Genomic DNA, 60,948 nt, shown 5'->3' on the forward strand with positions numbered 1-60,948 from the left:
ATAAGATCGTTTACGTAAACATTAAATAAGAACGGCCCAAGAATACTGCCCTGTGGGACACCGGATGGAATCTGTTGGAAGGTGGAATAATAACCATTAATGTCAACACATTGGGATCGGCCCGTTAGGTACGACTGCAAAAGAGTATTTGTTAACCCACGGGCACCGTAATAATCTAACTTATTAGGGAAGGTTATGTGACATATCGTATCAAATGCTTTACTGAAGTCTATATAGATTCCCAGGGTAAATCTATTAGCTTCAATGTTTGTAATGATAATTTATTTTTGCAACAGAAGGGCAGACTCCGTTGACCTACCCTTAAGGAAACCATGCTGGCATTCTGTTAAGCTATTGTGCTTAGTAAAAAATTCGTCTAGTCGGGTGAGCATAATCTTCTCAAGGCCTTTTGAGAAGGTTGTAATTATCGATATAGGCCTGTAGTTGCTTAAGTCGTTCCTGTTTCCTCCCTTGTATATAACAGAGACTTTTGCACGTTTCATGTCGTCGGGAAAAGTGCCAGATGATAGCCAAAGATTGAATATATGCACTAAGTATGAACGTACGAGATCAAGAACATGTTTTATAGGTTTTATATGAATGCTGTCAATGTCGACGGCTTTACTATTCTTCAGGCTTTGAAACGTGTCAAACACTTCAGATTCATTTGTGGGTTTTAAAAACATGGTCTCAGGGGAACGTTTCTGTAGGCAGCATGAGGTGTTACTTTGTGACAAGTCCTTGACACTGGGCTCTGAACCTTCCATAGACGTCCTGCAGACGCCCTGCAGACATCCTGAACGTCCACAGGACGTCCAAGGGAGTTTCAATGCCCATTGGGGACTGCTCATTGAGAGTTGCTGAGTTAGTTTTCTTGCTCCTTGCTATGTTCTATTACTGATGTTTGTTGTTCAGCGACATTATTTGCTGTGTTTCTTTTTATGTATGTTTTCCCCTCCGGCTAGGACCCATTTTACGGTCTCCAGTATACTGTAAACAAGTAAATATGCGTTGCATTGTGCTTGTGGAAGATGAGAGAGCACGTCATCCTAGAAAAATTGCAACGATGCATGGATGGTAAGCGACTCTTCCCCGGGCTTAGAATTGGGATCAGGTCACACTTACTCAAGATGTAATGATAGAGCTAAAACACGACATAATAAGTAGGCTAAATGAACCTGCGTTTGTGCTGAATTTCTCCCGGCTAATATCTTCTCGTTCTGCTGTTTGTGTTTCAGTTGCTTTGCCTGCGTTTTTTTCGTTGCTGTTAGTAACTATACCAGTGACGCCTCTGCATAGCAACAAAGTATAGCGACCTGCAGATTTCATTGTTAATCTTATGCGTTTTCCACGAGAAAAAAGAACACGATGGTATCATCGTAGTGATACCATCAGAAAAATAAAATGGGAATACTAAGAGGATAGGTCGACTCAAGTGCACCTACTGCGGCCTTCGCTCACTGTTTACCAACTCTCATCTTTTCTGTTTGTTAGTTTATGGTTATGGTTTATTGAGGTTTAACGTCCCAAAGCGATCAGGCTATGAGAGACGCCGTAGTGAAGGGCTCCGGAAATTTCGACCACCTGGGGTTCTTTAACGTGCACTGACATCGCACAGTACACGAGCCTCTAGAATTTCGCCTCCATCGAAATTCGACCGCCGTGGCCGGGATCGAACCCGCGCCTTTCGGGCCAGCAGCCGAGCGCCATAACCACTCAGCCACCGCGGCGGCTGTGTTTGTTAGTTTAGTAGACGATAACATCCTCTTCGAAGAGCTTTCCACAGGCGTCAGGAAGAACCCTCACGAGCCAACTTTAGGTGTCCCGTTGATTAGATATGTCTACTGGGTGCCCTGGAAGAGGTTCCTAGGCTAACGTGCGGCCAGTTGACTGTGCACCGCTCTGGGAAAAGCGCCGCCGAAGTTGGCATGCGGTAAATATCCTGGCCTACACGCCATTATCCTGTTATTGCTTCAAGAGGATCCCTTTTATGCCGGGCAGTTCAATACAAACAATAATTAGAGGGCAGAGAGACCGAAATTTTCGTAGCCTATTTTTGCTTGCGAATGAACCGTGAAATAATAATAGTAACCAATAATCATGAAGAGAAATTCGCCAACACTTCGTAACCAACCTATAATTGAATTTATTCGCCCGTAGCGTTTCGCCCGTAGCATTAGTTTCATCAGCCGAAAGACGGTTGCAATGTCACATGTGAGAACCAATTCACGCTAGGCACACAAAAACTGCAATATAGTAGCACTTTTTTCAATTTCTGCCGATCCGCCTTCTAGAGCAATTTAGCAAAGAGGTTAAATCAATAAAAACTGCCAATCAGCGGTCATATTGCAGTATTTGCATGCCTTTCGTGATCCCATATGCACTTGTGAAATTGAAACTTTCGTCTGGCAACTGAAGCCGAAACGGAAAGTAAAGAGGGGAGGAAATCAATTTAAAAACATTTATTGAGCGCCGACACGCAGTGATACATGTTTCCTAATGCCGTACACATCATTGTAAAGCAAAATAAACACTTCGAAAAATTTAATGCCTTCGCTCCATTAAGAGCTGTTGAAAGCAGACCTATTGCGGACAGTTTGCTGGCACCTTTCTCAAGAGGACTGTTAAACAACTGTATTCGACCTGCTGGAAATAATATATGTTTATGCCTCTCACAAAATTTTTTTTTCGAATGGCGAGCATTATGCCATACAAAGAACAAATACCAATGGTACCCTAATAACTAAGATATCAGTACTATAAAAGATAAAATAAACTACAGTCGGCATGAAACTTCGCTCGTGAAGAAGTGTAGCCGTGTCATTAGTCCTGCAACTCGACTCTATATCATGAAGCCATTGGTTGAGGCTGTAACCCAGATAGGGGACACAATATTTTCTCGCACCATCAGCCGTCTTTATTTCCTGGGATCATTTCAACGAAAGAGCGATCGCCATAAAATAGCTCAATTCTTTATTTCGATTTTTCTTCCCCCTTCCGCCTGGTCTGGGGCTTTCCCCTGGTCAGGCGCTCGGCATATTTGGGGTGTAATGCTTGGGAAATGAGTCTTTGACCCCACCTTGAGAAGTCAAAAATACCTTGTGTCATGGTGCTCTTTGGTCATAGTTTGGTCATAGATGCCCTTGCGCCATAAAAATCCACAATCATCATCATTTTCTTCCAATGTAATCTCTCTTGCTTTGTCCGGCCGGTGAAATTATCACCGTTATCGTGACGTCATCTCAGCTAAAAATGCATGCAGTTATGGTTTCACTGGCGCCATGTTTCCTGTAGAGAGATCGGCATCCTGCGGGACATACAATTACGTTGATCATCGCGATTTTTTGTTTTGAGTCGCATATCTTGCGACGTTAGGCAGGGTGCAATACTTCACGCGAATCAGAGCCGAGACATTGTAAGATGAGTTAAACTATCGCATATATTTGGGCATCATTCACGCGAATGGTTCGCTTCACTGCCTTAAATGAAAATCTGTACCTCGTGCTCTCAGCAAAAGCTATAGAAAGGCATCTTCGTAGAGCCACCTGTCAAAGTGACTTTTAATGTCTACGAGAAGCACGCCATCTCGACATACCTCTACAATTGCAATGCCTTGCACTTTTGCGCAATTTCTACGCTAGTGTGCGTGCTTTGTCTTGCGCCATTTTTTCATCCCAATCCTAACTTCGAGCATGTTCATTATACCGAAGTTTGGTGCCTCGTCCTTCAACATATCAGGGAAAAAGTTTGTAGACTCATTCTACACCATGTTGTTTCCATGAACCTGACATCAACATCGTAAAGGGATTCTGAGGAAAAAATAAAGTGTACCGGTATTGATAGCTTACCGCGCCCTAAAGACAAAGACGCTACTTTCACTGAAAACGCAGCCTTTCTGAGCTAGAACATGCCAATGAATTAAATACCAGTGTCGCTATCACAAGCTGATCTCGAACTAAACTGCGGCGCGGTAACACGTAATACCCGCATCCCAGAGGCCAAGCTGCAGTGACATTCTCTTTGAAACGGTGATCACGGAGTCATTTGGGTGTATACATCACGAGTTTGAGTCGAGTAGCGGGGAAATTTTGAAGTTCAATTTTCTCAACAATAAATGCGTCTTTCGCTGCCGGAAACACCTCAGCATAAAGATAATTAAGTGTCATAGAATTTGTATTTATTAAGAACAATAAATGCATGAAGTTGTCCTCACCCTCCCTTAATGCGAGGGCGTTCATAAAACTTCCAGTCACATGTGAACTTTGAGCAACACTTTCGTCAATCCCACCTAAAAACAATTTTCCCAGTGCGAAAAAAAAAAACTGCCAAGTTATGCTTGCCCTGGCCGAGAAAAACTGCCAAGTTATGCTTGCCCTGGCCGAGATCCGTGTTTGCTCGCAAAGCAGAACGGACGAGACTGAACAATAGCCGTAATCATGCCTTTCAGCGATTACATTTTGACAACAATGTCAGTGACCTGCTGCTCAGAGCTAAGGGGTACAGTATCCCGGCACATAACCAACACCTGCGCTATTATCACGGCGTTATCGTTTGCTAGGAAACACGAAATAATCGGATGTCATGCCAGAAACAGCAGGTCGAGGACTGAACTATCGATAACGGGAAAAAAATGCACGAAATAGCAGGGCACATGCCGAAAATCATTACAGGCGCAAGAGAACTCTGTGACCACCGAGATTAGATAACCATAAGGGTATTCAGGGGTCCGTCCAGTCGGCTCAGGAAGTGCCTAAGCGGTGGAAGATTGAGTGCGCGAAGTGTGCACTGATCGAGCTGCCGTTCTTATCATTCGCACGTCTGGGAGATCGGCGCGCTAGTTGTGCGGCCTGCTGTACGTAGCCTCCCAATCAGAGTCGAAGCCGCAGCTCAGTAGCCCCGCCGTGGTATTATTTCTAGCGGAACCTGGTCCCAGATGTTCGCCTTCGTTTACCTGTGTGCAGCTGTTCTACCTGCCGTTGGCTCTTCTCGACCACATATCGTCTTTATTCTGGCGGACGATTTGGCAAGTATACAAGACTTTGTACATTTCATACTGGAAACTGTCAGCAGCTCATGCGTGATTTCTTGCGTTTGGAGGCTGCCATCGTTTGAAGACGGTTTTATTTTCGCAAATTTTCTCCACGCTACTGTGCTTGCTTACTGCACTGTGCCTTTTCTACCTCGCATCAATTCTAGACTCTCCAAGTACCCTGAACTGCGATGTTTTCAAGGTTTGTGTTCTACAAATCAGTAACGTTGGCTGTGCATTATTGTAAGTCACTTCTTGCTTTGGCACATACAAGAGGCTTATACGCTGCACTTTCTGTTTGCGACATTTCTTTACATCTTAGCAATGAATTTGTTTTGGTATCTTAATGTGTCCACCCCCTTCCTACACACTTCTTAAAATTATGGTGGCAGTTAAAGTGTCTGACTTCTTTCGTTAATTTTAACGATTTCTTCACAGTGATATTATTCTAAGTACGCGTATTCTTCTCATATACGCCAGTCACCTGAATGGCAAGGAATTCATCCCTGGACCATAATCGACAAGAACTGTGCAAGAAACTCCCTTTGTTAATGTTTGCGTCATTCGAGATTAACATAAAATAATTACGCTCTTTCATGTAACTTTCTAGCGAAAAGGGAGCAGCGCTGTGGTGGAGGTAGTGGTAGCACTGCCGCAAAGCAGATTTTCCTTCTTATAAAAAAAAAATTGCACTTATTCGCCAGAGTGAACAGTGAGACCATGCCACTACCACATTCACCGAAATTTTCAGGCAGGCAGCGCGGTAACCTAAGGACGCAGGGACTAAACTGATGAAAAACTAAATTTTACAGCGCCAGCTGTGAGAGCTTGTTTTAAACTGAGATCGCTTCTGTCGCACAAGCCGACGTCGTTGTTAAGAGACCAGCGTCACAAGCAGGCGCGCACGCTGAGCGAGTGAGACATCAACTGATCGCGTGGCGCAGGTTCCAAGACTGCATTCTAGGTCATGGTCCATGCGATCTGTTGTGATGTGACTTCGTACACTCCTTGTGCATAGCACGACTCATTTACATATGCATACCTTATATGACCCACTGAGGCTAGTGTAAGGTTAAGAAGACTGGCCGTCAATTTCTTCCGGCTGTGGATCGCGCTTTTTCATCGTTAGTTATTGAGGTTAGGCACACTCGCGATGATGACGGCAAGGAGAGGAGACACACATTTTATGCGGCCCTGGTTTCGGAAAATAATTTTTTAGACATCCCCTAGTTCCGCGTGCACATGCCTAATTTATATTTCCTTTTATTAGAGAACACAGGATCCGTGCCTACACCGTTCTAATACTGAGGACGATTGACTGATGGCTCCAACCCGGAAACGACCACATAGCCGCGCCTTTGTGCTCGCTTCCTTCCTATATTCTCCCCTTATTCTCTTCGCAATACGGGCTGATTACACGCTCCTATACAGGTCCGGCAAATCTGTGCCGTTATGCGCTGTGCGGTTTTGTCGCGGTGTTGCGCTGTACATGTGCTGTGCTGTTTTCTCCATGTGCTGTTTTATCGCTGCGCAGTAGGCCGTGCGCTGATTGGACGCAGGCAAAGCGCAAAAACACTCGTGTGCCGAAGTTTAAGCTCACATCGCTGAAAATAACGTCACCGAAATTAGCCACGAAGCCTGCAATACGTGCTTGGTGGCTGCGGCGTGCAATACGTGCTGCGGCGTGCTTAGTGGCTGAACTGCAGCTTTGGACTGACAATATTTCTTCGTTTGCATTATCCCTTTCAAGTTCTCTGCCATCTTTCACAACACAGCTTTCGCACTGTGCCCTTTTTACTGCATTGTTGCTCCCGCGTTTGCGCCATGCGCTGACCGGTGCCTCTTTGCGAATCCGTGAGAGTATTTACGCAGAGCTCGCCTACCTGCGCATATATGCTTCGCAAAGCGAGGGCCTTATAGTGAAGTGAGCACTTGATTTTATTGCTTTTTCAGCTTTTTCTTGTCTCGCCACAGTACCCTTCGCTCAAATGATCAAAGCGCTGACGAATCGCGGCGTCATCTTGACACCGTACCTATTTCCCTGCTCCAACTATTGCGCAAAAAACAACAACACGTCATTTCTTCGTTGTAAACGCCTGCACCCATCGACAGCCTATTTCCCTTTTGTAGTGAGTTCCGCAAATCGCAGAACCAGACGTGGAGCCTCCAAGCGCAAATGAGTTGGAAGCGCGCCGGCGCATCGGGAAGGTCCAGCCAAATGAGCCGGCTATAGCAACCGACTACGTACCAACGTTGCGTTGTTGACAAGGGTGGACACAAAGGACTGAAGGTAGCTTCAGAATGAATGAAGCGCTATAAATAATCAATATAATAGAAGCCACGGCCTTGACTCCGCCCCAGTGTGCCGGAAGCAAAAGCGTGAGACGCAACGCGAAGGAGGACATTAGCGAACGTGTATGTGTTCTCACTTTACCGCTGAGTTACACGTCTTGGGAAGTGCCCAAACGTCCTGCACTAATTTCGCCTTCCAGTGGTCATGGTAGCAAACAAACTGAGGTGATTGGTATCACCGCACGTTGTAATATCTCACTATATGGATGCATGATTACTGGGGGGATGTACATCATTCAGATATGGTTTTCAGAGATCGATGCAAGAAAGTTTAATTTGATGTAAAGGATATATGACTCTACCATTACGTCTTGATAATGAACGGTTGTTTCAAACAGCTTCCACTTCGCAATGGTGAGCGTGCTGCGGAATTTTGCGGATGCGTTATATGCGATACAACTATAATAGGGTGCGGGAAGAGCGCGTTCTGCTTGCTGCGTCGCGTATGCTTTGTCGTGACTATGAAAATGACTATATGCGTGCTTCCTATGACCCTAAAAACCGAATCTCAGGCATATGACCCAACGGAATAAACTAGCTGCACCTTCTGGGTGATGTGATGTCTGTGAAACCTACTACGGACAGGAGACAAGAGAGTTGTGCAAGGCGGCGTTTACATGCCTTTGTAGGGCGTACGTATAAGCTGGAGAGTTGCCGTGTCATGCGAATAATCATGAATTAATTTCTGAGTTCCCAGTATATTGCGAATTCGGTCTTGGCAAGTTTCCTCCCCCAAACATCGCGTCGATCAAATTTATCAAGTGCTGCATAACACAACTTTATAACTTCGCGGGATATTTAAAAGTGGGTAGTTCTTTGACTCACTTGAGCATTTTGCATGCATCGTTGTTTTTCGTCCGCTTCGTCCAATTACAATCGGAATAAGAGGTAAGTATGATCCCGGATTCATGCAGCTCCCCGTTACTCGCTTAATCTCACACGCGCCGTTTTACTTTACCTCACTCACTCCTCTGTCCGTGTTCCTGCTTAACCACTGAACTTGCAGTACCGAAATTTCGAAAAAGTGAGTAGGTGCAAAGTGCATAATTTTGAGGAAAGGAAAGGAACTGGGTCCAATTCGCAGAGTTGGAAGTTGATGAAGACGACTACGTCCAAAGCACAGCGCGATAGATTGGCACATAAACACGCCATGTCACGAAGGAAACAACAACAACAACATAAACACGCGGGATGTTAGGCTGCGGCGAAGACGTAGTGGTCTAATACAGTGACCACTGAAGCTGATCTGTTCGGGACGCCGCGGGTTCGAAACTCATTCGCAGCCATAGAGCGTTCTACTATAAAGTGTTTTGCATAGTCGGCCATAGAGCCTACTGGCAGATTGCCCATAACCCGGCGGGCTTCGGGCAGACACTGACGAAACCTGAGATTGGAGTTGTTTGTGCTAGCGCATTAAAAACAAATTTTGTGGCTCTGCAGGTGAGGTAAATTTTCTGTTGATTTCAACAGCCTACTCTTGCGCAAAATATGCTCACTAACTTTCTCAAGAATAACCAGAGGCTAGGTACAAGTCATCGTCCGTCACTTTGCCCTGTCTTTGTCAGTTATTTCGAAGGTAGCAAGTTAAGAACTTCAAAAATTACTTTCTTTCACATCTTTCTGTAAGAAATCACCAATACCGCGAAAAGTGTTCCAGCGATGGAGCACGCATGCTCTTTCCGCTGCTGTTAAACCTTCCCTAGCAAGTGATATAACGGCGCACAAGCCCCTGTTTACTCATAAAACTTGGGGGTTTCTTACGACGCTTCGATTAATTGTTAAGGCTGGGTTATGGCTGATTGCGATCCAGCTGGTGGCTGTTTACAAAACAGTGTTTTTCGATGATGTAAAGGAAGTGCACACGTTGTTTTGAGTCCGGCACTCTTGACTGTTTTATGGGCTTCGCTAACTTCCAGGGCTGGAATGATGTTAGTTTCCACGGCTCCAAGCAAATTCCTACTCCCAACCTCGATGTGCTGGCTTCGGAGGGAATCATACTCCACAACTATTACACAATGCAGCTCTGCACACCTTCAAGGTCCGCACTGCTCACCGGCTTGTACCCTATAAGAACAGGTAATAACACGCTTGTGGGGAGATGAAGAGGTCGTGCATGGAGTTTAACTACAGAGGATTGTAAACATGGACAAGCTTAGTTGTAAGCTGACTTTGGGGACAAATGGCCACTGAAGTATTGTCAGATACATGTTCGCACCTGCCGCGGTGGCTCGGTAATTCTGGCACTTGGCTACTGACCTAAAAGACGCGGGTTCGATCCTAGCCGCAGCAGTCACATTTCGATGGAGGCGAAATTCTAGAGGCCCGTGTGTTGTGCTATGCCAGTGCACGGTAAAGAACCTCAGGTGGTGTCTCTCATAGATTGAGTCGCTTTGGGACGTTAAAGTTCATAAAAGCAAAAAAGATGTGTGTTCTCCATTGTCCAGTATTTTATTCCAAGTGTCTGATTAAGTTCATCAGAGCCTTTCAGCGTGCTAGGTTTATTTTTAGTGTTGCACTTCACAGAAAATACGAGGAAGTACACGAGCAGTTTTGACATTCAGCAGCGCCACTCAGTGCATTTAGAAATAAAGACCTAGCCCCTCGGCCATTTTTACTAACTTGCAACGAAAAGACGAAAGCACCTTAGTTGACCTTGCAAAGCACACAGCTAGCTTCAGTCATGAAAAAAAATTACTGGTGGCTACCTTTATCTCTTTCTAAATTAACGTGGGCGTTGAAAAAAAGTGCACACACCTAGCGCCAAGACATAGCGTATAGGACATCGTTATCTAACGCCCACAGGGAAAGAACCTCGCCAGTGTAGTCACACTGACTGCGCTGACGCTATATTGGCCACTAAGGTTTGAAATACCTGCCAAATTCAGGCCCATTACATGGTCAGCACCAAGACGTCAAGGCCGTACATCAGACAGCTTTGGGCGCATAATGTCATCCTTGCATGACCAGGACTCTGAAGCCTTACGGATGGAATTTCGTGCCTGTGTGGAATCATCCTCTTTCGTGAAATTAGTTTCAGAATTGTAAATCGCGGTAAATATTAAGGCTGGTTGGTCACCTCAGCCCAAGCGATAGGCCGAATGAAATGGCCCGCAGTAAGTCGGCGCAACAGCGCTCTAAACTTTAAAAGTAGCATGAGTTACAAATAACGTTCCTGATCCAGGAAGGCGAGGTGCTAGGCCGATTTGTTGATTTTTACGGTTCTGCAACTATGAGCCATCTCCGACAGTAGCGAGACCCACGCTACACTGTGATGACTTGGGTCATCGAAATCAGTTTGGTACTGCTTCTTCTGAGCAAAAAAAAAACGCATTTGCCGCACGCAAGCATCCCAGCCTAACAGATTAATGGTACATTGCGTATTTCCCCGTCTTCTTATTAAATGTGACATTCTTTCAATTAATAAAATATTCCATTACCTGTCATGCCCTTCATTTATACCGGATTGTAAATACCACATATTTCAGAGCAGCTTTTCTTTGTCGCAGGAATGCAATCGGGAATTATTGGAAACATGGAGCCTTGGGGCCTTCCACTTGGCTTGAAACTTTTGCCCAGCTATTTCAAGGACTTGGGCTACGACGTGCATATGATCGGTAAAGTAAGGTATTCAGTAATGTGTCATCAACTTTGAGTACCATGGTTTTATGTCCAACATGTTCACTGATTTTCAGTAGTTTCTACCATAGTACCTTTCTTACTACCGCGCTCATTCGAGCGACACTTAAGTCAATCACGAATTTAGACGCATATTTTAGAGACACAATTTGACCGTTTGAATAATATTTAAACCTGTTATGTGGTTGCATAGAGCAAAGAAAAAAAGAAAACTCCTGGCGTCGTCCTCTGCCTGACGTGATAACGCATAGGAAGTCATTTTCATCCCCTAGATGTGAGTACTGTCACTTACCCAGAGGCTCATACTTCTAGCTAAATTAACGTGACAAACCTTATCCATACAGAAAGTTATTACCAAAACAAATATGAACAAAAACTCTGCCAGCCAAAACATCGCAACGAGACCAAGTATGTCGTAATCGGTCGCGTTGAAATCACGGGGATATGCGGTGTCACTGAAGACGCATTTCTTATGGAACAAAAAAATGAACTAAACTCCCTAAATCTCGTTTAGAGGAATCCTGAATCTCACTTTCTTGGCAGCAACCCAGTCGCTATTTTGTTAAACAGCTGTTTTTCCTGGATGGTACAATGATGCCCCTTCGATCGCTTTGAGCCTGGATAAACAAATGTTGCGCAATAGTGTTTGCCATTCAGTCTCCTCTTTAACTTCCCATCAGTTCGGTCTAAAGATTATTGAAAGCTTTATTTTATTTTTATTTTTTTTCAGTGGCATCTAGGTTTCATTAGAACGGAGTATACACCTCTAAAACGAGGATTCGACTCTTTCTATGGCTATTATAACGGTCAAGAGGACTACTACGACCACACGTCTGGATTCGTGAGTACACAGGACAATTTTTTCTTTTCCTTGTGGCGATGAAGACTAGAAACCACATTGAACATCAAGGCGCTACTTTACAAATAATTATCCTGCCTCCGTCATGTCGCGAACAAGACCATCCATAGTTACTTGAAGATTCTATAATTAATGTTTTTTTTTTTCGCCCCTCCCTACCTTTCTGACACTACCCAGCTAATACCTGGCTATCTTCATATTCGAGCAACCTGCGGGAAAAAAAATTGAAGGGCGCAAATAAGCTCCGCCTTAGGGGTACGATGCGATAGCTTTATTGGGTTAACGTCCATATGTGCGGAATTGGTCATTCTTGATTTTTCATTTATAGATCCCTGGCAGTCCTCACACAACTCTTGGTGCCGTGGTACAGCGGTTAAGCGTTGACCCTGCGATGACAGGTGCTCCCATCGGTCCGCAAGTTGCGATGACGCCACAAGGTTACGCACACTAGGTGGCCAACCCACGTTGCTTCTCTGGGGGGGTTTTCCGCGGATTCTTCGCTCACAGTCAACAACGCCGACGCTGGCTTTTCTGTGACACGAGTTCCTTAGCGCTGTCGCGTTAAAACCTACTGGCACAAAGAGAACGTCATGTCCTTAGGGCATGAACAGCTGAAAAAATTAAAAACTACGATTCCCACTACTCCTGTAAGAAGCTACCGCTTGTGGGGAAGTTATTTGACCCCGATAGACGTCGTTCTAGAAAGCACTCAAGCCGCGAATGTTAATTTAGGAGCAACAAAAAAATTGCCCGCATTCATTCCGTAAAGTAACATTTAACTTTTTTGCACATTTTTATTCGTGCTACGTGTTGGTGGCGCGTCTAGAACAAGCTCAATTCGCCCCAGTTTAAAGGCTGCTTAACTGGCGGTGCTTCCTTGGTGCGTCCAATACCCACCTGCGTCTAAGAGCAAGTCAGACATCAAAACGCATAGAAGTGCGAAGACGGAATCTAATATAGGAAGAGTGTGTCCTCTTAACTGCGACGACGCTCCAAGCCAATTCCTGAAATCGTAGACGAGGCCGTAGAAAAGCCTCGAAAGCATGGAAGAATGCGCATCCTTGGCAAGTCAGATAAGCATCCCACGGTGAAGTGACAAACGGACATCTGCTCTACCGCGTCCCCCGGCCTCGAAATAGTACCGCTCGTTCTTCAACGTGCGAAAAGAAAGGAGGCTATACTGGTGACCTTCCCGTGAGTACAAGAACTGGCCGCACAGCAATGTTGTGGGCAGTATGTTTCCGCGTGCCACCAAATGCGCTGAAAAATCTTTGCCGACTACGTCAGAGTTAGAAAAAAAAATAGGCGGCGTAGAGTATTCGTTCGGTTAGATATCGTACCTTGAAATTCTGTTATTACACTGCAATGACACGTGGTAGTGATGACAACATGATTAAAAGGATGATTTGTTGATATTTCCTCTCGTTCCTGTAGGAGCACGTCGGCCTTGACTTGAGAGACAACGAAGCCCCGACTTGGGGAGAGAACGGAACATACGCTACTCACTTGTTCACAAGAAAGTTTATCTCCCTGATTGAAAAGCACAACACGTCTAGAGTGAGTTCGTCAATTTGGCACACCGGAATTCACATAACAGATTATTTGGATGAACTGATTGACAGCTTGGTGCGTACGCATATCAATTGTCGGCGGATCAATCAGTCCTTTCTGTAAATAATACTCTGGCTTTCTTACACTGTAACATGAAAATTACCTAACGCTATTTCACTGTAAGTGTAGGCTCACATTACGTGGTGTGTTGTTTTCTGTTCATTTTTGTTTCTCATTGCTGTAAGTGTGTACTGCTTTTTTTTTTTGCTATGATATTTATGCTTCTGGCGTTCTTATATATTATAAGTATGACGCATGCTTGAGATTCTGCTTTGTAATCGCTGCCTGTCGGCGCGGCCCATCAAGTACACTGCGGCTTTGGCAGACTTGTGGTGTGTTTCATTACAACGACAACAGAGTATATTATTACAATTACTGAGTAGGAATGTAGGCACAACAAATGAAGCTTAGTAGTCCCAAACCTTGGTGACAAAAAAAAAAAAGGCTTGGAAAAGAGCAAGGACGATTTACAAAAAAAAATAGAAGGAAAGCGGAAATTAATGCGCTGCATAGATGGCCCTCACGAAGCGAGAGTGGGAGCACCACAAGGACTGTGCGCAAATACGCAAAGTTTTGAAATACGTGAAAAGATTTGGGACCTATGAGACCTGCGTCAAAAAAGGCTCATGCCTCTTACAAAAGCAGAAACTAATCGCAAGTCGTTGAACCGAGCCCAAATATTTTCTGCACAGGTGAGACAACTCAATCTTTCTTTGCTTTTAACCATGCGGACACCTAAACGGCCTTCCTGAAGCATTGCTAACAGCTCTACATATCCACCACGTGCTGCACGCGCGCTGTCGTAGATAGCCGGCGAAAACAAAAGGCGCCATTCGGAAAGCGAGCGCCAGCGGATGCTTGAAAGAAGCACTCACAGACGAACGGCATAAACACGCTTACGCGAGACCTGTAACGTTGAGCACAATGTCAAAGCCAGACTCCGACTGCCCCCCCCCCCCTTCCTTATTGTTTCTGTGCCCAGTTTACGATTCATGTCCGTGGTCGCCACGTAAATTTTAAATATGCCTTCGCCAAATCAACTTTCTTGATTAGAAATACAGGCAGCGGATGTTCTTTCTCATGCAGTCGTTCACTTAGCCTTGTCCGCGCTATGCTAGCGCAGTAGCGTAATAGCGGGATAATAGTAGTGAGAGTGAAAAGGATTTGTTTAGTCATCACGTATTCTGTTGCTCCCTGTTATAGCAAAAGCCGTGTAAACAATTTTATCAAAACGAAGTTTATTTCGAACTTTCAACTTTTTGCCTTATTCAGGGTCTTATGTACAGAATATTGACACGGGCAGAATATCAGCGTTCCGCCTTAAATATTACAAAGTTTCATTACAAAAGTACTAAAGTGGCTCTGCCGTCAGCTAGCGTTACGACGCGGATAAAACGCAGTGCTGTAACTTACGTTAAGGATGTCAGTGATAACGCTTAAGCATGACCGTAAGCAAACAGAAACATTCGGCCCTTTAGCAAACTTATACCGGTCTTTTACGAAGTGCTCTTTATGATTTCGATAATCGGCAGCAAAAGTATATGAATAACATTGTCGAACTCTGCTTCCTTATGTTCTTGTTCTCGTTTTCTTTTCTAAAGCCATTTTTTGGATACTTCAGCCACATCGCACCACATTTCGGAAGCGCGAACGACCTCTTTCAAGCTCCGGAGGTGCACATCAAAAAATTCTCCTACATTGGCGACAGAAACAGGACATACTACGCAGGTAATTCAGTTGCGCCTCGTTGTACGAAAACTATGCATGCGCTACCAGGCAGATTTGCCATGAGAAACCCCTCCCATTGTTTCCACCTTTCAGAAGTAAAGCTGCTGATGGGAAGCCTGTTGTCTTTATTCGCAGGCATGGTGGACGCGTTGGACGAGTCCGTAGGTGCAGTGGTGGACGCCCTCGGGAGGAGAGGCATGCTCAACGACACCATCATCGTTTTCAGCTCGGACAACGGCGGTCCCCTGTTCGACGGCCAGGCCCACGGGGCCAGCAACTGGCCCCTGCGTGGTAACAAGGCCACGCTCTGGGAGGGTGGCCTCCGTGCACCCGCTTTTGTCTGGAGCACGAGACTCAAGCAGCGCCGGCGGGTCTCGCGCCAGATGATGCACATTGTTGACTGGCTGCCTACGCTCTACTCTGCCGCAGGTGAGCGTTGCAGGGGCTACTCGTTCTGAAGGCTTGCTTAAAAAGGGCGCCTGAAGGCCGCAATGGTCAGCAATCCAATTGCTAGCGGTTTTTACAGCGTCGCTTGTCTTGCGGAGGGAGTGCAATGTTAGCTCGAAATGACGTCACCGTCAGGCGACGCTATTAGAGACGTTATCAACGGTCATGTTACCCACCGGTCCATGGGTCACTTCTCTTCTCTTTATTACCTCAAATACCCACAATTTGCGGGGCATTACATAAGAAGTGGATGCAGGAACAACACACATTTACAATCCAATATTGGAAGGGTTAAATATGATTGCTACATCAAAACTCAAAAATGCAAATGGACTGGTGATTGCAATCACCTTTTCTCGAAGGACATTCCACTCTAGAACTGATAAAAGCAAGAATGATGCAACAAATGCCACAGGTCATTCAGGAATCCATTGCAGTTTGACTCATTAAATGCAATACGTGGCCCTTAGACCATTTTACATATCCCCATGACTCGTTTCGCACCTGACGCTGACGCACGTCTGATACTGCGTGAGGGCTCTTTCGATTTTAACTTTTTTTGTGCAGTGTCACCTGTTAAGGCCTTCACGTTGAGTGCACTCTCTCTCAGCCGTGAACTGGTCCATCGCACCGTTTGCGAGTGGTTTCCCGAAGCTCGCCTCAAGGAACACCGTAGAAGTCATTATGTAAAATCTCTCACTAGCAACACTTCAAAGAATCATAGAACATGCATCCCGTCTCCACATGTGACTCAGGAAAAATCTCTCAGGGGGCTAACCACATGCCAAATGCTTTAAAGGTTCGACCAGGTAGAGCAGAATGCTTTTAACGTTAACCGCTGAGCTGTCTCAGCAGTGTAGAGACTTGTGGCTCAGTCGACGAGTGGCGCCCTGACGTCCATTCCAGACAGAGAGAGAGAAAACATTCATTTTCTCGACCCTGATCCGGGTCGCCGTCTCAAGTCATTTCCACAGGCGGGGCACGTATCACAAAGCAGTCAGCAGTGATATCTCAGGCTGACGGCGCCGGCTGGGTATGCAAAGAATAAATGGGGGAAGCCAGGCGTTCCCGAGCATTGCACCGAACGCCGTACTACCTTCAGGAAAGAAACATGGGCCGCGGCTATACGGAATAATTTCGACCGCCCCGGCCGACACCGGACCGGGCGTCCGACACATCCAGCCTTGAGGAACCCGAGTCAGTACCCATGGGCTACTCAGATATCCTAAATTATTATAAAGGGGTCAGACTGAAGTACCCACCCCAACATAAGGATCTAAGCAGAGAGGATGCTGTTGCATGGCGACAGCTGCAGACGGGTACTTTCCCGAATCTAAACCTTTTTAATAAAATGTTCCCTACGCAGTATGAGGCTAGGTGCCCATGGTGCGGAGCGAAACCAGGTTTATACCATATATCATAGGCCTGTCAAAAGATTGAGCCTCCAACTATCCATAGAATGAAAAACCCGAGTGCGGAGCAGTGGGAGAGTATGCTTTCCGGCGTAAGCTTGAAAGGCCAAAGGTGCCTAGTAGAGCGAGCTCGCGAGATGGCCATACTCAGTGGAGCCTTGAACTATAGGGCACCAGCCCTGTGAATGAACACGGAAGACGCCATCGGAAGATGGAAGACGCCGTCTGAAGCCGCGAAGATCTCTTTCCTAGAGCTCAATAAATGTTTTTCCGATCCGATCCGACCGCCTCGGGGTCCTTCAACGTGCACTGACATCGCACAGCACACGGACACCTTTTGCGTTTCGCCGCCAGCAAAACGCGGGCGCCGTGGCCGTGTTCGGCCCCGGGTACTCCGGCTCAGTAGCCGAACGCGCTAACCACTATGCCTTTTTCACAAGGTCACTCTGCGCATGCGCACCTCCAGCTCCACTGGTTTAAAATAAAACCGCCAGCTCCAACTGGGCATGCGCAGTTCATGTTAGTGAAATGCGCATGCGACAGATGGCGGCAGCTGTCAAGCACATATTTGCCACTTAGCAGGCGCAGCTAGCTCCAAGTAGAACCAGATAGCAGCTGCGTCTCCCACGTGCGCTTGTTTTCAACCAGTAGCACAAGAATTTTCGCCACTCACCAGAGGGCGCCTCATCTTGTGAAAAAGGTAGATTTGGGACTCATCTCGGATAGCCAACTTCCCAACAGCCCAGGTTCGTTACCGTGTTCTCAATCTCACCTCACGGTCTCCCAGGTGGCAAGCTTCCGTCTCTCGGAATCGCGGATGGAGTCGACATGTGGCGAGCGCTGTCGGATAGTTCGCCCTCCCCCCGCCAGGAGATCCTTCACAACGTGGATCCTGTGAACGCTAACATGGCGCTGAGAGCGGGCCGCTACAAGCTGGTGGCTCAGGCTCCACGAAGCGACCGCAACAAGCGCTACCCGCCCAAAGGAAATGACAGGCCCATGGACGACCTGACGCAGTTGCGGGCTGATTCAAGGCAGAGTTTGTTTAACTGTCTTTCAGACATTTGGCAGTTATAGGCACGATACATTTATGTCGGAAGAGGGACGAAGACGAGGTGTGAAACGGACAGAGCGCTGTTTGTAATTTTGCTTTGTCCCTATTTTGCTTCGTGCTCGTGCGTGTTGCTCTAAATGTATGTTGTGTCTCGAATATCAATTCGGCCAGCACACTCTGAGAAAACACAGCGCAAGTTTTATAGGACAGATAATACATTATAGGCCGCTCCTGTCGTGTCTTCTTTTTGCTCTACAAAGTTGCGCTAGTGTTCTCAGACAAACGTCTACCACATAATCAAGGAATACATGTTTCAAAGTATACCACAATATATTACTATGGAATATAACGCATTTAAATGCACATGATTACTGTGCTTTTTCCTTCTTTTCCTATAATGAAAACAGTGAGGGTAAATCATGGGAACTTGAGATCGTCGCAATATATTTATGTTTTCTTGTTAATGAAGCTCATGACATAGGAAGCCACTCTTGGGAGTAGGCAGATACTAATGACTCCAGCACCAAATCACTGCATTGCCAGTCACAAATTTGACGACCAAGAGCACATCCCATGATATGTTTTAATGCATACGGCAATCCACACTTGACACTTTGCCGCGCTCTTTTCCTCGCAGAGTGTTTAAAAAAAAACTGCCCGCGGTTACCACGCCTGTGTAAAGCGAGATTCAGTGAGAGCTTTTTGCGGTCTGAATGCCCTCTCAGTTGTGCTGTCGAGTGGCGCCCTCTACAGGCAGAGGTGTGAACGGCGCAAGCACTAGTTCACGCAGTTGAGCACAGAGGATGCGACAAAATAGTGGTGATACGCTGAACAGCGCCAGTTCATTTCGCTTCTCGTTTCTCCATCGTGGTATGCCAACGGCGCAGAACTTTGAGACTTGCGCTTAACAGCTGTCGGTGTAAAACACGAATGCAGGGCGGGGAAGGCCCTCGAGTCTCTGTACGGCCCTCTGCACCACGAAAGCGCGGGCAAGTTGCTGCGGGATGCCATGGTGGACTGTGGGCCAGGGACTGGCCTAAAACCACCCGGCAAGGCCCCGTATCTATTCGACATCGAGCGAGACCCATGCGAGATGCAAAACTTGGCCTCTACGCACAGGAAGGTGAGCGACACGTGGCTCTGGCACACGTGACACGAAGATCATCATGTCCGATATGCCCTGCCTAGTGCCCTTTTTTTTTTTAATTGCTTCCAAGCCCCAGGGTATGCTTCTGGGTGTACACCACAGGAGCCGATAGAAACTAGATGCTGTGCAGATACACCCGTGAAACGATGGGTCGAACTGCTGCAGAAACGAATTTCCTCCGACTGCCTTTCCGAAAGACTTCTCTAGAAGACTCCTCTAGAAGTCCATGTACTCTATCAAGACTATCAAAAACCTAAAGCTTCGTGAGCTGGTTTCATTCAGGGACGGGCACGACAGCTTACGAAAGTGTCTTCGATACCGGTACCCGATACCCTGAAGAAATGTGTTTCGGATACCGATGCAAGACACTTTACAAAAATTGATTTCCGATGCAGATACACGATACTGTATCGTCGATACTTCGAAACATCACTGAAATTGACACTATTAAAGGTAGGAATATGATCAACTGAGCTACAAAATTTCTCTGCGATTTCTGAACCTTTACTGTACTCGATATAGCGCACCGCTTTTTGAAAGAGTTTTTCTGAATCTGACGACACGGATTTCTTTACGCTCCCATTTATTTAAACTCCACTGGCACAGCTGGTGGTTTCGTTACTGCTTTGGCAATGGACTGAAGCCATGGTGATGTTGAAGACATCACTTCCACAACCATCCTAGAAAATCTTTTAATGCGCAAGCTTTATCGGTCTAAGCGGTGGCAAGAAACATATGGTGACGTCATCGAGTGGCCGTGTGAAGAACACAGCAAGCTCAGCACGGCCACTTCGGGCAATTATGTACATGTCGTTCGTCTACATATACTTCTCACTGGCCGACCTCAATGCGGCTGCCGACAAAATTGGTACCAAAATTGTGACCCAACCGTTCATCGCACAGCGTTCCGGGTGGTGTCACACGATCGCTCGTTCTATGTAGCTTACATGTGTTAGTCAAGTTGTAGGCTAGCTTGTGACAGGGATTGGAATCGACGAGAAATGCATCTTCAACTGCATTCCTGCCCAGACTCTGTCTCCTGCCTTAAGGCGCGGTTGAGATGTTCACCGAGATCTGAGACAGCTACTGCATCATTTCTTTTCCTTAAAAAATCAATTTTGTCATCAAGATTGCGATGCAACCGTTTGTCGTACAGCTTCTTGGGTTGTGTCACACAATCTCTCGTTGCACATAGCTTACATGTGCTAGTCAAGTGGAAGACTAGCTTGCGACACGGATTCGAACCGACGACATATGCATCGACATATGCATCTTCAATTGTTTGTTTTCGCATACTGATGACTACAATTAGTACACCGGGAGAAAATAGTTTTTAATTATCTGTCCCTTAGTTTGCTCCATATGTTAGGACCCAAGGTTTTTAGGCCTTACATCAAAATTCTGCATTGAAATTTATAAAGCAAAGCTTTCAAAATGCTCGTTCCATTCCGAAGTCTCCAAAAAGTCACAATAAGAACTTATTATTTAACATCGCCGTCAAAGAAGGCCTGAAATGAATTTGTACGTAATAGTCCACGCTTTTTCTTGGGAAAGACACACCTCGAAATACTATGCTGCGATAGTTCGCTGCAATAAAGTGATTATGAGAAGGGAATTGTATAGGCCTATCATCGCAATAGGCTCGATGCATGCTGAAAGTATCAGAGTATTTGTTAATCCGACACTAACTCTTTTTTCCTACTGTGTTATTTTCATATTTTCCCAGGTATTGCGCTCTCTGTTTAAGAGGCTAAGCATGCACATGTCTTACATGGTGCCGCCCCGAACGCAACCAGAAGATCCACGCTCTTATCCTGAGAACTTCGGCGGAGTCTGGTCTCCCTGGCTCGACTAGGAACTCGGCCAACTTCTACTACAGCTACAGCTCTGTACATATTTCTTTTCTTCTTTTTTTGTTATGCAGCACCGATAGCCTTCCCGTCCTCCTAGATGTGTACGTCCTTGAAAATTATGTACCACAGTAAAGGTTATTCTTTTTTTTTGTACATCCCTGTTCTCATCCAAAATGCTACGCTAAGAATCTTCTCCAGATACATGAACGTCTTTCACAAATTCTCTCCCCTCACCCCTCACACACACTGCTTTCCTATAAGCAGGATAAACTGTTTTGTGTTCAGAACTCGTGCTGCGCATAAACCCCGGTAGCAGCTTGGTTTTTTTTAAAAATCTTGGAGTAAAATTTTGCGCACACCAGTGGGAGAGATATGGTCGCTGAACTCAAAGACTTGATAAAAGTTTATCTGGTCTGTAAAAATGCGGTTAAAAATAAAACACAACCGCCTACAGCGAACCGATGATGAAGGTGACTTCCCAGCTCGAAGGACCTCCTTGTTTAAAGTGGCACGTGAACAACAACGTGAATGCTAAAGCATGCTTGAAAGGATGACTCAATCAGCATAAGTATAACGGTAGAAAACGACAGTTATTACAATGTAGCATACACGCCACATATTAAATAAGCAAAGAAGGCACAGATTGGACTACGCTCAGTGATCAATATTACTCTATGAATAAGAAGCGCGCAATGGTGGCTGATCATTACGTCGCCCCGCTCCTTCATCCCTTGCCACTGCTTGTCTGCGCTTCATCGCAGAGATGAGAATTTTGCGGGGGTCTAAGCACGCTATTCTACAGGACGCGCGATTCTGCTTGCCAGTCGGTTTTGCGGAGATTGCTCTTTGCGTCGCAGGCTGTAACTAATTTCATGACCTTTTATACGATTTTGTGTTTTGGGGAAGGGTTATTATACTGTTAAAATCAGAAGGGGTTGTACGCAGCAAGAAACCAACCGTGTTAAGGCTTGCTGCTTTTGGATGCTTCCTGAATGCGAGAAAAACTTACGAGAGTCTAAAACCGAGCCTGGGAACCCAATCCGTCGCTTAGGGCTAGCATTTGAAGCTCTGCAACTTCGGCTATGAGGGGAAGGAAGATTTCGCTCTTAGCCAGCGTTGTCTTTTTTATTACTGTTTAATTTGGGTACAATTTGTAAATCTTGAGTATACAAACTTCGGTTAATTTTCTGGTTCCGCCTTGTTACTGCAAGTCTTCATTACAGCGTCACCGACAGGGCACCTATAGTGCAAAGAGCCTTCACCGAGTACAACGAGCTGGTGGCCATCTGGTAAATGTTACGCACTCTCTAATACCAGTTTCAAAGGCCTGCATTCATTTTGTGCGTTTTCCATTAACTCAGATAACGTTGAACTATTTACGCAATCAGGAGCACATATCATGCCAAATTTGTCTTTTCTTCATGTCGTATTTTGTGAGCACTTTGCCAACTTGCATGTATATTTTGCTTTAAATAATTGCTAAAGCAACCATGTCGGATCAGAGCAGTTAAGAGCAGCTGGAAGCGAATGGCAGCAGAACACGCAAGCGTGCTACCGTTGTCTGTGGAAGCCCAGGTTGGCCGCAGGCTGGCGAAATTCGTCAACCGTGTACAGCTACGCACTGTAGCGAGCTGGAAGGACAGACGTGAAGTGGCCGCCTTCGCAATCTGATGGGCATAGCATTGAACTGCTAAGTCACTCGGATATTGAGTCTGATAGGAGACTATTCGCTGCTTATGTGAATTTCGCAAAACATTACACATAGGACGGCGTCCCAATACGCGTTCTCTGGCTGAGGTGTTTAAGGCTACGCGTTAAGCCCTTAGAGAACCCTTGAAAACCACGACAATAATTTTTCACGAGTGAATTTTTGTAACCAATCTCTTCCTTCTAGTGATTCAACAAGGCCAGAGAGCGAAAAACTTTCCCTCATAAAGGTATGGTTCTCCGTGGTACTATTTTACCGCGATTGAAGAAGGTCAGGAAGTAGGTCGGTTTTGATCCATACAGTCCGATATTTAATGTACCGTAAGAAATGATGAAATCTTAACCTCATATTTGTTAGAATTAGGAAAACAAAATTTTTATGAAATCAGCGTTATCTAGCTGTACAGCGTCATGATATATGCGACCTCGAATGAAATTATAATTAAAGAATCGTCTTGCTAACCTCATTTGGACGTCATTTTACCACCACCACCGGCTAGCAACAAGGGTGCTCGGCGGTCGTCGAACAGAATGCCTGCCGCTCTCAGCACTCAATTTAAAGCTGATAGCGATCTTTCGAGATACGCGTGCATAGCTGCCGCAACATTCTGGAAGAATATATAATCGGCCCTGTCCTGATGTGATCAATCGAGATAAATCTGGCCGCGTCTTGCATCACAAAGCGATAAAGCGCCGTGCCGGCATCTGTGAAGAATGAACAAACACTACAAAGATCCGTGGCAATATGAATGAGGGGCATCTGGGCAGAGTTTAAAGAAGGTAAGTCAGGTGTGCTTAGAGCAGGCTTCCTAGCAAAAAAAAAAGATGGGAAGATTGAAGGACAACCGTAAGGGCTAAATAGGGAACTGTTATGGCATTTACAACTCGGAAGAGTAAGCACATTCAAAAAATGTTTTCGGGTTACTAGGAAAGATCCTTAGTAAGCCCAACAACAGTGGAGAAACTTTTTATTCGACAGTCTCAAACCACTTGCATTTTCTCTTAGACAAAAAAAAAACATTTTCCCTGTTTAAGACCATAATGAAATGCTCTAGCTGCACGAAAAAGGCTTTCTTTCTAGCGCAATAGTTTTCTAAGAGCTTTGGAGTACATTGGTTTGCCTGTGTCGTCACGAACGGCAACGAGAGATTCCTAGTTCTGAATTAGACAACAACAGTTTTTGTTTGTATAATATGCAGTTTTCGTTGATCGATTTATGTGTGGCGTATTTGCGAACGGAATGCTAAAATATTTCAAACTCTTTTTACCTACGAGATGTCATCCCTGTTGTCGATTATGTATTTAAACTGACACCGAGGACAAATAGAAGTATGACCTGTATCAATAGGACACCGCGCTCTAATCACAGAGACCACAGCCACCGAAAACGTGGGTTTTATGAGCTAGAAAGAACAATAACAACGAAATACAGAGGCCATTCACTGGTAGATATCGCAGTTCATACATCGACGATGAATTGTAGGCCCGAGTCCTGGAGGCTACGCTCCAACGTCGTTCCCTTCAAACATGTGGCAACGCGGCGTCAAGAGTCAATCTCATGCATCGACTGGCATGAGATTTTGTAGCGATAGCTACATTACAGCAGCATTTCGACCCTTCAGCGTGGCGGCGCCGCCACGCTGTCACGTGGTTGGTCACGTGGTGCGAGCAGCTGCCGGCGGCGCGGCGGAGTGGCTGATCACGTGGTTGGTCACGTGGTTGGTCACGTGACCAAGTTCCACTCGGCCATCTGTATACCTGTCGCGTCACTCCAGGTTTAACCAGAGCTAAACCACCGCCAATTTTCTTTGCATTCGATTTTCTCTAATAAATGCGTCTTTTGCTACCGAAAAACTCAACGTATAACCAGAAAGCACCACATGATGAGATTTAGTGCGCCAATACCAACCCCCCCCCCCCCCCTCTCTCTCTTTGATTTCGCAGATGTTTGTCTGTCCGAAGCATCTGACAGGTGGCCCACTGGCTTGTGGGCAACCTCCCAGCACGTTTTATGGCCAACTATGGCAAACACTTTATGGCAAAATACTTAGGTTTAGAACTCGTTGCGGCGCGAATAGATCAGCTTCGCTGGCCAGTGATTAGACAACTACGTCACCACCGCAGAGGAACATCCCACGTGTTGAACTGGCAGTCGCTCACGCTGTGCTATGGATGTCGTGGTATTGCAATTGATTCAGGACACACATGGGTTCAGAATGCAATGGATTCAGAACACACCGTTGTCGCCTTGCCCTCTTAAATCTATCCTCGAACCTAAATCGAAGCGAAGACCAATGTGCGAGCGCATCTAATTCATATCTGGACTAACCTCCTTAAATAGTCCATCGTTTCTTTACAGATAACGATAACTGGAGGCTTTAGTAGAGGCTGGAGGAGAAGGTTAAGTTTTATAACAGCATTTTATGGTCACTCAGACCACTGACATGAAATTAACTTTATCACCTCTGCATCGTCTATAAACCAAATCAAGTGCATTATTATTACCAGTTGGCATGTGGATCGTTTGGGTAAAGTTTAACATTTTCAACGAGGTCAGCATATCCTTCAGACAGGCAGTAGGATACAAATAAGCTGACCGAGTCAATGTCTCGAAACTTAAAATCGCCATAGAGTGCACAGTTTGCGCGAGGAAAGCGACAATTCATTTCGGGCATGGCCTCGTGCAGATCGTCACTAAAAGAGATGCCGCAATCAGGCCGGAAATTTTATTTTAATTTTCCCTCACCATTATAAAGGTTGATTGTTCCATTCGAATTCGATTCTTGCTTTTGTTTTTAATTTGCTTTGACATGAAGCTATTAGCGATGCCCAATTGTTTTATCTGCCTTCTCCCAGTGAGGCTATTTTGTTTCTTGTGTTTTCTTAGCCCAAGAAAAGAAAAATATTATTTGCTGTACACTATCTTCTGTCTATACGTATGCGAATTGACAAAGGCGGCTGTGCGCTTCGGTTCCGCGCTCATATGGCACGCGCTTTCACTCATCAATCAATAGTTGGATGTCTGCGCAGCGCATATGGTGTCGTTTTCGTTTCTATGTATACTGTCCTGTCTTATTCGTGCAGTGTTGCCTTTCACTGAAAGGAGCCAACTAGCCCGCATGACTGCTCTACTAATCTAGCACGCGGGGAGTAATCTCTGGGCATTGAATGCGGCAGGTGCTCAGCAGAGAAGACTGCAGAGTTTGTTTTGGAATTGGGCAGTTTCGCGAAAAGGGGGCGATTCCTGGATTCTCGGAAGCGGTCCAATATTCGGGCACGCTCTCTTTCAGCTCTTTCTAAGAGCAGCGTGTGATAATACATGACTCTGATTATATCGAAATTTTGCCCTTGGCATCTTTATTCACATGGAAGTTATATTTAGACAGCCAAAGAGGATTTTCAGAGTCGCCACAGTTCCTTGCCCTTTATTGTTGAATATAGCTTCCCCATAGTATGGTTAGTGCCGAACTGGAACTGTGTTCCTCTGATTGATGAGTTTGCACGAATTTTTCAAGCGCGTATACGCGGTGTCAAAGACGACTGACCAGTTTATTTTATGTCCGAGCTGTCCCGTAATTTAGGGCAATACTGTATTCTTAATGAGTCTGACCCTTCCAAGTGCTAATAAAATGCAGGCAACCAGGCAAACAAAGCTTTAGGACCATGGTTCAATAAAATATGATCGGAGAGGGCAAGTAGTAACTAACTTAGATAGGCTTTGAATCAGTATGAACAAAAAAATGGAGGGGATACTTAGCTCCGCCTTAAGGGTATGACGCGATAACTTTAATGAGTTATTGCCCATATATGCGGAACTGGTCATTCTGAACTTTACATTCATATGTCCCTGGGAGTACTTATACGCACCTTGCTGAATGGTGCAGCGGTTAACGGACGCGCCACTGCCCTGCGATGGCAGGTGCTGCCACCGGTGGACCTCCTGCGACCCAGGTTGGTCTTCCCGAGCAACATATCGTGACCAATCATAAACTGAACTGCCCCCTGCCAGTGTGGTTAGCTTGCTCACAATTCGGTGGGCGACCTTGGCAGCCCACCAGTTTGCTTCTCCGGGGATGGACGCCTGGGCCACCGTACGCAAACGTATTCATCGCTCGCAACATATTGTCTGCATAACGAAAGCCTTAACGCCGTGTCGTTAAAATCATTCATTAAGCAATATGCACCAAGAATGAAGAATGTCAGGGCGGTACGACACCGTACAAAAGAATGGCTCGATAGGGAATGCAAGGTTGCGGTTGTGGGGCCCCCGTCTCACTAGCATTCAAATCCGGCGCCCCCATCCCCTTCGCGTCCCACTCGTCCCCCCGAGGCCCCTTCCTTCCCGGCGGTGAAGGGGGAACCGACTAGAGGGATCCGGCGTGTCACCGCATGCGCTCTTTCGCCTCGCTCTATGATTTCTGGACTCTCCACGCCACAACCGTCTCTGACTGACACCCCGCAGCGGACAGAGAGTTGCGCGCGTGTAAACTATAGTAAATCCCTCTTGTTTGAAAGAGCGCCGTCAGTCTGTCTCTGTGTGCCCTCGGGCAGAGGAATTGCACTCAAAAATGGAGCTCAACTGAGGCTTTAATTATCCTCTGTGAACGATTTCTCTGCCCACCATCCAGTGCAGCCAGGCTCTCAGCAATCGTTCCTTGTACGTGGCATGGCGACGCCATGTTGCTAATACGCCTAGCGCCCAGAGCTGGCAGGAGGTTTGCTTAGGAGTCATGTATAGCCCTGCAGATTTTTTTTTTTTTTTGGGGGGGGGGGGGGGGGGGGGTTGTTGTGCTTTCTTAAAAATCCGAGTATCGTCTGTCTTTACATTTTCGTTTGTAGATATTTCGTAGGGGCATGTTTTCTTGGTACGTTTGTCACCACTTATAACGTTAGTCTTTGTAACCGGATTACTGACGAGGGTCAGACGGCAGTAGCGCGTGTAATAATAATAATAATAATTGGTATTTTGGGGAAAGGAAATGGCGCAGTATCTGTCTCATATATCGTTGGACACCTGAACCGCGCCGTAAGGGAAGGGATAAAGGAAGGAGTGAAAGAAGAAATGAAGAAAGGGGTGCCGTAGTGGAGGGCTCCGGAATAATTTCGACCACCTGGGGATCTTTAACGTGCACTGACATCGCACAGCACACGGGCGCCTGTAAACTTGCATTTTTTGTCGCTTCCTATTTGCCTCCAGTAAATATGCCGCTGGAGAGGGAGAACTGTGCACTCTAATCCCAAATGCACTTATGTGCGAGTACGCATTCCCTTTCCTAAAATGGAGTGTCCGGGAGAACACCCTACTCCCTTTCTACTCCTTTCTGTTTAGAGTGTGAGAAGTCCGAAGCTTCGGAGGCCGGCAGTCAGCGATGAGGTGAGGCACGTGGCTTCTGTGATGAGAGAGGTAACGGAAGTGTTTGCTGCTTTGGTACGTCAGCTCGGTTTGGTGTGAAGCGTCATCCAAGTCGCAGCCATAGATGGCAATCTCCAGTCAGCGGGTGACTGTGGAGGCCGCCACCTTTTCAGACTATTTGCACGTAAAATCAGACCGCGAACGAGCTCCTCCAGCAACTCGGGGACTATCAGAGTGCGCTGGATGGGCACGTGGTGGAAGGGCAAGTCTTTCCTGCAGCTCTTGTCGAAAGTGCGGCGCGATGGAGACTTTGCCAGCCGGCCTTCAATTCAATGACAGACTTCGAAGAGCATTTCCGCACCGACTTCATCCCGCCTAATTATGCGTTCGGGATGCTCAACACCCAGAGGAAAGATTCCTCGAATACACAAGCGCAATGCAGGAGATCTATGATGGAGTAGATATGACGTCAAACGACTAAGACCAATTGGCGAGTGGGCTCAGGCAGTGCCAATTACATTTCGCGCCGTACTTGCGGGATAGTTGTTTTGAAATACCTCCGAGTCCTTGACATAGGAGGCGAAGTACTCGTGCTCAAACAAAAGAACATTGCCGGGGGAAGATCCGCCCAGAGAGGGTATCACCCTCCCACCGTGCAGCAGTGTCTGAGCTCTTGGCTCAGTGTACTTCACATTCTCATCAATAAAAAAAGGAGGCACTTAAACTCGGCCTTAAGGGTATGACACGATAGCGTAATGGGTTAATTCAAATATATGCAAAAAGGCACTGTACATTCACAGATCCCTGGGAGTCCTCATGTCCATCCTGGTGCAGTGGCGTAGTTGTTAAGCTATGCCCCACTGCCTTGCAATGGCAGGTGCTGCCACCCGCGGGCCCTGTGTGGCCGACGTTGCTCTTACCGAGCGACCAATAATTAATTTAACTGTCACCTGCCATGGTAGGTAGTTTGCTCACTATCCGATAGTGAGGTTTTGATGACGCCACAAGGTCACGTGACCTATGCGGCCCACCTGCCTCCGAGGTTGCTCTCTGGGAACAACCTGCAAGTGCAATGCCAGTGATTTTTCGCCAACAGCGCCGACGCAGCATTTTCTGCGTAACGGGGACTTTAACGCTATCGCATTAAAAGAAAACACAACCACGCGATCGGAAAGGCACCCTGCTACATCCCAGCAATGACAGCATGCGCTGCGCAATTACCGAGCTTTCTGCTACAGCACCGCCTGCGAGCGCACCGGGCGATGAACTGCGCTTTTTCTTTTTTAGCTTGGCCTGGTCTTCGCAAACCTTAGCCAGTTTCCATCTGTAACCGCGGGCTATTCAAATCTACTCGACTCCCATTTGATTTGTCTATTGCTCCGTAGCACGTTCATGCGACTGATGGACTTCGTGCTAGGCGATTCAAGGTTCAACTACGCTATGGCGTGCCTCGACGACGTTGTGATATTCTCACCGTCATTCGAGGAGCTCTTCATTAAGCTGAATTCATTTCCCGAAATAATGATACGGATGATCTAACAATGCAGGGAAAGCAGCTGGCATCGAAGACTGTGAAGCTTCCTTTTTGATGACGGCACTTTAAAACCTAATCATGACAAAACGCTGATAATTCTAAACTACACCCGCCGATCGATGGAAGTGAAAAACATGCGGAGGTTTTGGACAGCGGTTGCTTTCTGCCAGCAATTCATCCCCCGCTGTTCGGAGCTCCGACCGTCGCTGAACCTCCCGTTGCGCAATCTGCATTTTGCCTTCAGACAAAATAAATGTTTTGCAATCCAATCCTGCTGTGCATAGGCTTAAAGGGAGTTTGGGGAAATGAGAGGGCGACGCATTTGTTTCCTCGGCGTGCGCGATAGCGAACACCGCTTGTTTGCACCACCGCGACTTGAAGAAGCAGTTCGTCTTGAAGACAGATGCTAGCGACTACGGTGTCAGACCAATTTTGTCGCTGGACAAGGAGGGCTAAATAGGCTCTGTTGCGTTCGCTAGCCGTAACCTCACATTAGCGGTCAGAGTTACTGCGTTAGGAAAGGAATGCATGGCTATCACGTTCGCATTGTCACAGCTGAACAAGTATACCTAGCCGGAGCGGTTTTCACCTTGCAGACAGATAATCAGGCACTGTTTCATTTGACTGCTCTGGACGCCATTTAAAGTGCCGTAATATGGTCTAGTTTAAAAACACAGGCGCGCGTAGCAGACTTATGCCGACTTCGTATTCTTTGCTGTAACATGGGAAGTTCACTGACTACGAACCTCGCATACAGCGACCGCAATCTGCGCGACAGTCAGGTTTATTAATTTATAAGAGGGCTCTAATTATTTTGCTTTGCGCCCAGAGTGCCTGAAGCACAACCCGTAAAATTTCTGTATGGGGCATGAATTTAAATGTTTGCATGACGAAGCATGTGTTGGCAAGAATCCTAGTTTAAGGTTAGAAAAATGTTTGGGCCTTTGAATCACGATTTTTTCGACATCGAGATCTTGAAGTCTTTGCAGAAATCCTAACACAGGAATAAATTTTCATCGCGACTGCCTTTGGAGTATTTGAAATTAAACAGCCCTTGCTTACTGAGTGATTGTTACAGAAAGCAAAAGATAGTCATCATCAGCAGCATCATCATCAGCCTGGCTACGCCCACTGCAGGCTAAAGGCCTCTGCAATGTTTCTCCAATTTAACCTATCCTTTGCCTGCTGCGTCCACCGTATCCCAGCAAAATTCTGAATCTCATCCGCCCACCTAACTTTCTGCCACTTCTGCTACGCTTGCCCACTCTCTGAATCCACTCCGCTACCCTTAAGCATCAGCAGTTATGTTAACTTCGTATTACATGCCCTGCCCAAGCCCATTTCATCCTCTTGATTTTGATTAGGATGTCATTAACCTTCGTTTGTTCTCTCGCCCACTCTGCCCGCTTCCGGTCTCTTAACGTTACACCTATCATTTTTCTTTCCATAGCTCGCTGCGTTGTCCTTAACTTAAGCTGAACCTTTTTCGATAGCCTTCACGTTTCTGCCCCGTAGGTGAGCAGTTGTAAGATACAGCTACTATATACCTTACTCTGGGCGGATATTGGTAGGTGAGTACAGTAGGCGAGTACCGGTAGGATACAAGTGTTGTATACTTTTCTCTTGAGGGATATTCGTAAATTGCCATTCGTGATCTTAGAAAACCGGCCAAATGCGCTGCGCCCCATTTAATTATTCTAGTTATTTCCCTCTCATGATCCGCATCAGCGGTCTAAACCTGCCCTAAGTAGACATATTCATTTACCACTTTCAGCACCTCCCTACCAATTGTGGACTGCTGTTCCCTTGCGAGACTGTTGAACATTACTTTGGTTTTCTGCATGTTAATTTTTAGACCCACCGTTCGGCTCTGCCTGTCTAACTCATTGGCCATGCTTTGCGGTTGATCTCCTGAGTCACTTAGCAGGAAAATGTCATCAGCAAATCTAAGATTATATAGGTATTCTCTATTTACTCTTATCCTTAGCTGTTCCCAGTCCAGGCCTCTGAATACCGCCTGTAAACAGGCAGTGAATAGCAATGGCGAGATCGTGTCTCCCTGTCAGACATCCTTCCTTATTGAAATTTTATTGCTGAATTTATGGAGGACTATGATAGCTGCGCAGCTGTTATAGATATCTTCCAGTATTTTCACGTAAGACTCTTCTATCCTGATCCCGAAATGTCTGCATGACTGCTGAGGTTTCCACTGACTCAAAGACAGTGAAGGCAGTCATACGAACGTGATTTTGGAGCATATGGCTAAGATAGTGCTCAGCCTGAAATGTGAACCCCACTTCAAAAACATATGTGCCGTGATTCAGGCTACTTTCAGTCCTAACAGACGAATAAGAATAATAGGCATTCAAAGTTGATAAAATATTTGTTTAAAAGAAACAAACAAAAAATCTGCGCTCTCTACTGTGCATATAGATCAAAGTAATTTAAAAATTGCGTTTGTCGCTTCTGGAATACATTTTATGGAAACGAGTGTTTGATATTAAGCGCGTTATACAATCACAAAAGCACTTCATGGAAGTTTTCTTTAGGTATGTCTGGTTTCTGCAGCCGAATCCTCGTTTTTTGTCAGACATGCGTAGCAAATACGAATCACGTACTTTTATGTTTTCTTCGCGGTGTCCACTATCGCAGCGCAAGCTTTCACTCTTGGTAAAAATATGAAACTCTACGCATGGAAGCGCGCGTTTTCTTTAGGACAGGAACTGTTAAAGTCTTTCCATCATCAGTAGCCCTCTCCTACAACGTGGTTGGCCTAGCTAGCCTCGGAACAGCTGACGTATTGGCTGGCCCTGATGACTACGGCGCAGTAGATCCTCGACGTTTAAGGCTCCGTCGCAATAAGCTTATTTCCCTCGCTCTAACTACTTCAGAAAGAGTATAATAATTGGACGAAAACAACCCAAAAATCACTCGAACGTTGTAGCATTCCGAAAGTGTCTGACTGTCGAAGAGAGATGTTGTAGTGAGATGAGAGCACTGACTAGGACAGACCTCCAAAGACAAACCTATATTGCCTCTGCAGGGACTGTTGACGTGGACCTGGAAAGATAACGTCATTCGCATGAACCGACCTAGGGCAGGAGGGCAGGAGTATTTCGAACAGCTCGAGTGACCTTTCCTGCCGCCAACTCTTCATGGGTAGCTACAGCGGCGAGCTCAGGCAACATGTAAACGCAGCCTGTCTGGCTGGCGTCATTCGGCTTTGTATGTAGAATTCCAGAATCTGTTTGTCAAAAAGCTCGGCAGGGACACCGACAGACATCCCGTTGTGTGAGCGGAACAACGCATTGCTGAGCTTTCACGATGGTGAACGCATCGAAGGGGTGAGCTTAGAAGCTGTTTCTTTTGTTCATGTTTGCGCAATGTCATCGCCTGATGAAGGCGCTCACGACAAGGCACAGTAGAGGCCCGGTCCACATCAATAATAAACCGAAGTATCACTGTTCAACGCCGAAGCGCCAGAATGCCGGAATTTTTCGTGCCTAGAGAGACTAGTTACGTTATTGTTTCCTAGCCCCTTTTGTCACAGTTCAGCTTATTATGCACTGAGATACTCAGAACAAGGCGCTTTCTTAAAAACGGAGCCGTCCATATTTATGCAGTTTTCTGCTTTGATTTCGCGTTCCTATGAGATGGTTCTGCATTGCTCATCGCAATGGTTTGCAGTGTGTAAACTCTTGCTGTGCGCTCCGCATTATATTTTTATATATCAAGTAACCTACAGCAACACAAAAACAAGTTCTGCGCACAAATATGTGTGCACATGAAACGCAAGGTAATTACTGCCGGGACTAATACGTACTGTGTTTTTTTCCGGTAGTGGAGATTGTCACTATCATCTCCACCATGCTCATGCTAATGTTCAATCACATTTGTGTCCGTGCGGACATGAATCGCGCACAGCTCAAACCAAGGAGGCGTAATTATATTTGGTTTGTTAACTTATGACTGTCGAACGAGATTTTCGGGCGTGACGTGAAGCTCATACGTTACTTCGGGGTCTTAAACTATGCAATACGAAATAATTTGCGCTAAACCAATAAAAAAATTTTCTTCAGCACCTCGTCATAGCTCGTGCGTTGAGGAAAGAAAGCAGGGTCTTAAATTGGATATTGTGCATGCAAAACAAGGCAAAGGAAGCACAAGCTGAAGCCCTGTACGTACAAGCTAAAAATCCCCACCTACAGCCAACTTCAGTATGACAATCAAAGCACATTCTAAACTATATATCTGAATGAGCCTCTCGAAAAACAATATAAAACTGAATCTTCAGTCTAGTTTTTGATTTGCTTATCAGTGCAGCTTGCAAGCCGCAAGTAACCCGTTGCTATTAAGCTGCATTGCACAGCTAGCCTGAATGCAAAAGAGAAATGCAATTATAATATAAGAGCGGCCATTACAAGTTTCGCAAAATTTAAACAAGACACTTAAATGTCTCCTGTGCATAGCATACGATCGCGAAAAACAGTTTATTTGCTCAAATTTCCTGTTTTCAGCAAGTTTATCCTTTTCTTCAGGCCGATAACAGCAAGTGACCTACCCAGCCCTCATAAAAATGGTCTATATACAGCCTACAGACTTCATATTTCCTCTATTGCCTTTTATATATATTTATTTTTCTCTATTCATAGTCAATAGACTGTCTATAGGCAAAAGTCGGCTAAAAGTGTATGGCCATAAATCTATAGATTGTCTATAGACTGTCTATGAGATTTTTATTGCCTATAGACTATTTTCTAAGATTTGTCTATATACCGTCTATAGACTTTACAGACAGCAGTCAATTGACAGTCTATAGACTGTCTAAAGAAATTTTCGTAAGGAAGTAGGAGAGATTAACCCTGGCACAACAACTTTTGAGTCGAGAAAGCAAGACAAGCTCATTATTCTATTGGTGACCCCATGCAAACTCTCTCGCACAAATAGAGTGATGAGACCAAGGAGTGACAATTCAGAAAAAGACGAGTCCGTCACCATGAGATTCAAAGTTGGTATACGTCCAGTCCTGGGAGGAAGGTTTTGTTTTTAAGGCATGCTTACCTCCCTCGTCATTACACGAAAAAAAATGCAACGAAGTTGAGAGAAATCATAATCCAAAATGATAAGAAAACGCAGTGAAACGAAATACTAATGTAACGCACGGAAAACTAAACCAATTAAATGCGATTGATAGGCACTTTACAATAATCGCGCCCGCGTCTTCACGACGCGGTATTAGTGCGCCATCTACTGCGCCGAACTAATACCCCCCCCCCCCCCCCCCCGGAGGAAATTCCAGTTTATCTTTAACCTTTACGGGTCCACAACTGTTCGTTACGTATTCTAATATTATCCTTTTTGCTAAGGCGGGGGGAAAGAAGTCGTTTTTAATTATTTTTATACCAAATTATGTGATGCCGAATTTGTGTCCTGCCGAAAGGAATATTAGCTTTCCTTTCGCGGCTACGTCCATTGGGTTAAGGCTGCGGAAATTATAGTATACTCGCAGCGTTCCCTCTCAGCACGACAAATTGGAGCAGAGGTCAGATGCTATGTGGAAATGCGAGCGCAGTAAGCGTTGTTGTAGCTGTCGCGCGTGGAGCACTTCTCACTATTCATTCATTCCGTTATTTACTCCATTAGACTTTTAATGAATGGGCATGCTTAATCGTTCGTAGTCATAAACTAGCCAAGCGTGAAGGGAAACAAGAAACCAAATTTTCACGAAAGACTGAAAGCTCTCTTACTCTTGAGAACAAAGTAAGAATGCTACAGGAATGTTTTGCAAAAAGCATTCTTTTTAGAACTCATTTGAGACATGGTGCATTGCAACACTCCCAGACAGGGGGCGCGCCAAGCGCTTTGTGTTTGTGACTTTTCAGCGTTTCCAAAAGAGTCTTTTATGGCGCAGTGTGCTGGTGCTGTTAGGGTTTTGTAAAAATTCAAGCTTAAATTCATATTAGCAGAAAACTTCCTGGAAACCTAACCCAAAAACTCTCACACTGTGCGGCCTTCTACAGATTGAGAAAAAGAACCTTGTCCCTACTCAGGTGGGGGCCATTATGGAAATGTTACCGTTTTCTCGGTTTTTACTTCATTATGATCTCTCAGCACAAGAATGAAACTGAATTATATGGCTACACAACTTAAGTTCTCCATTCACGCAATCTTGTATATACTATTCAGAATTGTTGCCGTCAGCTAAACATCTTTGTAACGCAGCCACTCTGGCACAACAGAATATTGTTCAGATTTAGCAACTTTCTTCACTGCCTTTCTAGACTGCCAAGTCGGGACCGGAGAGCTGCTTAACGGTCACTGACTTTCTCGTGAAATAAATTACAGATTATAGCCACATGGTGTTTAAACAAAAATCACAACCCTTGTAAAGTTACTATAAGAGTATTCTAATGTATATTTAAGCATTCCTTCAAGTTGTTTCTGAAAGATTTTCACTTTAAGTCTGGAAGAAAAGTTGAATAAGTTCCCTATCACTGGCAGAACATTACTCATAAGAACGTTTTCTCGGGAGTGACTTAGATCGCTTCCGCAGTACGGCCGTCGATCGTCGGGAGCTACAGACCCAACTCTTAAATTTTCAATTTTTCTTAAAATTCTCAGACATTTCGGTTCTTCTCAGCCAGTTAGAACCTCAGTTGGAACATTGTAAGTCAAGAAGTCTTGCTAAATTTCAACTCTCCGAGTTATGGATGCCGTGAGACACATGTCAGCCATCACAAGCTTCGAGATGAAAAAGAGGAGAGAAGTTTTTGAGTTGCTGCTCCAGATAAAATATTAGATTCTCAAGAGACAAGAGACTGAGAAATACACCAGTAATGACAGGCTGCCGTCTGACAACATATTCTTTCTATTCCTTTCTTAGAAGCGCAGAAAGAAGAATGTGTTATCTTGCGATCTTGCTTTCGACTTTGCCAGCAGTGCTGTGTGCTAACGTGCAGCCAGACATCATATTCCTCCTCGCTGATGACATGGTGAGTGAGCGATTCTGACTGAACACAACATTTCACTTACATCAAGTGGCACTGAAGTTGTTGTTTCTTGATAATGTTTGTGGCTATATTATAGTTCGCTACGCGAGGGCATACGACACACGTGAAGAACGGAGAGTTCCTGTATGCAGTAGCTCGGTATATTCGACCCTTTCTCCTCACTATAACGATGTAGCTAAGGTTACGCACAAAATATGAAGGTATTTGTTAGCTCCAATGGAGCCTTATTATCTGAAATGCTTTAGACCTCAGGGGCAGGATAAATTTGAGAGAAATGATGTGTATTTGCCATTGCATATATGTTTGTTTTTATTTATTTACGAATACGTTACAGGCCTCTGTAGAGGCATTTCATAAGAGCGGTATTATAGAGAGATAGACTTAACGGTTCCCAGAAAAAAGAAGCAATATACGTAGGCTCAAAAATCATTAGTTTCAAATAATAGATTGCTGATCACCACTGACATAAAAGCTCCTCCCATTCAATACAAACTCGCAGATCAGCACAGCGAAAGAGGCTTTCAAAAACATATTCGAATTCATCTAAACCAATTTTAGCTGGACAGTGTCGTTCTGTCTTGGCGTGGCATTATCTACACAATTAACTTTGGCTGACTCAGCCATATTTGATGCCTGAAAAAGAAGTTCAACTAGCACGGCTTGACCGGTGGCTGCTTGAGAATCCTTGATGGAGTGGATCAGAAGGGGATCCTCGAAGTTACTCTTGTTCCACAGCATGCAAAGCTTCAATTCTAAATCCCAATGGACGTCGCTTTCTGTTTCAGGGATGGGACGATGTGAGCTTCCACGGCTCCTCTCAGATCCCCACTCCCAACCTGGATACGCTAGCGGCAGACGGCGTGATACTGAACGCCTTCTACGCCCTGCCTTCGTGCACTCCTTCAAGAGTGGCTTTGATGACTGGGCGTTACCCGATACGAATTGGTGAGGCTTTATGAGACGTAGGTGGGCAACCACTGCACATGAGAACTATTGGCGCTTAAAAAGGCAGAAGTGGTTAGCGCCGTCGGTGCTGCCGTTAGAAAGAGGCAGGAGTGAGAGTTAATTACTTTGCGCACACTCAAGGAAGTGCATTAAGGGGGTGAGTGCGTAACGCGGCAAGACAGAACTGAAGCACGCTGTATGAGCATGAAAGAAAGTAGACTAGCGCTTAAATATGGAGCAATGCTACAAATACAAACAGAGATGCATTACGATACTTTTCAGTTGTACTGTGGATGGTTGATTTAAAACAAATTATATTGTCAACTGGCACAGGAGATAATGCAAGGTGGTTTAGATCTTTCGAAGCGCCTGGGAGGGAAAAAAAACTTGAAATGTTTATGCATCGCATATCAAGGGCTGAATGCCTCATCTCGCGAACTCCATTGTTCTACTGAAGCATATCCTGGGTCAGAACTTTATCCTAAAGTATAAGCTTTTCTTTAAATCCTGCGTGCGTACAGCAACACATGTGTCGTGCGAAACATTCAGCTCGCCTGCCTCCACTAGAGGGCTGTTCTTAGGGGCCAGTGCCGTAACCACGACAGCTATAAAACCCGTCGTGGCCCGTAATATCTGCAGTTTGGCTAGCTACGGGACCGCATTAGCGTGGCGATTACATCACCAAACGTTAGTGCATTTCGCCACTGCTCAAGATACCTCCTGTTTGCCGCGTCGGAAAGCGAAGCAATAGATCAGTATTTGTCCTGCTACGGAGGAGTAATAAACATCTAGAATAGTCACATGCAGTGCGCGTACATGTAAAAGCTGAATAGGAGAAGTACATTCTCTTTGCGAGCCTTTTTACGGCCCCAAGTGTGCGAAAGCTTTAGTTGAAAGGTACGAGCCTCATCAATGCACTGCAGTGCAAAATACTCTAGCAGAAGTGTGTGGCTGGCAAGAAAGGGATTGCGTTTTGATAAAGCACATTTCTAAAACCTTTTTCAGTATCATAAATAACTAAGGTTATATTTTCTCGTTGTATTTTTCTCATTTAGGCATGCAAGGAATGCCCATATTAAACGGCGAGCCTCGGGCCCTGCAGCTGGACGCGCCAATTCTACCTCAGTATCTCAAAGAGCTGGGCTACACGACTCATCTCGTTGGGAAGGTAACCCCTAACTTACTCCTCAGTTGTCAAGTTGTTACCCTCATCATGATATTCTCTTTTCGTTCACATTCAGTTTACTGGATACACTGTTTGTTTAGTCGCAGTTTCCATTTGCACCATCGTTGACTAATGAGCTTCGATAAACCGGCCTATAAACGATACATTTTCTGAATGCAAGTCGAGGCATTCAAGCTGAGGAACCAGACCTTGACGAGTGCAATCAGCACTGTAGCTCATTACCTTGATCGAGCCGAGGTGGAGGTATGATGTTTGGGCCTCACAACAGCGGCACCACTCATACAATCTGCAGAAGACCCTAACACCATCATCATCATATGCCTGACTACTCCACCTGTAGGACAAGGCCTTTCCCATATTTCTCTGATTAACCATGTACTGTGCCAGCTGCGGCCACCTTATTCCAGAAAACTTTCTTATCTCATCCGCCCAACCTACTTTCTGCCGCCCCAACGCTACGCTAGCTTTCTCTTGAAATCCAGTCAGTTACCCTTAACGACCATAGGTTATCAACCCTTCGCATTAGATGACCTATCCATGTCCATTTCTTCTTGATTACGGCTAGCATGTCATCAAGTTGCGTTTCTTTCCCGTTACGCTCTTCTCTGTACCTATCTCATAACCTTGCACCTATCATTTTTATTTTCATACATGGCTAAGTTGTGCTCAGTTCAAGTTGAACGCTTTTAGATCGCCTCCCCGTTTCTGCCTCATAGACAAGTGCCGAAAATATCCGGCAGCTCTGCAGTTTTCTCTTGAGGGATACTGGTAAACTGCGATTCGTGATCTGAAAATACCTGCCAAATTCGCTCCACTTTATTTTTATTCTTGTGTAGTTACTTCAGTTTATGGGTCAGTATCTGCGATCACTACATGCCCCAAGTACACGAACTTTGTTACTACCTCTAGAGCCTCGCTGCCTATTTTGAACTGCTGTGGCCTGTTGAGCATTACTTTAGTCTTCTGCATATTAATTATTAGACCCACCGTTCTGCTTTTCCTGTCTAAGTCACTCATCATGCCTTGCAATTCCTCCCCTGAGTTGCGTAACAAGGCAATGTCATCAGCGAATCGCGGATCACTAAGGTACTCTTTATTGCCTCTTGTCCACAACTGCCCCCATTCCAGGCCTCTGAATACCTTCTATAAACGTGTGCTGAATAGCATTAGAGATAGCGTGTCGTCCTGTCTGAAGCCTTCACTTAATCGGATTTTATTCCTTTCTTTACCTACGACTATGATGGCTGTCCAGCTACTTAGATATCTTCCAATATTTTTGCATAAGGGTCTTCTACACACTTATTTCGTAATGTCTGTATGACTGCTGAGGTTTCTACCAAGTCAAATGCTTTCTCGTAGTCTACGAAGGCTACATACAGGAGTTGGTTATACTCTGGGCATTCCTCTATCATCTAGATAACTAATAGTGTTAATATGGTTTGTTGTCGAGCCAGCCTGGTCATTTGGTTGATTGGAGTCTAAGGTTATCTTGATTGCATCAGCGATTATCTTAGTGAATACCTTGTAGGCAACGGACAGTAAGCTGATTGGTCTGTAATTATTCAAGTCGTTGATGTCCCCTTTCTTATGGATTAGGGCAATATTTGCGTTCTTTCAAGATTCCAGTAGGGTCGAGGTCATGAGGCATTGCGTACACAGAGTAGCCAGTTTTTCTAGCACCCTCTTTCCACTTCCCACCATCCTCCATTCAATCTGCTGTTACCTTATCCTCGCCAGTTGCTTTCCCAGGAGGGTCTTGTATAGCTTTATGTAGCCGCACACGAAAATGAGAAGGCGGCCAAAGCAGCCGAACAAATCGGTAAGGTTGAAGCGCCAGATATCGATATTGCGCATCAAGCACAGAAAGCGGCGAAGGACGTACGCCAAGCGCAATGCTAAGCACAAAGAAAAGAGAGAGAGAGAGACTAAAGAATGGAAAGCAGGGAGTTATTAACGAGGGGATTCCCGTTTCAACCATACACGTGGGAAAACGGATTAAGGAAGCGACAAGGAAGAGGGATGAAACGCCTGTTCAGTTTTCAATACGAAACGCGTCCTTGTGTTCTTTAAGCCCGTAGCAACAGAGAAGAGCCACAGGAAGTCTGTAGTCTGATGCTTGACCCTGCATCTTCAACTCTTTCCTTACCGCGCCTATTGAATGGTTCAATTTGAAGGATGGCGCAAAATGGCCCATTCTGCGTGATCCATGCCGCTTGTGGACAAGTAACGTTACCCAGTGTGTTGCAAAAGGCCTGTACTTCAGTTTCGGGTACGGTTTTTTCTTGACACAATATGAGGGAGCATTTTTAGCTTCGGGCGAAACAGGTCCACGCAAAGCAATCGCAGCGAGCATGGCTTCAAAGGCTGCGTCCTCGTCTTCCACCGAAGTTGCTCAGCAACAAAGGTATTTTCGCGATTCCGCAGCATCGATACTTTACTTTTTAGATGCAAGCGACAACTTTATGTGAAGTAATGACGTCCATTCGTTTTATTTTAGTGCGGTCATGGATCTCTCCTCCGCCAACCCAGAGTATCTACGTACGCCAGTCTGTAACTTTCGCTTTCGGCGCTGCTAGTAGGTTCCCTGCTTTCCGAGCTTCTCTGAATGTTCCGGCCATGTTCTGTACAATTCGTGCCATCAGCAGGGCAGCGGGTTGAGTTTTTTCTCCAAGGCGACGTCGGATAGACCTTAGCAATGCACTGCGGGGCAGCCAATGCGCTTCGCGCGAGCAATTTATTTATTTCTTCAATAGTCTGAAAGTTTAGCATGAAGAGTTCTGTACCTCTGAATAGTCTTTTCTGACATAGAAACGCGTCACACTTATTTTTTCATTCTCCTATTTTCTATTCGAATGCATTTTGTGGATTTTTGTGCAAGGCTCTCACTTTCTGCCAAACAAATATTGTTTCTTCACAAGCAATAAAACTCCAACTTTTTCTTTATGTTAATGAAAATATAGCTTTTTTAGCCACATTATGATCTGCTGCAATAAAGTGAGAATTTTAAACTTATGGGTGCATAAATTTTGTACGCTACGACCCGCGGTGAGGAAAGTTTTAAGATGTTTTAAGCAAACTTACTGAATGCGACAGAACGTACACCAGAAGCGACAAGGAACGCCGAGGGCGCTGGCAAGCATGAAGAGAAGCTTTTTCATGTTCCGACCATAGCCGAGGAGACCATGCGTCTGCCAAGCTCCAAGAAAGAAGCAGGCGACGCCATGCCCAATACTCGGCCTCGCGATAAAACGACTGGCCAATTGGCCAATACTTGAGTACGGTCAGCACCATCCATGAGCCATCTTATAATGGGATACGGCTTTGCAGCGAAGTATTTAATGCTTACTTTTTACTATACACAATTAGACATACAGGAAGCACAATTTTGTATAGTAATCACACCTGCCCCAATGAGGAAGACTGCTTCCAATGAACTATCACTATTATTCAGACATGGTAAAGTCCGTGAAAAAAAATTGGAGGACGCTTAAGCTTCGTCTTTAAAAGTGAGACGCGACAGCATGTTGCAGCGTTGCCGAGGAGTACACCGAACGCCATCGCCCGTTCGGCGCGACGCGTGGCCCGTTGGACAATTTAAGGAACGGGCGCCTGTCTCACATATCTCGGCGGATAGCTGAACCGGGCATTAAGGGAAGGGAAATGAAATGAACAATTGCTTTTAAGGAAAGCAAATGACGTCTGTCTCACATTTCTCGCTGGACACCCGGATTGCGCCGTAAGGGAAAAAATCGATCAATCAATCGATCGATCGATCAATTAATGAATCTATCAATAAATCAATCGATTAATCGATCAATCAATCGATCATTCAATCGATCAAAATCGATCGATCGCACATTCGGTCAATCGATCAATCGATCGATCAATCAATCAATCCTTAACGCTTTCGCGTTAAGAGAGAGAGTAAACTTTATTGTTCCAATTGAGAGGTTTGGTTGCGTGCCCGGAGACTGCCGATGTCTTCCATGCTGAGCGTGGTTGGCGCCCCTAGTCCAAGGCACCACTGTCCCTGGCCATCCGGCATGCGTGGCTCACTAGGTCCCTTTGGACCTTAAGCTGGCTGCTGGTTATCCGGTCCTCCCACTGCTCCGCATTTGGGTCTTTATTATTTCGGAACGCTACATTGTGTGTACATTCCCATGTGATATGATATAACGTGGGGGTTGCTCCGCACCACAGACATGTATCCCTATACTGCTCTGGATACATCTAATGTGGGACATGAAGGTTGTAGAAGGTCCCTGTTTGGAGTCTTCTCCAGCATGTCGCCTCGTATTGTGTTAGCTGAGGGTGTGGCTGGGGGTATTTGCGCCTTCTGCCTTTAATGAGGTTGAGGATAGCTTCGTACGTGAGCTCCACCGTCATCCCCGGGCCGTCCGAGGCATTTGACGCACCAGCTCGGGTAGTGAGCTCGCGAGCTAGCTTGTCTGCCTTCAGACTGCCTTTGATTCCGGCGTGTCCTGGTACCCAGTAGATCCTATGTTGGATATTTTCATTGGTTCGCTTCGTTGTCAAGAGTATCTTTAGTGCTTTCTTATCGATTCTTCCTGCCATGTAGCGTCTGCACGCTTCCTGGGAGTCAGTTAAGATTGTGAGAGATTTGTTGGTGCGATAGCCCTCGGCTGCCGCTAGGGCTACGGCTATCTCCTCTGCCTCAGCTATCGTTCCATCTCTCGTGGATGCACCTCTGATGAGGTCACCTTCCTTCGTTGTTACAACCGAAACTGTTTTCTTGATGATTTTGCTGCGATTCCATGGATACAGTGTGGCGTCAGTGTACACTACTCGATCTTGTGTGGCTATCTTCGTTTCTACATATTTAGCCCTTGCCTGTCTTCTTGCTGCGTGGAGGTTTGGATCCATATTCCTGGGTATGGGACTAACATGGAAGGTTCGACGTATTTCATCTGGGATGTTTTCCGACCTGTCCTCGATGTCCACGGCTTCTTTATAGTTCAGCCTTCTTAAGAGGGCCCTTCCTGTTGTCGAGTTCCTTAGCCTTTGTATTTGCGACATGAATTGTGCCTTACTAAGCTCATCAAAAGTGTTGTGCCGCCCCAGTTCTGCCAGCTTGTCGTTTGACGTGTTTCTTGGTAAGTTCAGAGCTGTTTTGTAGGCTGCTTTGATTAGAACCTCCGTCTGATTTTCCTCGCTTTTGAGCATGTTGTGGTATGGTAGTGAGTAGATTATTCTGCTGATGACTAGGCTGTTCACTAGTTTCAGCGTGTCGCACTCCTTCATGCCGTATCTTCTGGATGATATTCTGGTTATCATGCGGCAAACTTGTTCCGTTGATTTTTTAAGGAGGTTTATCGTGTGGTTGCATTTGCCGTTGCTCTGTAGCAACATGCCTAAAATTCGAATAGTCTCCTTTTCCGGGATGGTGTTGTCCTCGAGCATTATTTCTAGTCTTGCATCCGTTGGTTTCTTTCCTGTCCTAAGGATTTCCGATTTTTCGGTTGAGCAGGTTAAACCCCTCGTTTTGGTGTATTGCTCGATGCAGGTTGCTGCCTCTTGCAGTTGCTGTTCCTTCTGCCCCAGTGATCCCTGGTTCGACCATATAGTTATATCGTCCGCATATATGGCGTGTCCTATGCCCGGGATGTTTTCAAGTTTCCTTGCCAGACCGATCATGCTTAGGTTAAAAAGGATTGGCGATATAACCGATCCCTGCGGTGTGCCTTTATTTGGTGTGTCTATGGTACCGCTTCTTATATCTCCTAATCCTACTGTGGCCGTTCTTTCTGTCAGGAAAGATCTTACATAGTCGTGGATTCTCCTTCCACAGTTGGTATTGTTGATGCCTTCCATTATAGCCGCGTGGCTAACGTTGTCGAAAACCCCTTTGATGTCAATTGCCATAATTATGTTTTCTCCTTGCTGCGGGGAATTGGCAATTACCTCATGTTTGAGTTGTAGCAGGATGTCTTGCGTTGACAGGTTTGCCCTGAACCCAAACATGCTATGGGGATACAACTCATTGCCCTCTAGGTAGTTTTGAATTCTTTTGGTTACAATTCTTTCATAGAGCTTGCCGAGGCAAGATGTGAGTGAAATGGGCCTCAGGTTTTCTATGTGTAGTTTCTTTCCGGGTTTGGGGATCATTACAACCATAGAGTGCTTCCATTCCTTGGGCACCAGTCCTGCCTCCCATTGTTTGTTTACGTAGGTAGTGAGCTGTTCGACTGCCTCGTCACCCAGGTTGCGGATTAGGGAATTCCTAATTTTGTCTTCTCCAGCTGCTGTGTTTCTTTTGATGGACCTAATTGCAGCGTAGACCTCATCTCTGGAGATCGGTTTGTCTAGCTCCGGGTTTTCTCTGCCTTTGTAGTTTTCTTGATAGGCCGTGGGTTTGTCCTGGCCGTAGCATTTGATGCTGACTGCTTTAAGTAGCTCCTCATCGGTTCCTTCATGCTGGTGGACAAGGCGGTGGATGGCCTTGTTGCATTCCGTCTTTGTTTTGGTAGGATCCATTAGACTCTTTAAAATCCTCCATGTTTTAGTCGTGCTCAGCGTGCCGTTAAGTGAATTGCTGAACTGTTCCCAGTTTTGCCTTGCTAACTGCATCGCGTATTCCTCCGCCGTTGCCGTAATTTCGGCGATTCTTTTCTTTAACTGTCTGTTCCACTTTTGCTTTTTCCATCTTTTCACGAGGCCTCGTCTTGCCTCCCACATCCTGATTAGTCTCGAGTCTATCTCTGGTGTAGTCTCAGTTCTATCTATTCTATCTATTTCCTTTGTATACAGCTCTTGTGCTTGACTTAGCTGCTGGGTCCACTCCTCGATTGAGGAGATCTCCCCTTTTATCTGTTTACATTTCCTGCGGAAGTTATCCCAATCCGTAATTTTGACCGCACCTATTTTTCTTTTGACGTATTTGGTCTCTATCGTGGTTCTGATTATGTAGTGGTCGCTTCCTAGGTTCTCTAATAGATTTGTCCACTCCGCCTGTGCTCCTTTTACGAAGGTTAGGTCTGGGCATGTATCTACGCTGACGCTACTGCCAATGCGGGTGGGTTGATTTTCATCTGTGAGGAGGGTGCATCCTGTGAGTTCCGCCGCTTCGTTTACTCTTGCGCCCTTCTTTTCCCCATTATGGTACCCTCATTTTGGGTCTCTCGCATTGAAATCTCCGGCTATAACGAGGATGTTGTCCTTAGCTTTCTTGCTTATTTCTTTAAAGAGTTTGTTGAAATCTCCGTCCTTCTGTCTTGGGGGGCTGTATAGGTTGACAATGAAGATGCTTTTTGCTTTCAGCTTACGTTTCGGTATGACTTCTGTTATTGTGTGTTCGATTTCTGTGTCCGGAATCTCTCCATGATCTGCGTTAAAATTCCTTCCGTTACGGTGCGGTTCAGGTGTCCACCGATATGCGCCATTTTTCGCTCACGGCCAAAGACGCCGACGCCGACGACACCGGCTTTCCTGCGACAGCAGCTCTTTAACGCTATCGCGTTAAAAACGCACAAGACAGGCTGCGGGACGAGCGCTCGTTCTCTACTCCGTCTTGTCTGTTTTTTTGCGCCACTTTACCATGTCCGATGAATTAGACCAACCAGCCCGATATGTACTCCTCGAATATTTGTATACTGTTCCTTTCTCGCAAGACAAGAAAAAAGTCATTTTAATATTTTAAATTACTGTGCAGCGCCGCTTCCATTGGAAATAGCCGGAGTACCCGGGTTCGATCCCGGCCGCGGGGGCGGCGTTTCGATGGAGGCCAAACGCGAAGGTGCCCGTGTGCTGTGCGATGTCAGTGCACGTTAATGACCCCCAGGTGGTCGAAATTATTCCGGTGACCTCCACTAAGGCACCTCTTTCTTCCTTTCTTCCCTCACTGCCTCCTTCCGTTACGGCGCGGTTGAGGCGTCCACCGTGAAGTGAGACAGTTACTGAGCCCTTTCCCTTCCTCGAAAACCAGTAATTTTTTTTCGCTGGTCACCAGTGATAGAGCTCAGGTGGTAGCTGTTGTAAGAACCAATGCTATGTTGTTGTTGTTTTTTTTTCGGTGCATACATTTCTTCATTTCGATTGGAATTGCTCTATGGCCTTGATGTACTAGAATTACGTCAAGAACGCGAAACTCATTCTACAGTCAGATCCCAGTATCGTGCAAGATTTTCTTCGCATCGTTTGTGTGCACAGTTGAAACTATCTTAGTCGGTTCTTTACGCCCTCCCGTACTAACGCTTTCATCAGATTTTAAATGTCATTTGCTTGATCGTACGCTGCTGCATGATGTCTTTCTGAAGCATGCAGATTCTGATAAAATGTTACGATGGAAGATGCGTAAGTTCAGTGATGAAAAAAGAAAAGGATAAATTTTCAGTGCAAGCACAAAAGGTGCTCTGCATGTTGAAAGGCACCTTGCGATGCGTAGTACGTGCCAATAAATTCCATTTTCTTGACAGGTCGCATATGAGCGAGCTGATGCTTCTTTCTTATTACAGTGGCATCTTGGCTGTTACACCAAAGCCGTCATACCAACATACCGGGGTTTCGACACTTTTTACGGTTACTACTACGGAGAAGAAGATTACTATAGCCACAACTCGACATACGTACGTATGCCCAAATCCCCAACAAGCTTCAATTCGAATGGGATGGCTACTCATCCGAGATGGTCCAAATGTAGATAGGCGAAAATTTTTTGTTTGTTTTTCGTACTTGAAGGCCAGAATTTCGCGTTGAAGAAGTTAAATCTATAATAGAAGCATATCAGCTTTAAACAAGATTGCCGCGGTAAATGTCGATATAAGAGAAGGAAGCCTTAATATAAATAAGAATGGAATTGGGATTGAGATAAGTGCACTAAGTTTCTTTACGAAATAAGCAAATCTCACACCTGGACAAGGTGCCAAAGATCAGCTTTCTCTGCGTGCACAGGGATGCATATTATCGTCATCTTGTCGCGCTTTGTGAGCGGCCCAGGAAAATTTTTGGGAAGCCTGTCTTTGATGAACCATAACCGAATGAACCTTGTGTAAAAGTTTGGCAATGTAGATGGTTTATACTTTTAAATTCAAAATCATTATCAGGAAATTGGGACACCTCCTAGCTAGCGCCACTGCGCCTTCCAGCCTTTGGTGCTGGAATGGGAGAAATCACGGTTATTGGTGAAGTTAACGAATCGAACAGGTGACGGACTGGGTTTGGCGGCAGGATTTAGGTACCCGGTGAACTTCCGCACACATTCAATGCAGCGGTGTCTCGATTCCTCATCGAACATTTCCTCCTAAGTCATTCAAAAGTTTACGCAAATCGCGTCGAGCGAGATGCCAAAAATTTAAGCGCTTTTAGGTGACAAAAACACGATTTTTCAAGAATCTAGTGCTCGAATTGCATTCAGGAAGTGGACTTGCAATTTTTTAATGCCGTGTTTGTCAACATAAGCGGGAAATTTGTCCTAAATTCACATATTCACGAAACTGCTACCCCATCTCACGCTGTATAGGGTTAAAGTCAACGCGTCCACACACACGCGTATACGTCGCACCTTCGCCGAGAGCCGGATAACATAAGACATTGTAATGTCAATGCGCAACATGTGCGCAGTTACTTAAAGCATAAGAAAACATGTCTATGTTGAGTGCATTGTTTTGATCAAGAACTCCTTACCTTCATCTCCTGTAATAATTAAAATCTCTCCTCCTTCTCCTTAGCTTGATGTAGCAGCTGGATTGTTTCCGCTGAATTTCCGCTGCGGCCGAAATGCTAGTGAGGTCCTGTTTCTCGAAATCAAGTCTATAGATCAATGTGTTTCTGCTCTGTTAGTGCACCCGTATCGAAACAGGCAATATAAAAACCAATAGTTCCCTATCCCAGCAGTGTAACGCTACACGGCAGAGGTAAAAAGGTTCTCCGCGCGATCCTTCGCCATCAACGCGTTTATTTATTATTTTTTACAAAAAAACGTATGGCCGTTACTCGCCTGTTATGCGCCATGTAGTGGTAGAACTACACCGCTGTTCCAAATTGCTGATATCCGAACAATTTAATGACCGCACATCTCTCCCATGTGGGCAATTTAGCTTTTCAAAACAAAAACGATCCAGAAATCTGTTGTTCGAAGAGGACGCTTCACCTTCACTCCTCGACTCCCGTCCCCCCTCCTCGCAGTCACGCCCACCAATGCACAAAATTCTAAACTGCCCTCTCCCCTCTTCCAACACCCACCTTGTAGCGGTCCCCGAGCTTCTTCCGTGTGATTATGACCTCTTATTGACCGGTTTAATCTGGCAGTGCTTAAACCTGGCACACTTCCCCGCTTAGCCCCGCACCGCTGATCCTTGCTACCTCCGGCATGTAGCCGCACTGTCATGTATATGCAATCTCTATGCCGTTTAATGAAAATCACCTATTTGAGACTAGACTAGCAGATCTGAAAAAGATATAATAAAAAAATAAATGGCAGATAAAACCTGCGCACAGCGCACGCTTCAAAACAAAACTGTGATGTCTTAAACCGCATGCAGTGTTTTTTTCCTCCCAGTATTAATATCAAGAGCCGTGCCTCCCTACCTGTTCTCATGGGAAAGTGGAAGCAGCTCCTTTCTGAGGTACAAATTCCGACGGACGAGTTTGGCAGAATTTTTCTTTCTGATGTGCGTCTTCATAATGCTCGTTTCTCTTATCCACACCGATCTTTTTTCTTTCTTCCGCGCCGTCGTTACAGGTCTGCGGGCTCGCACTCGACAAAGCGATGACCGATAAAGCAAAAAACACGACAAAACTTTGACTTAATAAATGGCCGAAGTTCCGCGTTACTGAGAATACTAACCAGCGTTTATCGGTCTTGTGACTGCACAGGGGAACCACACTGGACTTGACTTTTGGATTGGCACGCAGCCCAACTGGGCGGACTCTGGAGTATACTCCACCACTCTTTACACCCGGAGGGTGCAGCAACTCATCCGCAATAGGCAAAAGGACAAGGTAATTAAACAGGTCCACAATAGCATTTCTGTATTGGTTAATGCAGCGAGTGAACCATTGATGAATATGCCCAATTGGATTTCTTATCGCCAATACTCCTCCCTCGCATATGGAACGTGGATTCTTTTCTTTCGTCCTTCAGCCGATGTTCCTCTTCATGAGCTACCAGGCAACGCATGGAGCGGGAGGTCCTGAACCTCTTCAGGCGCCAAAAGAGAATGTCGAGAAGTTTCCTTGCATTAAAGAAAACGCAAGGAGACATTACGCAGGTGATTTTTTTAAAAGATTTCTTCACACTTCGCTGCCGGAAATATCTACTGCTACTGTAAGAAAATGAAACCACGAAAATTCCTTTGGCATAAAGTAAAAAAAAATAAAAACTTAAGTTATGTCACGCGTCCCTTCCTGCTTCAGTAACATGAAGCATGTTTTCCTGCATTTTCCTACCTTTTTATGCTGCCAAACTTTTCTTCTGTGCGCCAGTACACACAAGAGAACCAGGTGGTCTACCTCATAGGAACTGAGACATCTAAAAAACAGCCACATGCCTGAAGTGGTACATGGTACAAAGAGGGCAGGTAGATGGGTTTCTTCACAACATAACAAGCGAGATAGGAGCACCAGGGTGCTTGCCAACGTTTCGACAAGACGGGTTGTCTTCGTCTCGGCAAAGCGTTCATCGTTGGCGGAGTCTAAATAGGGCCTTCACTCCGAGGAGGAAGCCCCAGTGTGGGGGAGGAGTGTGTGAAGCGGTAAGGGTGTTAGGATAGGAAGTGTGAACCTGTAAAACTGTCCAGGCAGATAAGTTACAGGAAAGAGGCCACGTTATCTCTCAAACATGAGGACTCTGCCCCACTGAGCAGAGCATAAGGTGCGGAGCACTGTAATGAAAGCTCGAACTGCACCTACCGCCACGGCACGTTCGCCTCTGTGAACGTGCAAAATCTAGAAAATATGCAATGCGGGCTTATTCAGGACACCAATGAGATCGGGGAAGAGACAATGTTCGTTAAGGTGACAGTTGTTCATTATTTGAGCATTCATGAAAGTGAAAGAGAGAAATAATGAGGAGAAAGAAAGGAAGATAGCAATAAAGGAAGAAAAAAAGCAACGAAGAGACAAGAAAGGAAATAGGTTTCATAAAATGATTCTGACTTCTCGCCGAAAGCACTGCAGCTCTTTATTCCTCTCAAATTACAGGCCAGATAACTCACGTAAGCTAAAGGTCGCAAGAATGCATTCCCAGCGTGTGCTCTACGTGAACACTTTCACCACTGTAGGAATGGTGGACGCAATGGACCAGTCCGTGGGCGAGGTGTTCCAGACTCTCAGCGAGGAAGGAATGCTGGACAACGTCGTCGTTGTCTTCATCAGTGATAACGGTGGCACGCCGTTTGGCGACTACTCCAGCCGCAGCTTCAATTGGCCACTGCGGGGGACAAAATTTTCGGTGTGGGAGGGCTCTACAAGAGTGCCAGCCTTCGTCTGGAGTCCCCTGCTTGCCAAGAGACGAAGGGTGTCCCACCAGCTCATGCATATCACGGACTGGTTCGCCACGCTGTACAACATAGCCGGTTAGTGCTTCGTTCATTGCTTTTGGTGGACACATGTTAAAACCGAGAACGCATGCAACATATTGTGGCGGTTCAGAAGTGCTGGAAGTGGTAAGGGAATACGCCTGCTTAGGGCGGGTAGTGACCGCTGATTCGGATCATTAGAGAGAAATAACTAGAAGAATAAGAATGGGTTGCAGCGCATATGGCAGGTGCTCTCAGATCATGAATGGCAGTTTACCAATATCCCTCAAGAGAAAAGTATACAACACTTGTATCTTACCGGTAATCACCTATGGGGTAGAAGCATGGAGGGTAACGAAAAGGGTTCAGCTTAAGTCAAGGACAACGCAGGGAGCCATGGAAAGGAAAATGATAGGTGTAACGTCAAGAGACCGGAAACGGGCAGAGTGGGTAAGCGGACAAACGCGGGGTAATGACATCCTAGTCAAAATAAGAGGAAGAAATGGGCTTCTTGGGAAGGGCATGTAATGCGAAGGCAAGATAACCGCTGGTTCTTAAGGGTGAAGGAGTATATTCCAAGAGCAGGCAAGCGTAGCAGGGGGCGGCAGAAGGTTAGGTGGGCGGAACAAATGAAGAAGTTTGCTGGAATAGGGTGGGCGCCACTGGCAAAGAATAGTGCTAATTGTAGGAATGTGGGAGAGGCATTTGCCCTGCAGTAGGTGTCGTCAGGCTGATGATGATGATGATGATGATGATGATGATGATGATGATGATGATGATGATGATGATGATGATGATGATGATGATGATGATAGTTGCAGCGGTTTTTTTTTAGACACTCAAGAAACTGGAGGGTCGGAACAAGAGGCGTAACAGGAACCAGAGCCAGGCGAAGTGGTCACGACGCAGCCTGCGAGCGATTCCCACAGCTCGTCTTCCACTTCGCTGTGTGTTCGTATCAAGCAGGAAGCAATAATTAGAGGGAGCATAAATGACTAATATGACACTGCTCCCCTCCCGAAAGACGTATTGTCCTGATGTGCAGCAAGCCACAACCAAAGCACCGAAACGCATGTTGTACATGGGCGAATAGTTGAAAGACTTGCTCCTAGCGCCCACAGCACGCTATGAGGCAAACCATGTGAACGACTTCTGAGTGTGGCGGTGGGCAGAGCGGTTGCCTTATAATTAGCAGTCGCTCATAATTTAAATCGCCCATAGGGCGAACAAACCTGTACGGTCCCAAGTAGCGTTTCAGGAGATTCTCACTCAGACCGCGGCGTCTAACTAGAGTCCGCACCCACACTCGATCACCAGATTAGAAATGAACGTCACGATGCCCTAGGTTGTACTGCCTGCGTGTATCAACGTGCTGACAGGCTTGGATGCGAATTCATGCCAGCTGTCTTCTGCGTACTGGGAGACGAGATGAACATCTGCGTGAGCGTAGGTGTCCGGCAGGGAAGTAGCATAGTGTCGAGCATGGTAATCACTTCCAGGTCATGCATGCACCAGGGGAAACGGTGGAATCCCTATGGTTTCCGGAAACGCAGTCTTGTAAGCAAAAGTAACCTTGGTAGCACTTTGCTCCAGGTTTTGTGCTTGATATCGACATACATAGAGATCATGTCCGCCCGACGTTTGTTAAGGTACTCCGTGAGCCCAGGTGCTTGCAGGTGGCATGCGGTAGTTATGCGGTGGACGGTGTGGCTTAAGCTCAAAATCTCTGGCATAAGTTGGTACATAACTGTGCCACCCCGATCAGTGATCAGGACCTCTGAGGCACTATGTCAAAGAGAGCGTGTCTAGCTGAAAAACTTCGCAACATCCACAGCTGTTGATGCAGGCAGAGCGGCATAGCGCGCGAGGTAGTCGGTCGCAAAAGCTATCCATCGGTTCCCCGAATACCAATTTTCTACAATAAACTGAATGGTGGCCTGTTAGGGTGAAGACGTCCTGCAGGCTTCACGGGCGGAGTCTTTCACCTTTGATACTCGTGGCAAATGCTGGTGTAATGACAAACGGTCTTATCCGTTTGCGACCGATGATACAGTCCTCCACACCGCTGCCTAGAGCGCTCGAACTCCATGCCGTCTGCGCTCCGCAGCGCGCAGAGCGACGTCTAGCAGTAGCGCCTGATTCGAGACAGCGCATTTCTGAGGCTCAGACCGTACTAGAAGATGCGCTGCCTCGAACCAGGCGCTGAAGCTAGATGTCACTCTGCGCGCTGCGGAGCACAGACAGCATGGTGTTCGAGCGCTCTAGGCAGCGCTGTGGACGACTGTACAGTACTTCCTGGGGTCTACTCTCCCTCCTGTCAACTATGTGGCCAACATGCCACTCTATCCCACATACTCTGGGCTTGCCCCCAGGACTCCCCTCTGCGAGGTTTACAGCTCTCTAATCCAGACCAGCGGGAGGCCACATTGCTCAGTTCCGACTCGGACACACAGATCCAGGTTGTGACAAGAGCCCTAGAAGCCGCCGAACGCCACGGGATCATGGCCACTTGATGGGGCTATTACCCACACCATCTGCTACTTTTTTCGGTGAAAATAACGTTTATCCTCCTCCTCAGCGCATTCGCGTGGGCGTTTGTCCAGCACATTCGCGTGGGACATTTCGCGCACTTTGTGCTGCGTAGTCTCGAGTTCTTTTAACGAACCCGCTAGGGCGACTAACGAACAGGGTGAACAGAGTCGTCGGTAAGGATTCTGTGCGTATTGAGTGTAGTCTGTCGAACCCCAGAAGATTTGAAGAAGTAGTCTCGGAGCTCAACAAACAGTGCGATAAGCTCGTCTCTCTCTCGTGTGCACACAGTTGCGGTACAATGCCGGCATTTAAATATCCACTCGTATTGGTAATTAAGTTCTCGATGTTTCCAATAAGCGCTTCTTGAGCGTCGCCATATTGTTCGCTGGACAAATCGTGTTCACCTGGCGATAGCACGGTGGAAGCAGTGGCGCGAGCACATTGAACTGGTGGGCAACAGTCCAGAGAGATCTGCATGTGCGTAAAATTTTTTCTACATATACGCGTGGAATGGCCACTACTAAGTAATAGTTCCTGAGCGTCGCAGGAATTAGGAACAGTAGTAAAACGCAATTATTTAAACCAGAGGCTTGTAAAGTGATCAAGTTCAGAAGCAGCTCAAACATATTTTTCTCCTAACACTGTTCGACACGAGGACTAGAAACAAGGTGCCCAGCGTTATCAAAAGTTCGGACAAAACAGTGCTGAAACGCAATTACGTAAACCAGGAGCACGCAAAGTGTATCGATTCATAATCGCCTGAATTTTTTCCTCTTCTACCACTATTCGACACGAGGAATGGAGACCCGATACCCAGCGCTATCAGAAGTTGGAAATCGCGCTACCTCAGTCGTCTTCAGAGCAGTCCCCGTATCTGAGAGCATTTCGTTTGCATCGGAGATAGCTTGAAGATATACGTGTGCAGTATTCACGGGCTTACAGTGTTTAAGATGACATTGAGTTCACAGCCGTCAGATATTTTTTTTTCTTCACTCTCAATTCGTCTTTTTTCCGACCTGCGCTTTCAGGAGGCGATGTGGCGAAACTGGGAGAGCTGGATGGAGTGGACATGTGGCACCATCTGTCGACAGGAGGGGAATCGCCTCGCACTGATATGCTTTACAACATCGATCCCGTGGAACCCGAATCTTTAGTAGCAGCAGTTCGCGACTCGCGCTACAAACTGGTCCTGGACAAAAGTGGCGAGAACAATGGTCGCTACCGAACTCCAGGAGACCGTCATCCTGTGAAAAACCTCGACGAACTGCTCGCCCAGTCCACAGCCGCGGCTGTTTTGAGGAATCTGTACAAGACAGATCACTTGAAGTTTCCGAGGGGCTGGAGGCAGCGAGCCACTCTAACGTGCGGCCAGCGGACAAGGAATAACTTTTCTCCCAATAATACGGAGTTCCTTTTCGATATTGTGAAAGATCCATGTGAGCTGAACAATCTGGCCGACTCTCTTCCGGGGGTAAGTGTTCAGCGCCTATTCTGTATGGCGTATAATAAGAACTATGGCATTTCTTCTTGTTGGCTACTAGGGCGAAGCATTGAAACTGTAGCAAGAACAATTGGAGCACGTCTGCACTACCGTCGCTCTGTATTCTGCTGTGTATCGGCCACAAGTGCAATGCTTTTCAGTTTCGCAGTTAGCAAGCTGTCATATCGGTTATGTGACATAACATACCATCATAACAACAAGGAGCGCAGGCCTTAGGAATTCTGGGGAAAAAATTATGAGGAGGAAGCTAATATTTCTGCTATCAGATTTTCACGTCATGAAAAGCCATGAGAGCGACTTATAACTTCAAAAGAGTCTGGCATTTTCGGCGGCGTCTTGCTCGTTTGAACTTCTGTGACTTTTGGAGCGACAGTAGTGAAAGAGCAAGAGCAAACAATTTCTTATGTGCCATGTATACCGGAAAATGTAAAGCCAAGTGCATCGCAGGCATGTCTTTCCTATATAGACGCCGGTTTACTTCAGAAATACAAAATTCCAAATATATGACACAATGAGCTAATAGGTGACACTGACAGTACGCATCAAAGGGCCGGCTTTGATAAAGAGACGATGCAAAGTGGAAGACAAGAATTCATTTCCTTAAAAGCCGTAGCCCTGAAACACAGGGTTTAGAAAAATGCCTCGTCGGTTAGTGAACACAACAATGTGTAAGTGAGACTGGGCTTTAAGAAAACTGGATACATGTTCATTCTACTTAACAATCCTACATATGTCAGCTATATTAAGAGCGCTGGCATCAATATTTTTAATCGCCAAGCATTAAAACGTTCCATACTGCCGCAAGCTTTTTGCAAAGTGCACTCCGGCATTACATGCTGGTCTCATACTAAATGAGCATGTATCGGCACTTGGAGCGGTACAAAACATTACACTGAGCACGAGTAGAAAAGTTTGCTTGCAAGTGACTTGCCTCGAGTGAAAACCTTGTTTAGCCTTCTTTTTACTTCGTTCAACTCACTGCGTTTACGTAGATTCTTTTTTTTTTGTTTTTATTTTCACAGGTCGTTCCATCTTTAAAGAAGCGCCTGGACGCGTACCGAGCAGTTGCCAAACGCTCCCTGCTCTATCCCATCGACACTGCGAGTTTTCCGGAGTACCACAACGGAACGGGGGCGCCCTGGATGGGGTCATCGTAGCCCGAATTCGAATTTTAATTTTCGCCTCGCGCAGTACATTGTTATAGGCCCATATGAAGATCTCTCCGAGACTGTCCAACCGCTTCGCCCTCTCCTGAGGTTTCCAGAATCCCGGGCTTGCTTCCGGGCACTACAGCGCGGTTGTATGGTATTACCAGCACTCTTAACGTTTAAAATTTAAGTGAAAACCCTTCTTTTTACCCCTTGAGAGTTTTGTGGCCTCTTCTAGACAGCGATTAGCCTCGCGCGCCGATGATAATTCAAAATATATATACAGGCCGCGTTCTAGCGTCCGAGGTGGCAGTTGCGCATTGCGGCACCAATTTCCGCTCAGATTCATGAGTACAAACCTAAGACTCGTCCCGCTCTGCCTTAGAGTCTTATTCGTGCTCTCTCTTCTGAAGAATGTGCTGAAGATTCTGTTTATAATGTACACTCATCCAGTGCTGCAACGCTTTCGCATCTCGCTTCTCCCTCTTTCGGGAGTTTTGGACAGCTCCTTAGAACACGAAAATCACTACCAGATTAAAAAAGACAAGCCAATAGCAGTAATAACGGAAACACAGAAATTCGGGATGATTGCACCTCGTTCGGTACAACAGTACTACTGCCAGAATTCGGCCCATTTCACCTCGGAACATCGAGGTGACGACACCAATCGCTCTCGCGAAAACATATTCTACACTTGATTATTTCTCAAAGCCGAATACAAAAATGAAAACATTTTTTAACGCGCAGGCCCTAAGGGCGAAGGTTACCGGGCAAAACAGGGTCGTGTCTCGTAGACGGGAAGTGCCCCAGGAGAACGAGAAAATAGGTGGCTAGCTTCGGAGGCTTCAGAGGGTAAGGAAAAAGGCAAAAAACTTCCAAACAGCGGGAACCAATGCCCTAAAGCTCTCCCAGCACTTCGAAGGCAATACCGGGGCGCCCCAATTTTTTTAAGCAGTATTCATGCAGGCGAAGTAATCTCTCTCTAAGTGAGGGCGACTGCGTAAACGTCGCGCCTTCGAGAGGCCGTGTGGGGACTGAGCTTCCGGTTTTGCATTTACCGAGGAGGGGGCCGTTCGTTTTGCCAGTAGGTTCTGTCCCCATCTCTCAGGGAGACGCGACGTGGCATCACCTGGTGCACTAAGGTGACATATTCATCCGGTTCATCTGGTGCACACAGAAATAAGCGTTCTATTGCACTCGCTATAGCATTGTCATTTTGTCGTTCCTCCTCGCTCGGTCTCATGCTAAGAAGTGCTAGCACCAATTCCAAGAATCCTTATCGGTTTAACCTTCGTGCATCCGCTCTTCACAATTATCTCTGCCGTGAACCTCTACAGGAGGAAAATACAGCGAAGGGATTGTTATCCTAAACGTGACGTTTATATATCCGTAGGAGAGCAGAGGTACTTGAGTTTGATACCCGATGCCGAGCGGACGCTCGGTGCTAGGCGGTGCCAAGAATTTTGCCACTAGTCGCAGAGACTTTGCATGTCAGTGTTTCAGGGTCACGAGATTGCCAGCAAAAAGGCATATATGATATATCTTGTCTCTGATAGAAGCGCCAAGGATAAAAATGCACGTCAGGGGACCGCTCTTGAGCACGTTTGGCTTCGCTAATGTAGCCATAACCGTTGCTGAACCTGTACATTTATTTCAAGAAATATTTCGGTTCTTCTTCTCGCTGAATATCTCGGTGAAATATAGCAAAATTTCCGCCACGTTCAGTTTATATACACTGTGTGACATCAGGTTAGATCATAACTGAGCCTTAACTACAAGTGTATTTTTTTTCGTACACACTTCATTCATAGTGGTCGAATGATGAAAGCTTTCGAAGACCACCCTTCGTACGTAATAGTCTCCTTCTTTCTAAGGCAGCGTTAGCGAAGTGAGAGGGGTCCGTTAGCTCAGGGACTGCGTGCATCATTTTTTTTTTTTCATCAGCACAGTGACCTTGCTCCTGTGCTAATAAAAGAAACAGCAAAACTACACAAACTTCCACGCAGTACGTTCCAGTGGTCGCGGAGTCAGTTCAGCCTGAATGGAATACGACAATTATATAACTCTCGCCTTTGAGTACTGTTGGTCCGCTCAATAATGTTTAAAGGCCTTATCTTTTACCCAATATTCCTGAGCACTTCCATCATGAAAGGAGTTCTAGTATAAAGACGCGCTTACACCTTCTGCGAACAGTCAAGGCCGGAGTAAAAAAAAAGAAGTAAATTTCAAATCAACATTTAGATGCCACAACGTGCTTTCCGAGATCACTGATAAGTGCAGGTGCACAGACAAACAGGAATCTCCCTAAGGCATGGGGCTTGCGCTTGCTCTTTTTTTATAGATTACGGCTGTTTTCTTTTTTTACCGTAAAAACAAAGCGTGGTGCCTGATATCGCAATGTTAAATATCCACCTATCCATCAGTTCTAAGCGAAAAGTTCTCAAGAAGATCAGATCCAATTCTATACCACAGTAAGAATAAAAATCTTAAAGTAATCTCGCTTCCTTCATGTTTTGTATTTGCTGTCGTTAAAATTACACATGCGTTTATCGAGCATGGTTGCTAGTGACGCTTCCGGCGAATAAAGGTTTTACTGAGTAGCAATGAAACCAAATCTGGCATAATTATGAAGTTGACATTTATTCATTCATAGCTCTCGCTGCTGTTGACCTGTCACATTATGGTAGCGATGCACTTTAAGGTCCACAGCGGACAACTCCATCCAAATAATGTTCTCAGCAAAAATTTATTATCTGGCTCTTTCTCGCTATATTCGAGTCTGTCCTGCAGCAAAAGACGCATTTATCGGCAAAAAAATTTGGATTTAAGAATCTTGCCACCCGTAGCTTCAAAATCGTGACATACTTCGACACTGACGGATTGCCATCGCTTTTCATTCAATAACAGCGTAGCGTAGCTTCTGGTGTCCGCCTTCCTCCAAAAAAAAATGTATTGCCGCACACATTTTACTTGCGAAATCGGCCGGTTATGGCGAAACATGTATTTCGTTTTTTGTACTTTCATGCTTATAAACGCTCCATTTTCGGTAAGAGTAGTCTCTGTGATTAAAACGCGGTGCCTCTATATATAAACAGGCCAACTTATATTTTTCCTGAGCGTCCTTTCAGAAACGAAAAATTTCATAACTCATTACTTACTCAAGCCTCATGCATTTCTCATGCGTTTCTTCTGCGGCTCAAAAATTAAAATCTATCTCTTCATTTAGACGACTCGTTTCGCTCAGCCTCGCAGGATTTCACCTCAGGTAAGCTCTTCCATGGTTACAGAGACCCTGAAACGATTCTGATGATCATATTTTAATGTATTATACCCGTAAGAGAGGTCGTGGTGAAAATTGGGGTTTAATAGCTCTGAACGAGTCTTATCATTTACATTCTATTTATTAATCAATTGCAGTTGACCTCACTACGCTCTCTCCTACCGTCCCCCACCCAAGGGACGAAAAAAGGGCGGCTGATATCTCCTGTGAGAGACAGGCCATTCGGCTCTAAATGAGATATTTAATAATTTTATATTTTAAGTACCAAAAAGGTTTCAGAATTATTCTCCTACTGAATATTTGGTATAACTTTAAAACATATGAGGGCAGAAAACAAGCGCAGCTATCTTCCATAGTGCGGCCTCCACAGCCATGTGAACCTTTGCCCTCTTGGTGTGCGTCGTGAGGAAGAGCGTCGAGTGAAGATGTATCACTACAGGCAAGATAGCGTATCTGATATAATTCAGCTGCAATACAAGTTCAGGGCTCATAGTGAGGCGCGTACAAACGTATCGCCAGATCCAAAAGGCTTTGTTGCGCGTACTGGCCGCAAAGATTTAGATTGCGACACGCAAGCTCTCCACTGTGATTCCCTGCCCAGGAGGGCAGCTATCATGGTGCTGACCTTGCACTGGGTGCCTTCTTTTTTTTTTCTGAGAAACTGTACCGGAAGAAGGTTGCTAGGGGGCCAAGCAGCCTGATAAAATACACGGCGTCGTCTCGCAGGCCTGTTAATTTGTTGTTTTTTGCTAGTTTGTTTCTTTTTTCACAAAAAAAAGCAAACATGAATATGCACGCACGTTTGATTTCAGCTAAGTGACAAGCTTCGTGAGTTTTCTGTCCATATGCGCGCGTTTAGGTCACGAGCACATGCCTGAAAGAAAAGCAGAAGATAGTATGAAAGTCTGCATGCTACACGGGAAGAGATGCGGGTGGTCAGACTGTGACCTACCGGCCATCCACGAATGATTTCTGATTATGCATAATCACTGCCGCGAAAACGCCTGTATGAGTACCTAAAGCAAATGGAATCAAGGATAAATATATAGAAATCACGCAAATTAGGAGAGCACGGCGCAGACATTTTGCGCAACTACGCCTCATGTTCCGCAGTGTTTCGCCGTTCGCAGCTATACAGATTCCATGCGCTG

The 60,948-nt window shown here is 45.8% G+C and overlaps 2 protein-coding genes across 2 annotated transcripts in view; both read left to right on the plus strand.

The window, feature by feature from the left end:
- Positions 1 to 22,225, plus strand: part of LOC144124309 (uncharacterized) — a 42,440-nt gene extending 20,215 nt beyond the window's left edge. Inside the window, exons 11-20 of the mRNA XM_077656944.1 lie at positions 4,895 to 5,023; positions 9,298 to 9,457; positions 10,888 to 11,000; positions 11,748 to 11,858; positions 13,311 to 13,433; positions 15,089 to 15,215; positions 15,351 to 15,644; positions 17,862 to 18,108; positions 19,065 to 19,251; positions 21,002 to 22,225. Of these exons, the coding sequence (XP_077513070.1) occupies positions 4,895 to 5,023; positions 9,298 to 9,457; positions 10,888 to 11,000; positions 11,748 to 11,858; positions 13,311 to 13,433; positions 15,089 to 15,215; positions 15,351 to 15,644; positions 17,862 to 18,108; positions 19,065 to 19,251; positions 21,002 to 21,130 (1,620 nt within the window). The 3' untranslated portion in view covers positions 21,131 to 22,225. The remainder of the gene's footprint in view (positions 1 to 4,894; positions 5,024 to 9,297; positions 9,458 to 10,887; positions 11,001 to 11,747; positions 11,859 to 13,310; positions 13,434 to 15,088; positions 15,216 to 15,350; positions 15,645 to 17,861; positions 18,109 to 19,064; positions 19,252 to 21,001) is intronic.
- A 10,654-nt stretch (positions 22,226 to 32,879) lies between these two features.
- On the plus strand, positions 32,880 to 59,013 carry LOC144125604 (arylsulfatase B-like). The gene is made up of 10 exons (XM_077659128.1): positions 32,880 to 33,066; positions 36,606 to 36,714; positions 37,518 to 37,677; positions 38,733 to 38,845; positions 47,335 to 47,445; positions 49,694 to 49,819; positions 49,962 to 50,088; positions 51,100 to 51,393; positions 54,897 to 55,339; positions 56,392 to 59,013. The coding sequence occupies exons 1-10, from the start codon at positions 33,047 to 33,049 to the stop codon at positions 56,524 to 56,526; spliced, it is 1,638 nt and encodes a 545-aa protein (XP_077515254.1). The 5' UTR covers positions 32,880 to 33,046; the 3' UTR covers positions 56,527 to 59,013.
- The last annotated feature ends 1,935 nt before the right edge of the window (positions 59,014 to 60,948 follow it).

The sequence above is a fragment of the Amblyomma americanum genome, chromosome 3 (genome assembly GCF_052857255.1).
Source record: "Amblyomma americanum isolate KBUSLIRL-KWMA chromosome 3, ASM5285725v1, whole genome shotgun sequence".
In the NCBI taxonomy this organism is placed as follows: Eukaryota; Metazoa; Arthropoda; class Arachnida; order Ixodida; family Ixodidae; genus Amblyomma; species Amblyomma americanum.

What these genes read in the sequence shown, in the direction of transcription:
- LOC144125604 (XM_077659128.1), top strand. Translation starts at nt 33,047, where the DNA reads ATGGTGAACGCATCGAAGGG. An exon ending in GCGTTACCCGATACGAATTG is followed by an intron (nt 37,678 to 38,732) that starts GTGAGGCTTTAT and finishes TTTCTCATTTAG; the next exon opens with GCATGCAAGGAATGCCCATA. An exon ending in CGACTCATCTCGTTGGGAAG is followed by an intron (nt 38,846 to 47,334) that starts GTAACCCCTAAC and finishes TTCTTATTACAG; the next exon opens with TGGCATCTTGGCTGTTACAC.